The sequence below is a fragment of the Malus sylvestris genome, chromosome 15, assembly GCF_916048215.2.
Source record: "Malus sylvestris chromosome 15, drMalSylv7.2, whole genome shotgun sequence".
NCBI classification, from domain to species: Eukaryota; Viridiplantae; Streptophyta; class Magnoliopsida; order Rosales; family Rosaceae; genus Malus; species Malus sylvestris.
In genome coordinates, this window is record NC_062274.1 from 48536536 (window position 1) to 48608624 (window position 72089).

Genomic DNA, 72089 nt, shown 5'->3' on the forward strand with positions numbered 1-72089 from the left:
CAACCAACAACTAAAAGTGGCACACAACTCATCTCACACAACAAAAAGAAGTGGAGAACAGAGGCAAAAAGTGGTGCTGATACACAAGATCTCCTTTCCAGCAATATTACTCACATACATAACTTTTAAGCCGATCAGACAAAAATACAAGTTGGAATATTCCCAATAATTAACAAGAGAGGAAAATAATTATTATAATAATAATAATAATAATATTAATAGTACAACCACCACAAGACAAGGTACCATAACTGGGTTAAATAATGCGGTCGAGAGAGTAAGGCCAACAAACAAAGCCAATAAAATACATTTTATATATGAAATACAGATAAGTTTGGAAAAGCAGACTGCTTCCAAATTAATTTTACATATTCACGACAAACCGACCTTGATTAGAAAGTGGTTTACTTGCTGAAACAAAGCTCATTCTCACACTTTTTTTTTTGAAATAATTATTTTTCGACGGATAAAAATCTTTTTTGGCTGCGTTTTTAGAATGATTAAAACAACATTTTCTGACAAAAAACAAGAGTTTATATTAGGGTTGTTTGATAAACTTTTTCATTTTCAGTTTTTTATTTTTAGCTTTCGCTTTCTCTAAAAAAAACTTTTTTGGTAATTACTATCAATTTTTCAAATAATTGCAAACAAAAAGTGGTTAAAATGAAATAGTTATCAAACATCAGAGTAGAGTGTTTGATAGCGTTTATGAAAACTGTGTTGTTTACTTCTATGGAGGATGTTACTTAAAGAAACAACTTCCAATTGATTTTGCTCAAAGATTTTTAGTAAAAATCTGAAAATGGAAGTGTTTTACCACTCAAGTTAATGGAACGTGAGCACTTCCAAATTCCAATAGGTCAAATTAGTTGGTCTGTAAATTTTGCAAATTTGTTAATGCTTTCGAAGCTTCCTCTTCTAATTTGGTCTTTTTCTTTTGGACCAATCGATATTATCTACATTAAGGAAAATCAAAGGAGGGAGGATGTGCTTAGCCTCATAATGAGCTAGCAATTATGTGGTTCAAATTCGTGTTTAACGAGAATCGAACCTAAATCATCTCATTTACAAATAAAGAAAAATATCATTAGACCGTAATAATAAATGGCATCTTCTAATTTAGTCTTATGTAAAAAGAAAAAAATGTTAGAGAAATCACGGTAGCAGACACTCCATGTGATGATTATTGAGAGTTAATTTTTTTTTTTTAATAATTTACACTTTGAAAGTGGTTAATGATTACATCCACTCGTTCATCTCATACGTTAAAAATGGTACACTCTTAAGACTAACTTCCACCCTTCCCTCTTCAAAATTCCCCGCACTCCCCAAAGTCCACTCTCCCGTCAACCCCACAAAAATGTCGTCGTCGACAGACCGGAGAAAATTCCATCTACCCCTCCACATCCTCTTCCTCCTCCTTTGCCTCCTCTCCGCCGCGGCGGCCGACGAGCTTCAGATTCTTCTCACACTCAAATCCGCGTTCCAAGGTTCAAACACCAACAACATATTCAACACATGGAAGTCCACCAGTCCCGTTTGCAGCTTCACCGGAATTGCCTGCAACGAAAACGGATTCGTTCGAGATATCGATCTTTCGAATCAGAACCTATCCGGGTTTCTTGCGGCGGACGCAATATGCCAGCTCAAATCGTTGGAAACGCTTTCCTTGGGGTTCAACTTCTTGGACGGGACAATCAAAGAGAACCTGAACAACTGCGTAAATTTGAAGTACTTGGACTTGGGCCACAACTCGTTCTCAGGATCGTTCCCCGACATATCATCCCTGTCCCGGTTAGAACATCTTCATCTCAACAACAGCGGACTTTCGGGTACTTTTCCATGGAAATCATTGGCGAACATGACGGGTTTGATTCGACTGAGCTTGGGAGACAACCCTTTTGATCAAAGCCTATTCCCAACCGAGTTGTTGAATCTGAAGAAACTCAACTGGCTTTACTTGGCGAATTGCAGCCTCGGAGGTCCGATTCCGAAGGGAATCGGAAACCTCACGGAGCTTATCAACTTGGAGTTATCCCAAAACAATATCGTCGGAGAAATCCCATCCGAGATTACAAAGCTCAACAAGCTCTGGCAGCTCGAGCTCTACGACAACAAGCTCACCGGGAGGCTTCCTTCCGGCCTAGGAAACCTCACCAACCTCGAAAACTTCGACGCCTCCGCGAATCGACTCGAAGGCGATTTGTCGGAGCTGAGATTTTTGGAGAACTCAGTTACCCTCCAATTCTACGAGAACAATTTCACCGGAGAAATACCTGCCGAGTTCGGGGAATTCAAGAAGCTTGTCAATCTGTCCTTGTACACGAACAAGCTGACCGGTCCTCTGCCTCAGAAACTTGGCTCTTGGTCCAAGACTGATTTCATTGATGTCTCTGAGAACCTCCTGACGGGGAGTATTCCGCCGGATATGTGCAAGATGGGGACGATGAGAGGCTTTTTCTTGCTCCAGAACAACTTTACCGGCGAAATTCCGGCGAATTACGCAAAATGTTCGACGTTGAAGCGGTTCAGAGTTAACATCAACTCGCTGTCCGGTGTTGTTCCTCCTGGAATTTGGGGGTTGCCGAATGCGGAAATCATCGACCTTACTTCCAATCAATTCCAAGGCCCGATTACTTCTGACATCGGAAACGCGAAGACGCTTGCGCAGTTGTTCGTCAGTTACAATCAGTTATCTGGCGAGCTGCCGGATGAGATTTCCAAAGCAACATCTTTGTTGTCGATTGTTTTGAACAACAATAAGTTTTCGGGGAAAATCCCGGGGACTATTGGTGACTTGAAGCTTCTGGGGACTCTGTATTTGCAGAGCAACATGTTCTCTGCTTCGATACCAAAGTCTCTAGGAAGCTGTGATTTTCTGAGTGACTTAAACATTGCTGAAAACTCGCTTTCCGGTGACATCCCATCATCGTTAGGCTCTCTTCCAACCTTGAACTCTCTGAATTTGTCGCGAAATCAACTTTCGGGTGAAATCCCGATGAGCTTAGGATCTCTAAGGCTAAGCCTTCTTGACCTATCACACAACAGGCTCACCGGCGCCATACCAAAATCTCTGTCGATTGAAGCTTACAATGGTAGCTTTTCTGGTAACTCCGGTCTCTGCAGCACGGACGTGAGCTCATTCCCGCGGTGTTCTTCTAGATCGGGGATGTCCAAGGATGTCCGGACGCTAATTATTTGCTTCTCGGTAGGTTTAGCAATCCTGCTTGCGTCCCTCACATGCTTCTTGTTCTTAAAGAAGGGAGAAAAGGACGAAGACCGTTCATTAAAGGAGGAATCTTGGGATGTGAAGTCTTTCCATGTGATGAGCTTCACTGAGGGTGAGATTCTTGATTCCATTAAGCAAGAGAATCTTATCGGAAAAGGGGGTTCCGGAAATGTTTATAGAGTTTTACTTGCGAATGGCAAAGAACTCGCCGTAAAACATATATGGAATACCAATCCAAGTGGCAGGAAAAAGTTCGAGAGCACGACCCCAATGCTTGCAAAACGAGGTGGGAAGTCCAAGGAATTCGACGCTGAGGTGCAGACGTTGAGCTCAATTAGGCATGTGAATGTGGTGAAGTTGTACTGCAGCATTACCAGCGAGGATTCGAGCTTGTTGGTGTATGAGTACATGCCGAATGGAAGCTTGTGGGATCGGCTTCATACATGCCAGAAGATGAAGCTTGATTGGGAGACAAGGCATGAGATAGCAGTGGGAGCAGCCAAAGGGTTGGAGTATTTACATCATGGCTTGGAGAGGCTGGTGATACACAGAGATGTCAAGTCTAGTAACATTTTATTGGATGAGTTTTTGAAGCCGAGAATTGCGGATTTTGGGCTTGCCAAGATTGTTCAGGCCACTGCAGGCAAGGACTCTACTCACGTTATTGCCGGAACACATGGCTACATTGCTCCTGGTTAGTCAAATACTCCATTCATGGAAATATTTTAGTACTTTTGAGTTCATTAATTTGTTATTAGTTGTGGCTAATGTGATTTTTAAATATGCAGAATATGGATACACGTACAAAGTGAACGAGAAGAGTGATGTGTACAGCTTTGGAGTGGTACTAATGGAGCTAGTGACGGGGAAAAGGCCGATAGAGGCAGAGTTCGGGGAGAACAAGGACATAGTGAGCTGGGTAAGCAGCATGCTCAAGAGTAGAGAGAGCATATTAAGTATGGTGGACTCATATATTCCAGAGGTGTACAAGGAAGAGGCTATCAAGGTGTTAAGAATTGCAGTTCTGTGCACGGCTAGGCTGCCGGAGCTAAGACCCTCCATGAGAAGTGTGGTTCAAATGCTAGAAGAGGCTCACGAGACGTTTAAATTGCTCAAAATTGTTATCGGCAAAGATGATGCCGCTGGTAATAAGAAAATGGAACTAGTGAAGGGTATAGAGAATTGAAACTAATCAAGACTCCTGCCGCGCTTTGAAAATTAATTGGTCGAAGCAGCCCAATTACGAGAGCTGAGATTGCCTGTAACATATTAGCCAGAGCCTCGGATTATTGCATTTAGATTATATAGATATGTATGTTTGCAGTTTTGTGGATGTAAAATAGTTGCAGGACTTTTTGCACGATATGTATGTATCTACTACTACTAGTTAGTCCCCTTGTTCCCTTCAGGCTACTGTAATTTTCAAACTCTCGAGCCTAATTGAAGGAAGGCTACTGTAATTTGTTTTTGTTGGGCAATTGTAACTTGTATAATAAACAAGGTTTGCATCAGTGTAAGAGTTTGGTGAACGGATTTTACTAGAAATAGTCGTTCACGCACGCGGTGGCTCCAATGCAAGTGTGACCTCGACCGCGACTGTCCGAATCCGATTTTGGGTCATGAACTGTAAGGTTCAAGCAGCTGGGTGGTAGCATATCGTTGAGGTAGATCTTAAGAGATTTAATGGTATATTGGTCTTGAGCTAGCAGCCTAATTGCTTGGTTGCTGTAACAAGAATTTGATTTGTTTAGTGTAAACATCATGATGGTTGGAGTAGTAGACTTCAAATTTAGGTCAACAGCGGTCTACGCAATGCTTTTTTTCCTTTTTGTTTTTTATTTTCTGGCCGACATAGGAAGCAAGTAGAGACACCGGGATGGAAATCGGTTATGACGGATGGGTAACCGCGGTTATTTACCCATAACCGTTTATGTTCATATCTATATAACTGTTTACCCGTTGGGTAATTACATAAACGGTTATACCCATACCCATAACCGTATACCTATTTAACCATAACCATTTACCCGTTTTTGAACCCGTTTATCCTTGTTTACCCATTTACCTTTTTTTCACCCATCTACTATGTTTTTTTTTAACAACTTGAAAATTACAAAAGAAAAATTTGTCATAATTTTCGTTTTCTGACAATTAAACACCGTTATAGTTATATTTTAGCATGCATTTCCCTATTTTAATCATTTAAGTCCTCATACAATTCCAATAATTGAAATAATAATTTACGAACGATATTTTTCTGCTATACCCAAGCAAGTCTTTAATTATAATCCATATGATTACAAAGTAAATTAAAATAGGGAAATGGGTAATAACAGTCATAAGCGATACCCGTTATAAATTTTAATTGAAATAAACTCTGACATAAGCGATACCCATTAACAGTCACAATAGTAAATTAAAGGGGAATTTTGATATAGACCCCTCATTTTTAGGCTTCTTAGATTAAATATCTGTTCAATTTAACAATTTGATTAAACATTCTCCTACAATTTTGGTGCTATGTGTATTTTAATTAACCCATTGTCATGTACCTAAATTACATATTTTGCCATGGCCTTTAACATTCTCTTTGCCGTATCTAGTTTCTTCACCCCAAAATGCACGCAAGTTTCCTAGATTCTTGCTAACTAATGTCTCAGAGTTTTAATCCGAGAAGAACACTGGTTGAATAGAAGAAGGATTTGAATTTAAGGATATTAATAATGTTATTTTTCTAGTGAATTTTATTTTCTAGCGGCACTTCCTTCCTATGAACGTACCATAAGTTTTAGAAGCCTTCTTTTCGTATCGAGGTTTACGTTGGTATTTAGGTTCCAGTTACTGATTTTTATTCAATTATTAGTTGGGTGCGTTGATTTTGATTGTCTTTCGAAGTCGAAGGTTTTGATTAAACGAAAAAAAAAAACAAAATAAAAAGATGAAAACTTGATTAATCTAGGTATAGCTGAAGCTGTTATCGAGTTAAAAAAATGATTCACACGTTAGGGTCGATGCATGTTGTGTATTAGCCAAATTGTTAATTAGGGTTTTAGTATTAATCAAATTAAGAATCCCAAATGGAGCTTCAGTTGGATCTTAGATCCATCCAACTTGCTAGGAGTTACACCTCAACGTACATAGCTAGTATAAGAAGTTGAGGATCCTAAGCGAGGCTATGATTGGTACATTCGTTAGCATACTCCTACATCTCTTCTTGTAGTGTGCTTGAACATGAATATTATATGCTGTTTGGTTTTGATAGTCTTTTGAATTCTAAGATTTTGATCTCAAATTTTAATTGGTAAACATGTTCGTAGTTTGACACCTAGCTTTTGGTACGTTTGCAGCCTAGAATTTATGATTCGTGTAGTGTGCTATATATATGATTCGTGTGGACATGTTGCAGCCTAGAACTTATAGATATTGGTACAAATTATTTGACTAAAAATGTTTCAGGTACATTATGGCGCTACCAACTGCTATGAATGGGAGCATGAACTACCGATCTAATTTTCTACACTTTGCTGGTTTGTATGGTACAATTGAAGAATATGTTAAAGTCAGACACGATATTCATATGTAGACAATACCATTTTGGAGACTATACTGAGCATACAGAGATAAACTTGTGACAACCGAGCACTTTAGTGCTTTGGACAATGATATCAAGATGATAATTGAACAATATGACAAAGACTAAGGGTGCTTTGTATTTGGTGACATCAAAGGGGTGGTGACAACTAATGACCTTGCTGATATATTCGGCATTCCTAATAAGGGGAAAATTTTGGAATACACCGGTACGCCAGGAGAGAAAACAAAGAAAACAACATTCATGTCCAGATATTTATCTGATATGGTCGATTGTGTTACGAAGACTAGAATTGAGGCATCCATAAGAAATATAGTTGCAGGAAGATCAAATGAAGAGCGTGCAGACTTTGCACGTTTAGTGTGCATTTATTTCTGTAACACTCTTATTGTGCAATAGTTCTACTCAAATTTCATGGAAACTTGTGGTTATATGTGAAAATTTGGATCAAATTCAAACATATAATTGGGCAGCAGCAATTGCGGAGTGTTACAAATCGCTTGTACATGCCAGTAAGCCACATTTGGTAACAGGATGTGTTCCGGCTTTGTTGGTACGTTTTTCATAATGTGGTTTTTTTTTCTTTTGTTGAAAAGTGCTGTAGTTGTTGATTCTAATGCATTATATTACTATTTATGTGTATAGTTTTGGTTTGGCGGAAAAACAAGATTACTTACCCCCATCATTGGTAGAGAGAACAAACTACCTAACTTTGTAAGGTGGGGTTTATTCCAACTACACAAAACATTGATCAACATGGACTTAAAAAACATTGGAGGTACGTTTATATATGTTAACTAATGATATTATGCTTTTTTGTCTAACTTTCTTTATTTCGTGTATTTTACTATGAAATTAAGTGAACTAGCATATGTTATCGTTGGAATATTGTTTTGAATGCCACCCATAGTCTAACACAGTATTTATGTTACATTCCATGACTTCAAGTTGACAAATTCTACCGTTCCATGAAATCTGCATGGCCAATGGTTCTGTAATACAAAATCTTTGAGGTCATCATCCCACTTTTACGTTCTTGAATGCGACCGGTGCATGTGTGTTGATTAATTAATGTCCTTATAACAAAATGGCCATTAACACTGCATATAAATGCATGAACACGCCATAGACAACCTTCAATATCTTTCTTAATGCAAGAAGCTGTTATCCTTTTATGCTCATTTGCGACATACTCAAATTCAAAACTCATCTCAACAGCATACTTGCATAGTTTAAGCCTGAACTCATCTGCGCCACCCTCATAATCCTGACCAACCTGACTAATATAGCTTTTCCAAGGATGCGATAAATACATCTTAGCATTAAGTGTTTTAAATTTCCCCAGAAACTCATTCCCATCGGTGTGCATTACACCTTCAGCCAAAAATGGTTCTGTAATACACAAGGAGTTTACTATTAAGTATAAATGATTACAGAGAATATCTTTATAAAGTTTCAATCTTGTTTATGAGTTTGTTTGATTTATATTTTTATTTTATTAAAACCTGTGTGGTTGGGGTTTTGATGGTGATGTAGGCCTCTCATGAAGATGATGCATTGCCTGCCTGAAACACAAGTAGAATTGGAGTTGTTGCACATTCGAACATACCTGTTTCACCTATAGAACCTATATTACGTACTCCTACATCCAAATCAATGGAAAATAACATTAAAAAGAACATGTGTTGGTTGAAGACAATAAGTAATCAATTTGAAGGACCTACATGGGATATACTTCCAAGTCAATTCAAATCCCACTGAAAATATATGGAGAGGTACAGTCTATTGACATGGATGGAAAGGAGAACATAGATTAACTTCGTGCTGAAAAAGAAATTCTAAAGAAGGAGTTGGATGCAATGAATGTTAGGCGTGAACAAGCTGAAGTAGAAGCTATTCTGTTGAGTGAGGCCTTGGCTGCAACTGAATGTTAGGCGTTACTTAATGTTACATTGACTCATATTGATTGTTTGGTTCATGAAATAATATTAAATTAGATCATTCACGGCGTTTGGTACGTAAAGTTTTTTTATTCTTGAAACGTATTTGTCTGGAAAAATGTTATACAATGTGTGTTTGTAATGTACTAGGAGTTTGGTACGTTACTTAATGTTACACTGACTCATAATGATCGTTTGGTTCATGACATAATATTAAATTAGACCATTCTAGGCATTTGATACATAAAGTTTTTTTTTTTTTTTTTGAAACGTATATGTCTGAAAAAACGTTATATAGTGTGTTTGTAATGTACCAGGAGTTTGGTACGTTACTTAATGTTACACTGACTCATAATGATCGTTTGGTTCATGATATAATATAAAATTAGATCATTCAAGGCGTTTGGTACGTAAAGTTTTTTTATTTTTGAAACCTAAGGGTTTGGCAAAGTGTTGGTGTGTTAATCCAAATGTATCAATTATTTGGTTTGTCTTTTGTCATTAGTTTGACGATTAATGATTAATTGGTATTAAACTATCAACTAATAGGTACGTTAATTAGTGTTATAACTGCAACTATCAACTAATATATAGTTGATTGGTATTAAACTATCAACTAATAAATACGTTAATTAGCATTATATTGACACATTAATGCGATAAGTTTGAACTATTGTAAATTACCATGTAAATTATTGTGCGCTATTTATACTATTTGATTATCAAATGGTTCTCCGATAGGTGGGTTTTTTAGATGTCAAGAATATTTTGAAGATGAGCTATGTCTTTCAAAAGTATATGATAACTTAGCGTATACAACATCGAGCATGAAAGAGAAGTGTTTATAATGGTAGATAAAAAAAACTTAATGATTTATCACCAAAAACATAATATTGAGCAAAATCAAAAGGGTGTTGAGCAAATTAAAAAAAGAAGAAGATATATATGACTAATAATCAAAGGGGTGCTGAGCAAGTGTTCTTATTGTGGTGTCTAAGCTTCTTGCACTTCCCACACTTCATTGGTCTTGATTCTTCCCTATTAGACTTAATCCTCTTAATCCTTGGTTTGCCAGGTTGTTTCTTGTCACTAAAGGCTTGATGACAAAATCCTTCACTATATCAAGTGGGGGTTGATGGATGTTAGGAATCCGTTCAATTGGAAAAGAATATGAAGACTTCTAGTAATTAGCTATGAAATAGTCTTCAATGTAGTCATAAGGATTGCTACTGTTGTGCATGATAGCTGCAACTGCGTGTGAGCAAGGGAAACCTTTAACCTGCCACTAACAACATGAACAATACCATTTTTCGAAGTCCACCATCACCGAGTCATCACTACGTACTTCAAATACAAACTCGCTTGACCGGCTAATGTGCCAATGTCTTCCCACCTCCAATAACTTATCCAACTTGTTCTCCATTTCGGGGCATAAATAAGAGTTCAATTTCTCTGCAGCAATACGTCTCTCAGCATTCATCACCATCAATTTAACTCTTATGCTTTCAACTAATTGGAATATTGGTAATAATCGTTCTTTCCTAATCTACGAATTGAATGACTCGGCAACATTTGACACATTTCACCGTACCTACCAAAAAAATTGTTAATCAAAACACTACATAATCCAAACACTATGTTGTTCCATAACCAAGTTTTCATACCAACTGAAAACTCCTAAAAAATATACTGTCAATGAAAGCATAATAAGAGAAGGAATACAATGAGGAAAAGGAATAGTGGTAGGACGGCAAGTCTTAAACCAAATCATGTACACAAGCACCTCTTCATTAAAACTCAACATAACTATTGTACCTGGCACCTAAAAAGAAAGGAAAACTAATGAAAATGACTTGAAAACTTTGAGTTTTAACGATAATGCATATGAATAGTTCTCTTTGGGCAAGTCCTCCAAAAATTTGTCAATTAGTCCACCACCCTTTTTTCTCAAAATCTGCAGGTTTACGTCGAACACTTCTGGAGTGGACGAATAAGCACAGTTCTTGAATAATTCGACCATTTTCTTACGAAACTTTTTCCCAAAGCCAATAGGATATGTGGTCTTAATATTCTTTCTATGTGGTAAATACAAAATCCATGTGGAGAAGTAGGGAAAACATTTGCCACATATTGAAGCAATCCTTTGTGCCTGTTTGATAAGAATGTAATGGTACGTTCATCTTCAGATAATACAGCAAATAAGTTCATCAAAAACCAAGTCCAGTTAGCCTCATCTTCAACATCAATCAAAGCAAATGCAAAAGGGAAAAGACCTATACAAATGAAAAATATAACAGAATTAATACAGCATGACGTTAATTAACATACAAAAATATATAAACATCTTTACATGCATACCTTGGTTACCATTTTTCCTGTCGCACCAAGCAAAGTGCCTTTGTACTTTCTTTTCACAAACGTACCATCCAAAAATAATTAGGGTCTACAATAATTAAACCCCTCAATAGAACCTCTAAAAGCAATAAATAGACGACGAAAGTGGGAGGCGTTTGGGTCGCACTCCAACACACAATGGGATCCAGGATTACTTTTGTGGATCTCTTCAACATACCAACCTAACTTTTGGTAAGATAAAACGTCATCACCATGAACCATTGTCATCGCCATCTCTTTTCCGTACCATACATTGTAATAGGAAATATCCAAACCTTAATTCTTTTTGAAATCATCAACTATCTGAATTGGTTTAATGTGTGGATTGGACCGAATTTGCTCAACCATTATGGAACACACAATCTTTGAGGTCATCATCCCACTTTTACGTTCTTAAATGCAACCGGTGCATGTGTGCTGATTATTTAATGTTTGGATAAAAAAATGGCCATTAGCATTGCATATAGATGCATGAACACGCCACGAACAACCTTCGATATCTTTCTTAATGCAAGAAGCTGTTATCCTTTTATGCTTATTTGCGACATACTTAAATTCAAAACCCATCTCAACAGCATACTTGCATAGTTTAAGCCTGAACTCATCCGCTCCACCCTCATAATCCTGATCAACATTACTAATATAGTTTTTCCAAGGATGCGATAAATACATCTTAGCATTAGGTGTTCTAAATTTCCCCAAAAACTCATTCCCATCGGTGTGCATTATACGTTCAGCCAAAAATGGTTCTGTAATACGAATATCTTGACTAGCATTGCCAATTTCATTTGATTCTTTTAAGCTCACCAATATATCAACAAAATATGTCTTCTCCTTCGTTACAGACATGTGCAATACACGCACATCCATATCACATTCCAAAAGACAACATGCGCATCCATTCATAGCATATGTAAGGTTAAATGAACCAACTACCAAACCATTGAACCTTGAGCTAACCTGGTTGCACAATTCAGAAAATGAAGTGTGCTAAAAAATGGGAATAGAAGCAGTAATATCATTATGGGTACATCTCCCAACAATAGCTCATTCCATGAAGTCCTGTTCGCTCCCTAAATTTGTCATGGGCCTCGCGAGCTAGCCGAGGATTTACTTCACATACGAGATTGGTGGGTGCGGGCGTGCCACTACTAGATGCCGCTAGTAGACGGGATTTGAATGATTGAGGTTGCGCTTTTTGACTTCAAATCAAGAGATTGTGCCATTTGAGTGGGAGTTGCTCAAATCAAGGTTCTTTCTTTGCCTTAAAAAATAAGGACTTTACTTATGTTGATGCACAAAATCGGTGAGGACTTTGGTACAACAGAAAGTGTTAAATTTGTGACCTTTGCTAGATTGTTCCGGTCACTAGTGTGGATAAGTAAGTAAACGGATAGGGACAGGGAAGCAAACACAAGATGTACGTGGTTCACCCAGATTGGCTACGTCCACGGAGTAGAGGAGTTCTCATTAATTGTGAAGGGTTTACACAAGTACATAGGTTCAAGCTTTCCTTTAGTGAGTACTAGTGAATGATTTAGTACAAATGACATTAGGAAATATTGTGAGAGAATGATCTTTATTTATAGAAGAGGGTTTTTAGTTTCATTATGACATTGACACGTGTCATGTTGTGATTGGCTTCTGATGTTGACAAGTGTCGCGCTATGATTGGCTTCTGATGTCGACACGTGTTGCACTGTAATTGGCCTCCTGGTTGGAGGGAAACTCTTCTGGGTCTTTGACGGTATAACGTTGACCGGTGCTCAGTAGTTTCGGGATTGGTCAAGTATGGTACAAACAGTGCTCCCCTAAGTTCTCGAAGGAGGGAAGCTCCTTAGTTAAGGACTTGCAAGATCCAAGCCATTGAGTAATCACGAAACTTCTAAGTACCAAAGTGTGATATCATTTTCACTTGCCTTATCTGTCTCATACGTAGCTGTGACATCTTCTCTGGAAGTATTTTTCCTCCATCCAGGGTGGTATCTTTAACGGATGAAGATGCACAAGGTAATCTATCAATTTCACTTGAAGCTTACTTGTAGTTTCGGGCTTGGTCAAGTGCGATACAAAACCCTATAGTAGGAGTCCTCCAAGTTGCCGAGTTAGGAGATTTGCCGAAAGAGGTAACAGACAAGGTAAGCAATCAGACCTCCAAGCAAGCAAGTTGGATCGGAGGTTCGACTTTGGCTTCCGGTTGATTGTTCTCATTCTCCTTGTGTCGTAAACAGCAACAATGATAAGGAGAAACAAATGGAGATGAGATGATATGAGATGTTTTTGCTTTTGAAGAAGTAACTTTCCACAGGCTTATTCTTGAACAGGGCTGGAGGATTTTCTGGTTTCCTCCAGAGTATAAGGCCGACTCAAGAATTTGAGGGTCAAAACAAGTCCATCAAATTAATAGTGCGTTCGACCTTGATGATATGGGATACTTTTGCTGTTGATGAAGTAATAGATGAATCGGCATGTGTTCTGTTGCGCTTGTCTCCACATGCTTCCTTGTATCCTTCTTACTTGCCCTATCTGTTCCTTAGGCAGATGTGGTGTCTTTTCTGGAAGCATAAGATGTTGAAGATGAGTACTCGAGAGCAATGCCAGGTAAGTAATCAAGCAAGAGGTTCTAAGCAGTCAGTTCCTGACTAGAAGCTTGATTCCAAGTGTTGACTGATTGCTCTCTTTCTCATTGTCTTGCAGGTAAGAACAAGGGCAAAGGAAAAGACAGGGAAAAAGCATGATATAGGATACTCTTGCTTTTGACCCTGATGATATGAGATACTCTTATACTGGTGTGGCTGGTTTGCATAGGTATTATTAGGGGGAAGAAATCTAAGTATTTCGAGAGGCTTCGTTGGGAGTTCCCTCTCAGATATGAGGAAGGGTTGAGCATTTTTGCAGGTCTGCCTGTCCGTGGAGGATGGAGGTCGACATATTTAGGAGTCTCCCTAACAACAAGTAGTAATGTTATTCCTTTACCCTTCTTGGTCGTAGCAATGTAATGGGAGCTGCAAGCTTCATGTGTTTTAACTTTGTCAGAGCACTTTGAAAAAGTGGTATATGGTATCTAGAAAGCTGATGTTGCGTGTGAAGATTACATCCAAGCTTTATCCAAGGAAATCTGGCTCTCGAAGTTCAGAGAGCGATGCCTCTTTGGTTTTCGAACAAGCAATCCTGTCGGGGATCTGGCTCTCGAGATTCGGAGAGCGGTGCCTCTTTGATTTTTGAGAAAGCAATCATGTTGGGAGTTTGGTTCTTGAGATTCGGAGAGCGGTGTCTCTTCCATTTTTGAGAAAGTAATCCTGTTGGGAGTCTGGCTCTTGAGATTCAGAGGGCGGTGTCTTTTCGATTTTTGAGCAAGTAATAATGTTATTCCTTTACCATTCTTGGTCATAGCAATGTAGTGGGAGCTGTAAGCTTCACATGTTTTAACTTTGTCAGAGCGCTTTGAAAAAATGGTTTGTGGTATCTGGAAAGCTGATGTTGCGTGTGAAGATTGCAGACAAGCTTTATCCAAGGAAATCTGGCTCTCGAAGATCGGAGAGCGGTGCCTCTTCGATTTTCGAACAAGCAATCCTGTCGGGGATCTGGCTCTCGAGATTCAGAGAACAGTGCCTCTTCGATTTTTGAGAAAGCAATCTTGTTGGGAGTCTGGCTCTTGAGATTCGGAGAGCGGGCCTCTTTGATTTTTGAGAAAGTAATCCTGTTGGGAGTCTGACTCTCGAGATTTGGAGAGTGGTTCCTTTTCAATTTTTTAGCAAACAATCTTATTGGGAGTGTTTTCTCAAATGTGAGTAAAGGTTGGGCATTTTTGCCAGTCTGCCTTGCCAGGGAACACGGAGGTTGACACACATTGGGACTTTCTAGTTATTAAGCAATGGTGCTGTTCCTTTACCCTTATGGGTAATAGTAGGGTAGCTGGACCTTCAAAATTCATATGTCTAAACTTTGTCAGAGATTTTTGGCAAAGTTATCTGTGGTACCCGAGGAGCTGATGTTGCGTGTGGAAAGTGGTGCCTCTTCGAAATCCGGAGAGTGGTGCATTTTCGGAATCCGGAGAGTAGTGCCTCTTCGATTTTTGAACCAACGGCCCTGTTGCCCTATCTTTTATATGGGCACCAATTGTGTGCAAGGAGTTCATTCAGAGAGTTATTGCTTATAGGAATTTTCCCTTACTTCAGAGATTTATTGCACCTCATTTCTTCTTCATCATTTCTGAGAATGTCTAGCCCATCTGACCGTCATTTTAACTTGAACTTTGGTGAAGAGGCAGCCATGCCTTCTAAAGACCACATATGGTGCCCATCCTTCTTATCCCCTACTGGTCCTCTTACCGTTGGGGACTCTGTGATGAAGAATGATATGATCGCTGCGGTGGTGGCCATGAACCTTCTCACTCCCAAAGATAACAGACTACTTTCCAAACGGTCTGATGAGTTGGCTGTTAAGGATTCTTTGGCTCTCAGTGTTCAGTGTGCAGGCTCTGTGTCTAATATGGCCCAACGCCTATTTACTCGAATCCGCCAAGTTGAATCATTGGCGGCTGAAGTGATAAGTCTCAAACAGGAGATCAAAGGGCTTAAGCATGAGAATAAACAGTTGCACAGGCTCGCACATGACCATGCTACAACATGAAGAGGAAGCTCGACCAGCTGTAAGAATCTGATGGTCAGATTTTACTTGATCATCAGAGGTTTGTGGGTTTGTTCCAAAGACATTTATTGCCTTCATCTTTTAGGGCTGTACCGCGTAATGAAGCTCCAAATGATCAACCTTTTGTGCCTCCTCCTTCTGGGGTTCTGCCTAGTACTGAGGCTCCGAATAATCACCCTCTGGTGCCTCCTCTTTCTAGGGCTCTGCAGACTGCTGAGACTTCTCCTGAACAACCTTTGTGAAGGCTCCCTCTTGTTTGTTTATTTTGATTCATGTATATGTACATATTTGTAACTTATCGGAGATATCAATAAACAAGCTTTGCTTCATTTCAACGTATTGTGTTAAATACACTAAGGCTTTCTTCACTAAGTTCTTTGAATTTTTCTTTTTGTTGAAGCTTGTATGTTGAAGCTTTGTGAGTGAAGCATGCAGGTTGAGGTAGTGCTCCCTTAATTTCCTGAGTGAGGAAAACTTCTCATTTGGAGACTTGAAAAATCCAAGTCACTGAGTGGTCGTGAGACTTTCGAGTATCAAGGTGCAGTAGCATATGGTAGGAGTCCTCCAAGTCTTCGGTTGAGGGAGTTGACGAAGGAGGCATTTCCTTTCTAAGTGGTAGCCCAAAACTCCTTCATATATATTTGTTATGAAAGTTGTTAGGCCCAAAGAAAAGGAGGCCTAGGCAATTTTTTTTTCGAATTTTTGAATTTTTGAATTTTCGAATTTCCGAAAAAAAAAAAAAAAATATATATATATATATATATATATTTTAAAGCTTTATAGGTGAAGCTTTGTAGGTGAAGCTTTGAGGTAGAAGCTTTGTTGGGCAGCATGAATTGATTTTGCTTCACATTATCTTGAGGTTAAAGCTTTGGCCCTTCTCAGCTGGCTTTGGTTGGTAGGAGATGTTAAACTCACCCAATGCTATCGCCTATTTGATCATTCTCCCGGAAGTGTCAGGACTTTGGAGTATCTGTCGAAGAGGATGATTGGTAAGCACGATGATGGAGTGTGCTTGGAAGTAAGAGCGAAGTTTTCGAGCAGACATGACCAATGCTAGAGCCAATTTCTCAATGTTGGAGTATCGTGCCTCCACATCTTGTAAGGACTTACTAGCGTAGTAGACAGACCCTTCGACATTACCATCATTTCGAATGAGAACGGAACTTACTGCTGAAGTTGATACCGACAGATAGATAATGAGAGTGTCACCAACCTCAGGTTTAGAGAGCAAAGGGGTTTTACTCATGTAGTCTTTGAGGTTCTTGAATGCCTCAGCACATTCATCAGTCCATGTAATGTACTTCTTACTTCCCTTAAGTGCTTTGAAGAAATGAGCACATCTGTCTGTGGCCTTAGAAATGAACCTAGTTAAGGCTGCCACCTTGCCAGTAAGGCTCTGGATGTCTTTTGAAGTTACCAGTTCCTTCATGTCGAGGATTGCTTTGATCTTCTCGGGATTAGCCTTAATTCCTCGTTGGCTTATCATGAAGCCTAAGAATTTGCCAGAGCCTACACTGAAGGCACATTTGTTGGGGTTTAACCTCATTCGATACCTCTTCAGAATGGTGAAAGTTTCAGATAGGTTGGTGATGTGTTGGTCAGCATGTTTACTCTTGACTAGCATATCATCAACGTAAACTTCCATGCTCTTCCGAATCTGTTCGGTGAACATTGAATTGACCAGTCTCTGATAAATCGCTCCTGCATTCTTTAGGCTGAAGGGCATGACTTTATAGCAATATAGTCTCCTGTTAGTAGTGAAGGCTGTGTGTTCTTGGTCTGAAGGGTTCATGAGGATTTGGTTGTATCTTGAGTAAGCATCCATGAAGCTCAGGAGTTCACACCCGGTCGTAGAGTCTATAAGTTTGTCTATGAGAGGAAAAGGAAAGCTATCCTTCGGGCATCATTTGTTTAGGTCAGTGTAATCGACATATATTCTCCATAAAACCTTTTGAAGCAGGAGACTTTCCTTGGTCAGATTTTTCTTAACAAGGACAACATTTGCTACCCACGTTGGATAATTGACTTCTGGGACGAAGCCTATGCCTTTGAGTTTTTCAACTTCTGCCTTCATTGCCTTGTACCGTTCAGCGTCATAAGATCTTTGCTTCTGTCTCACTGGCTTGGTCTTGGGGTCAATACTTAAGCAATGACAGATTATATCGGGAGAGATACCTGGCATGTCCTCGTATGACCAGGCAAAGACCTCAATGTTCTCTTGCAAAAAAGAGATCAATGCCAATCGAATGGGTGGTGACAAGGTGGTACTAATCTTCACCATGCGATCCGGATAATCTTTTGAGATAGAGACCTTCTCCAACTCTTCAGTGGGTTGTGCTTGCTGGGTGAAAGAGTCATCTCGAGGATCGTCGGGTTGACTGTTGCCACCTTGAAGATCCAAGTTGGCTGCGTCTAGGCTTGTCTTTATGACTTGGTCATGTATAGAAAGGGTTTCCTTGGGCACATGCAGGTGTTGTTGCTTGGCCGAAGTGTTGTAACATGATCGTGCACTAAGTTGATCTCCTCTGATGTAACCATGGCCATAGGGGGTTGGAAATTTCATCAACAACATATGTGTGGATACCATGGCCTTGAAATCATTAATGCATGTGCGTCCGAAGATGACATTGTATGCCGTTGGGCAATCAACCACCAGGAAGTTAGTGGTAATGGTTGTTGTGTAAGGGCCTGTACCAATGGTGAAAGGTAAGTGTATGCTCCTCAAAGGTTGCACGATATCACCGGATAAGCTTATCAGAGGGGAAATCGAGCGGTCGAGCAAGTGTTCAGCTACATTAAGTGCCCTGAAAGCTTCAGCAAGCATAATATTGACTGAAGCCTCCGTGTCTACCAGGATTCGTCGTACTTCAAAGTTGGCTATGTGAGCTTCCACGATCAGTGGGTCGTTGTGAGGGTAGATGATACCTCTTTCTTCCTCAGGGTGGAAACATATTGGATCCCAGTTAGCCTTTTGATACTTACCTCCCCTGATATCTTCCACGTGAAACACTTGGTGGCTAGACCTTAAAGCTCGTTCACTATTTTTCATGGCCCTGTTGGAAGATTTAGATATGGGTGTGCCACCACTTATGGAATATATCACATTTACCTTGCGTTGGTTACGGTTACCCCTTGGAGGGTGAAGGAGGAATTGATAAATTTTTCCTTCACGTGCCAAAGCTTCAATATGATCACGAAGGGTGATACACTTCTCGCCGTCATGGCCGTTATGCTCGTGGTAGCAGCAAAATGTGCCCGTGTTCTTCGTGGGCTTGTAATCTGGGTGCCTCGGCTTTGGTTTCGGTATCAAGTGTGCTATGCTGGGGTAAATGGCCATGCATGTGGCATTCAAAGGTGTGTATGCCTCATACCTCGGGGTAAGGGCTGTCCTAACACGTGCTTGACCCACCGTGTTGATTGCCTGGGGTCGGGGATTATCATGGCGATACCTTTGGTTATCGCGGTAGTGTCCCTTACTTCTTTTACTAAAATGAGACTGGTGAGGATAGAAATCTTTCCTTTTGCCCTGAAATTGATATGTCTGTTGACTTAGCAAAGTATTAAGTAAGGCAGGGGGAGGCACCGCTGCCGTTTGGAAGGTCGAGGTCTTCTTATTTGGTTGGATCTGGCTTCCCCTCCCTACTTGTTGATAAGGGGTGGTTATGAGGGGTTTCCCTTGATATGTCCTTGCCTCGGCGGAGGCATGGTTGTAAGCCTGTGCCATCACCTCAGAGTAAGTCTTCCAAGTGTTAGCATTGATCATGTACTTGAAGAAACAATCACGTAGGCCTTCCGTGAAGGCCTTAAGGGCGGTTTTGTCATCTGCCTCAGCGTAGCGAGAATACTTATGGCTGAAACGACCAGCATAAACGACCAGCATACTCCCGTAATGACTTGTCCGGCTTCTGGCGAATAGTGTATAAGTCATCTGCAGAATGCAAGCGATCGGTCTGGAAGATGTGTTGAGAGACAAACAGTTTCCTCAGTTTGTCAAATGAGTCTACTATCTCAGGTGGAAGACGACAATACCAGTTTAGAGATCCACCAAAGAGGGTGGAGGGGAAGAGAAGACATTGCTCTTCGTCGGTGTGCATTCGACATGCCATGGTAGACTCAAAGAGGGTAAGGTGTTCAATTGGGTCCTCCCTTCCAGTATAGAGTTGTAAACAAAGCTTTTGTTTTGTCTTTGCTTGAAGGGGGGTGTCAAGGATCCTCCTTGTGAGAGGGCCAGGCCTGGGTTGGTTCCGGTTAGGTATCTCGGCCCAACGTTCGGTCTTCAACTTGTTTACTTCCTCAATGAGCTGTAGGACAAGGGGGTCTTGAGTGGAGTTATGTACCACTGGGATTTTCTTTCGTAAGTCTCCATCGTTTCTTTGAAGTAGGAAAGTTTGAGCAAGGGCGTGTGATTTTTCCTTGGACTCGCCGTACTGACTTCTAGGGTGAGTCTGTCGGAATACCTCAGAGTCTCCTGTACCTTCATATTCCTCTAAGACATGTCGTTCCTTCTCTAGATTGGCAGCTGGCCTGGGTCGTGGGAGGGGATCGAGTATTTCAGAAACCTTTGGGTCATTGATCTTCGAGCATATGTGGATGGGATTCTCTCGACGTTGCTTTAGGAAGTCTCGGCAGTCACGATAAATGGCTTTCGATCATTCTAACCCTTCTGCAAGGAGGTGTCTTCCTCCACTTCTCTTACTTCGGGTCGAGAGAAGTCTCATGTTGATCAATGTTTTGATGATTAGCTCGCTGCTCATCAAGGACACCCAGATGATGGTTGATATCCATAGGGGCAACAAGCTCGCGTGTTTGAGTACGCATAGTTTCATGGAGCGTCTCAAAGAGCTTCTCATACTGCTCCTGGAGGACCTTATTCTTCATTGCTATCTTGTTGTTTTGAGCTTTTAGCTCATCAACTTTAGCTTGAAGAGCAATCCTCTTTCCTTCCTTCTTTCGTTGCTTTGCACTAAGTGCAAGAAGGGTGTCATTCTGTGTGCTGTGGCTTCCTTCGCTCCCCATGTTGGAGAGGGATGCCTGGTCAAAAGAGAGTGTACGCATGGTGGAAACCAGCTTGACAAAGCTGAAGAGAGTGGAATAAGTGTCGTTCCCACAGACGACACCAAATGTTGATGCACAAAATCGGTGAGGACTTTGGTACAACAGAAAGTGTTAAGTTTGTGACCTTCGCTAGTTTTCTCCGATCACTAGTGTGGATAAGTAAGTAAACAGATAGGGACAGGGAAGCAAACACAAGATGTACGTTAGATTGGCTACGTCCACGGAGTAGAGGAGTTCTCATTAATTGTGATGGGTTTACACAAGTACATAGGTTCAAGCTCTCCTTTAGTGAGTACTAGTGAATGATTTAGTACAAATGACATTATGAAATATTGTGAGAGAATGATCTATATTTATAGAAGAGAGTTTCTAGTTTCATTCTAGCATTGACACGTGTCGTTTTGTGATTGGCTTCTGATGTTGACACGTGTTGCGGTACGATTGGCTTCTGATGTCGACACATGTTGCGCTGTAATTGGCCTCCTGGTTGGAGGGAAACTCTTCTGGGTCATTGACGGTATAACGTTGACCGTTGCTCAGTAGTTTCGGGATTTGTCAAGTATGGTCCAAACAACTTATATGGAGAGATAGAACAATATGAAAATGACAAGGTTGCTCGGAAATGTAAATGACAGAGGAAAGTGATTAATATTGCAGATTGCTTGTAATTTAAATGACTGAAAATGAGTTATACATGAAAACTACAAAGGAGATCGAGGATGAAGGCTTGGTGCTGACTACAGCTTCGTATGCAAATCTGGCTTGAGCAGAGTTTGTGTATTTGTTTGTTTGATTGAGTGTCCATAATCCTTGTGCATCTGCCCCTTTAAATAGAGATCTGAAAAGAGCCACATGCTGAGAACCTTGTACTTGCCCGAAAGAAACTTGGGCAGCTTGCATTGCTTTTGCCAACTTGCATGTAGAAATAATATGTAAAAGGGAAACTTACATCTCCACATGTTTTTAGCACATGTCTCCCCAACTTGTAATAAACTAACAATTAAAAGAAGCAAGTTGGCTTCTTTCACATGTTCTCTGCAGGATGTCTGTATGCTTTCCAATCCATTTGTAATGGGAAAGCATGCAATTGTTGACTTGGCAAATCTCCACCACCTAAACAAATTGGAGAAACAATATTATAGTGTAAAAACTCATCCACTTGCAGCCAAATATCTTTCCAAGTTAGCTTTCTTGCATATTAATCCTTCAAATACCATATTTTACCCCTAATGGCCCAAATAAGTAAAAATGGGCACATTTTAAGTGCAAACATAAGCCCCTCAAGTTTTACAAATTTTAGCAAAGTTTGTGCAACTTACGACTCCAATGCTACCATGATTGATGTCGAAGGAAGAGGCACGTCTACCTCTCTAGTCCTTCTGTCGTTGATAAACTTTGGCAAGAGGAGCAGGGCAATTGGTAGCTCAACTAGCATTGGAAAGAATGTTTCTGTCTGGCTTGTATTCCTTCTTGTGGATACCAAAAAACATGGGAGCAACCTCACTAGTTACAGAGATAGTAAACTGGAAAAATGCCCGAAGTCGGGCAAACTGGAAAACACATAAAAAGATAGAGAAGAGAGAAACTTGGACAACTTTTCTTTTTATTGTTCTTTTTCTTTTTTGCCTCTTTCATATAATATATATATATATACACACACACACACCCAAAGCCCTTTCGGGCAAAATGGAAGAAAGAGAGAGAGGGAGAAAGAGAGAAAGAAAAAGAGAAAGAGGGTGTCCTTTCGAGTAGGAAAGGGACATAAGAGATAAGAGGGAAAGAAAAAATAAAGAGGAAGAGGCAACTTTTCTTTTTATTGTTCTTTTTCTTTTTTGCCTCTTTCATAATATATATATATATATATATAAGAAAAGGAAAGAAAACAGGTCAGCACTGGAAATGGCTGCAGGACTCGAGAACTTCTGTAAGGAGGTTTGAGCATCAACATCAGCAAATCTGCTTTAGTCACCCAGAAATTTGTGCGGAAGGGATAGATTCTGCATTTGTGAATTTCTTTCTTGCTTCATCAGACTTCTGATTTTGAACTCCTGATATATTTTAAAATAGTTCTCTTAGGGAAGTTACTGTCCATCCCAAAATTCAAAAATCGAGATGCAAAAGATGATCAAGCCGTTGGAGTACTATTAGTTGAGGACGATGCTGGTACTAGGACACCTGGATTTCCGGTTCCTGATCTTCATTTGTCTGTGCAGTAAGTTTGCGAGCATAAGCCCCCCAGTCTTCACAATTTTCTTATGCACAGTCGTTTCCCCGAAGATCATCATTCTCAACTGCTTAAGAGTCCACGAGTCTCAATTTGTAGATCTAACAAAGCTTGATATGAACGCCGAGACTGCAATGAATGGCCAAATCAATCGATACAGAGAAAGATCCCATATGTAACTGTGCCCAAGTTTAGTTTTTTGCATTATAATCGAAACACATCTTGTTTTCTGACTTTGCCTCTGAGCCTAGGTCTAGCATTTGGGTGAGCTGCAAAAGTAAATTTCTGCACACCTCATCCAACTAGTGTTGAAGATGACGGCTGAAGTGTAATGGTTGGCTTTGAAGCTGCAGCTGTTATGTTAGCTGCATGTTGGGAGGTAACGACAGGCGGCTGTGAGCTGCTGGTTGGATGCTACAAGTTGCAGCTAATGGAGCTAATGGGAGAGCAGAAGCAGAATGACTGCCTTCTAGCATTTGCAATTTGTTTTGTCTTGTGAGAGTAGAATTCAAAACTTGTAAATCTGATGCAGATCCTTCCCAACCAGCCAAGACATAAAGGGACTTGAGATCAAATGCGCAAGCAGCCATAACATTTTTTTTAAAAGTAAGCCACTCTTGTTGCGGGAAGGTCCTTGCTCACTTTGAGATGATTTTTCTTTCTAGGAATTGGTCATCCTCTCTTGCATCCTTCTCCATATTCTGACCAAGATTATTTCACGATAACTGGGAAAATTAGATCTCATGATTACATGTTGTGGTAACCCATGGTGAAGTTTTGAGGGATCAAGATGGCTTGTGTCTCCTTCCACCGTTTTAGACACCTCAAGCAGTACAAAGTGAGGAGAATGGGCAACAAAGTCAGATGCTCTTGTTGCGGTTGCTACTGTAGTTGTTGGTATATCAACAATCTTATGCTTTTCAGGGTCTGTTTTGGTCGGGGATAGATCTGGTGAAGGTTCCACTGATGATACGGCAACAATAAGAGCATGAGAAGAGTTTATTGCAAACGCACTACCCGCAGAGAAACTGAGTCCTGATCCACGAATGAAGCTCAGATAAATGGCATTTGGAGGGGGATGACCAACAGTTATCAAGGGACCATAACAAAGAGGGTGTGCAGGAAACAGAGTAACCAGCACCGTATGTAACAAGAACACTTCATGTTTGCCAGATCGAATGTGGGGCTCCACATTTGATTGATAATATCTAATTCAATTGTAGTGGAGAAGATATCATGTCCCTCGGGCAAAATTGTAGTTCCGTCGGGCCACAACAACATAATTTTTTGTCATCTTCCTTCAGCTTTCGAATTTCACATTTAGATGCAGCTTCATTTTTCTATTTTCTCACCCATGAAAACTAGTCTCCAGTGATTGATAGTAGCCACATCAAAAGCTTTTACTGTAGCCTCAAATGGTAGTTGTCGAAGTAGCCCGACCCTTGGTTGTAGAAGCTGGTGAGAGTTAGGGAGACATGCAGAGTCTGTTGGTGGTGAGCAGGGAAGACATCATTCCCGTCAGGCATGGTTATGGTTTCATCAGGCACCACTAGTCATTGGGTAAGATAACCCAGTCGGGCAAGACAACATCTGCCCAAGTCGGGCAAGTAAGCAAAACAGAGGAGTAGAAAGAAAAAGAAAAGGAAAGGAAAAGAGAAAGAAATAAAGGAAACAAAAAGGAAAATACCGAGAGAGAGAGAGAGAGCCATTTCGGACAAATCAAAACAACAAAAAGAAAGCCCTTGTCGGGCAATAGAAACATAAACTATAGCCCTTTCGGGTAGAGTATGAGAAAAGGTTATATATATATATTCTTTTTTTTTTTTTGGTTGCTTGATAACTCAAAAAGCCAAAGAAATGCCATTTCAAACAAAAAAGGAAGAAAGAGAAAAAGAGAAAATGAGAAAGAAAGGAACTAATAAAAATGCACAAGAGGATAATAGAAGGGAAAGCCATTCGGGCATGTTGGGTGAAGCCCTTTGGCTGCCTAGATGTTATTTTTCTCTTAACACTCAAATCTTTTTCTCTTTTTAAAATTGAGTGTAGAGAGATCGAATTCACCATTTAAATTGGCCATGCTATGTAGCTTGGGAACCATAGGAGGTGGCCATTCATGTTTGATCCCGAGCTTTGCCCTCCTTGAGATCTTGATATGGATAACATGCTTGTGTTGGCGGGGAGGAGTGTATGAGTTTTTTTTTTCTTCTTCGGGCTCCACATGGGGTGTGAGTTCGAGCCCCCCGAGCGTTAGTGTTTGGCCTACAACGGCTTGGTCTTCTACAACCATATCCATTTTCATGGATTTTTCATTGGGTGGGGCCATTGTTTGGCCTTCATCAACGTGTATGATTTGTTCTTCCTTGGTTGTAGTAAGGTGAGTATGTTTTGTAGAGGGGATTTGACACATTTGATCTATCAACTTTCTTAAAGTTTCTCCAAAAGTTGTATAACTTTCCTCCACCCTTTTAAAACACTTAGTCACATCTTCACCATATTCAATGCTTGCCACATGGAGTTTGGACACCTTCTATAATTTACCCACATTCTCTTTGTAGAGCTTTTCATCCGGATGATCATGAGTTGACATCTCATATATTGGCTCTATGTACTCATTGGAAGCATTTTGATACTCAAAGCCATTTGTTGGCCTATCATAGTATTCATGAATGTTGTCTTCAAAAGAATAATAACCTTCATCATAGCCATAAGTTGGCCAATCTTCAAGATTATTATTTATTTGATGGCCATTAGTTGGCCGACAATCATGTTCCATGGGACTTAAGTACTCTTCAGCCATGTACCCATAAGTTGACAACTCATAGGTTGGCTATATGTGATAGCTATAGCTTGGGTGCTCTTCAACACCATCATCCTCTTCATACTCCGAAAAAACATATTGAGAAAAATCATGAACATAAGGATGGTTCATAATCTAACTCTATAAAGGGTCCCACTGGGCGTGCCAAAATATGTTCGCTCCCTAAATCCGCCATGGGCCTCGCGGGCAAGCTGGGGAATTACTTCACATATGAGATTGGTGGGTGCGGGCATGCCACTACTAGATGCCGCTAGTAGACAGGATTTGAAGGATTGAGGTTGTACCTTTTGACTTCAAATCAAGAGATTGTGCCATTTTAGTGGGAGTTGCTCAAATCAAGGTTCTTTCTTTGCCTTAAAAATAAGGACTTTACTTATATGGAGAGATAGAACAATATGTAAATGACAAGGTTGCTCGGAAATGTAAATGACAAAGGAAAGTGACTAATATTGCAGATTGCTTGTAATTTAAATGACTGGAAATGAGTTGTACATGAAAACTATAAAGGAGATCGATACTGCAAGTGAACAGCAGAGCTAATAAACTAGATAAAAGAAGGCTTTTGGTGAAGGTTGATCCTGAAAAGGATGAAGGCTTGGTGCTGACTACAGCTTCGTAAGCAAATCTGGCTTGAGCAGAGTTTATGTATTTGTTTGTTTGATTGAGTGTCCATAATCCTTGTGCATCTGCCCTTTTAAATAGAGATCTGAAAAGAGCCACATGCTGAGAACCTTGTACTTGCCCGAAAGAAACTTGGGCAGCTTGCATTGCTTTTGCCAACTTGCATGTAGAAATAATATTTAAAAGGGAAACTTACATCTCCACCACATGTTTTTAGCACATGTCTCCCCAACTTGTAATAAACTAACAATTAAAAGAAGCAAGTTGGCTTTTTTCCACATGTTCTCTGTAGGATGTCTGTTTTCTAATCCATTTGTAATGGGAAAGCATGCAATTGTTGACTTGGCAAATCTCCACCACCCAAACAAATTGGAGAAACAATATTATAGTGTAAAAACCCATCCACTTGCAGCCAAATATCTTTCCAAGTTAGCTTTCTTGCATATTAATCCTTCAAATACCATATTTTACCCCAATGGCCCCAATAAGTAAAAATGGGCGCATTTTAAGTGCAAACAAGTCCTACATAAAAACATAAATTGGAAAACTGAGCTATACACGAGATTACCAATGCAAAATGTAAAATTATATCAATCAATACTTAAAAACTAAATGGACCAGGGAATTCCTATTTAGCAAAGTAGCAGAGAAGAAAGCAAAAAAACAACCTTTTCTACAACTTATTTACACCAAAGAAGATATATTAGTTTATTAGTTGCTTAATTTTTCTCTCGTTTATTTCGTTAAAAATTGGTGTAAAACATGACTTTCATAAGCCTTACACACCCAAGCAAAATGCACGCAGCACCAATAATGCTTATTGGGGCATTTCATCGAACCTGTGTAGGGCAACTTTCAAATCTTCAAAAACTCAACCCAACTTCTTCAGTGTGCATTTTTCAGTGTTATAACTTACCAATATAAACGAGTATTAATAAGAGAAGGAATAAAAATGAGGAAAAGGAATTAGTGGTAGGACGGCAAGTCTTAAACCAAATCATGTACACAAGCACCGCTCCATTAAAACTCAACATAACAATTGTACCTGGCACCTAAAAAGAATGCATCTAAATAGTTATTTGAAACCCACAACGAAATAACAAATTCTAATCAGTTTTCGAACCTAGATTAAAATCGACAAAACTACAAAAAACATTAACTTCATGATAATTATCTAAAACCCCGTTAAGCACATTTATGTCTAAACAACAATATATCACAATCGCTATAAATGAGGTATAAGTATTTATCACAACGTACCATAGATAGCAAGGTAGACATTGTAGAGAATCTCGATAAAACCTTCTGAACGTATCAGCCTCAAGCCTCTGAAAATAAGGAATACGTCTAATTATCTCACATGATATCAATATAAAATAGTGAAAACAACCACTAATTGAAATGGATAAGTCCATTAAAAATTCAAAATTGAGGATCAAAGAATTCAAACGTGGGAGAAGAACCATACGGCTCAAATGTGGACGGCTCAAATGTGGAGAAGAAACCATACGACTTCCAACAAAATTGGCCACGTACAAAAATATATCAACCTAAAAGGATATATATGGAATTTAATAATTAACATTTTAAATTAAAAAAAACCACAATAATGACATGTAATCTAAATAAATATAAAAATGTTGACATAGCTATCGTTTAACCGTCCTAATCAAATTTCAAAATAGAACCAATGTTTGATCTAAAGACTTTTAGAAAAGTGCAGGGGATTCTAATTTTCCCTAAATTTTAAAATAGGGAAATGGGTAATAACCGTCTTTAATTGAAATAATAGGGTTTTTAATTGTTTTTTAAAATTTTACATATATTAAGTTAAATGGGTAAATGGATACCCATTATAACCACAGGTAATACCCATAATCAATGGATACCTATTATAACCGCTGGTAATACTCATAATCGCCCATTTAAATTTCACAGATAAACGGTTATACCCATAATTGTTTGTTCGTCTAAACGGTTACCCAAAACCGTAACCGTGAACTTTAGATAGACGGGTAACCACGGTTACCCAAACCCAGGAGTATTTTGCCCATCCCTAAATCAAACCCACATTAAAAATTAACATATCTAAGACAATGTGAACCCAATTTTGAGTTTTATAAAAACGACTTTCAAGTTTAGGATGCAAAATGAGATCAAAATCGAGTTATAGGAGGCAAAGTAAAGCGAATTTTGAGTTTCAGAGAGTAGAGTGATGATTTTTGAGTTACAGGGAGTAAAATAAAATTAAAATTGAATTCCATGACCTTAGCTGAAAATTACAGGTCAGCTAAAAATAAGCCTGAAAATTAAAGGTCCGTAAATTAAATAACAATGAACAAACAAACTTGAATAAAATGGAACTGGAAGTGCTTTAAAAAAAAAAAAAATCTAAAGTGCTTGAAGGATGAAGACTAGTTAATAGATTAGTCCATAAGATAAATAATTAATACTGCAGTCTATAATTTGGTAGTATTTTTCTCGTAAAAATTTAGAAATGGGCATTGGGGGGTATTGCTTTTTGTACTTTGAATAGTAGAATCCCGGCCGGCTTATGAGACCCTGTTAAAATCTCCTCTAAGCCCATCCAATCGCCAACTTCAGTTTGATTTGAATGTGTTAGGCTAATCAATTTCTTTTTTACATTTTTATCTCTTCAATGTTTTTTTATTTTTTTAACTTAATATTCTTTGTTGTTGAATGTTAACGCATAATAGAAATTTATAATCAAATTTATTGAATATGTAATATTATCTAATAGGGTGTTGGGCTCCAAATATGTTTTAGGAGGAGATCTATATGTTTTAGTGAGAAAAGATAGTTCACATGTGAAAGTGAAACGAATTTTGAGTTTTAGAAAGTAAAGTAGTGACTTTGACTTACAAGAACAAAATGAGATCAAAATGAAGTTTGATGGGGCGTAGTTACAAATACGCCTAATTTTCATTGCACTTCAGTGTTGTTAATATTCTTGTTCTTCATATTTTACCTTTACATTCAATTGCACCACATAAACAAGAACACCAAAAACATACAAATCAACCTAGATGGACATTTGACCACAAGAGTTCAAGAATTTTGGCTAAGAGGATCAATCTTTCGACTAGAAGAAATATTTGAGGCCTACATCAATCTCTCTTTCCGTCCAATCCATTCCATAGGATAGTTTGCATGCTGGGTGTTCCGAAATTAGAGGAAGAATTTCATCCACAGCCTAACCAGTCAGAGAAGGATGAAACCCCACACACAATTGAAAAATCCACGAGGACCCTGTCAAGAAATAATCTACTTGTCTTGTACAATAAATACAAGACTACAAGACACAACTAATTCAAGGATTGTCTTGTCCTCTTGTCCTCGTACTTGCTTTTCTTCGTCTCCTCTTGATTGAAACGTAATCACCTCAAACGGAGGGGGCGTTGAGGGGAACGAAAGGTGCATTTGCATAGAGTCCCAAATTTGAAGGGGCCTTCAAATTTTTTACCATCTAATATTATATATTTAGAAAATTACTTTTGTTAGTACTTTAAAATCTCATTATGCATTCCTAATAAGAGTAAATTTTGTTCCCTTCTAAATATAAAAGGGTAATACTAAAGAGACTAAATTTGTGAATTAAATGATGAGTCATTAATAGGAAATGATCACGTTTATCAATGCTTAAGTAATAATTCAATCATCAACTTACATGTCATTTAATTTACAAAATTTTGTCTACAAATTTAGTATCCCTAGCATTACTCAATATAAAAATTTCTAGTACAGTGACATATTATGATTGTCAATAATAACACCCTATGACACACCCCGATCCGGAGGATCCAGGTGTGCTGGCCGTCACGTGGGCGTGACGTAACCATAAGCACAACACGGAAGCGGAAAAGCAACATAAATCAACAGAATTTCAAACCAAATTCAACATAACCACATACGGACATAACCGGACGAGTTTACAAGTAAACACATAAGTTCAGAGCATAGGTTATCTGCAGTCAAGTAGGACTAAAATAAGAATACATCACCCTCAGGTGAGTCCTACATGTCCCAAATCTGTCAGAAAGCCGGAAAGGACCTCGTGAGCCAACCACCGCTAAACTAGAACCTGGAGGGGCGCAAAACAAAATGAGTGGGTCAGTAAAACAAATTAGTTTTCCAAAACATTTCATTAAAACAGTTATATCCCCTCGCCGTAAAAACCTGTATACTTTCCCAGAAATTATATAACCATATAAAATCTCAACATTTAAATCTCAAATCTTTAACATTTTCAAGAAAACATGCCATGACATAAATCAAAATATAAATCAGGTGAAATAAGGAATCAATCGGAGACCCTGCAGTTGGTCCTATACGATTAATTCAATAGCTCAAATCCCACTAAGCCGGAGTCACCACAGTGACCTATACGGCCCTACTCTGCACATCACTCGGAACTACGTAAGGTAGTCTATACGATGAAAGGTGTAAAAATACGCTCTAGTGCTTCTCTCATCATATCATCAGCGCGCATAACTAAGGTCACCCACTAGTCGGAATCACGCCTAGTGATCTGTACGACTAGCATGTCGGAACCCTCACATGGTCTGTACGACATCCACCTACTTGGATCCAAGGCGAGCGTGCGGTGTGGTGAATAAAATAAGCACTAACACCTAGGGTGCAGATTATGAGCTCAACACATCTCAACAACAACAATTCAATGAATAAATGAACTCACCTGACTTACCTGTGCCTCCACAGCACCATGCAACATGTATGCATCATATATCAATCATATAACTCATGTGAAATTCACCTTTTTCCAAATAATTCTATGCATGGCATTTTAAAAACGTATTTTCATATAAACATTTTTCTGGGAAAAACAGTAGTATATAGGTAATACGAAAACAAAACTGCCCACTCACTGATAAGTCGACGGGTCGTAACCCCCGTGGCGTCCCTGGATGCGGTCGTCCTCGGGATACGTCTCACCTATATGCGAAACAACTATAAAAACATTAATTTTAAGCATATCACCAATAATTCGAAATAACTTCTCATACGATGCTCAATTTTGGTATATGAATATACCACATCGACCTACTCGACGTCACGAGCGTCGAGAAATTTTTAGAAAAATTTTTGGAAGCCCCACGCGCCCCCACGCGCCACACGTGGCACGGGTCCACGCGCTGGCCACGCGCAGCACGTGCAGCGCACGTGTCGTCTTCTTCGCAGGTCTCGCCGGACTGGTTCTCCGGTGGCCGGACTCCGGCCGAACTCCGGCCGATTTTCAAACTCACTATTCTCCTTCGTTTTTCACCCATTTTCTTCGTATTTTATACCGAATTGAAGCCCTAAGAGTGTACTATCACGTTGGACTAGTTTTAGGGCCTAAAAACTACGAAATCTCACCTTGCAAAAACCAAGGATTCGGCCAAACTTGAAATCTACGATCCCGACGTCCAAAACTCTCCAACAAACGTCCCCGAGCTTCCTTAGGACCTCCTAAAGCTCACCACAAGCTTGAAATCTCCTGAAACACAACATTTTACGTTCGCATGAACAGTACCTCAAAAATGGAGGTTCGGGATCTACGTGAAATCGAAGGTTTCACTTCCTAAAACTAGTACCAATGAACTCAGGACGACGAAAGGATGAAGATGCATACCTTATTTGCCTCGATCCGTCGAGTTTTGAAGGGTTTTGGTGGTGGTCCGTACGATATGGGTGTGTTTGGGTGTGAGGTCGAGAGAGAGAGAGAGAGAGACTGAGAGAGTGATCGAGAGGGAGGAGAGAAAGGGACTGATCTTGTGTGGTCAAACCAATCCACACCATCCAAAATCTCTCTTAAGTCCCTAACCACAAAAATATAAAATCAACTTCCAAAATATTTCTAACTTAAACAACTTCTTAAAAGTTTAGGGACCAAACATTTTCAAAACGTAATACACCCATACCTTGATACCTGACAAGGGCATTTTTGTCCTTTCACATTCCCGCCAAAAGTACCTCCGGGACGGGCTGTGACAATCTCCCCTCCTTATAGAATTTCGTCCCCGAAATTCCCATAACCAAATCATAATTCAATACTCGTAGAATAATCTTGGGTACATCTCTCTCATCCGGTCTTCCGTCTCCCAAGTAGCTTCCTCCACATAATGATTTCTCCACAACACCTTCACCAAACTCACCGTCTTGTTCCTTAGAACCTTTTCCTTCCAATCCAATATTGTGATTGGTTCCTCATCATAAGTCAAATCCGGATTAATCTCTAACGGTTGATGAGGGATCACATGAGAAGGATCAGAAATATAATGCCGAAGCATAGAGACATGGAACACATTATGGACCTTAGATAACTCCGGAGGCAGTTCCAACCGGTAGGCAACTTCACCAACTCTTTCAGTGATCACATAAGGTCCAATATATCTCGGACTTAGCTTTCCTCTTTTCCCAAATCGTACCACACCTCTCCAAGGCGACAATTTCAAGAATACCCAATCACCCACATCATACACTCGATCAGTAGTATGCCGATCCGCTAAACTCTTATGTCGATCCTGGGCTGCTTTCAGGTTTGACTTAATTACCTGAACATTTTGAGTCGTCTCATCCACGATCTCAGGGCCTTCTAATACCCGTTCACCAACCTCAGACCAACACAATGGCGTTCGACACGCCCTACCATAAAGTGCCTCGAATGGGGACATACCAATGCTCGAGTGAAAACTGTTATTATAAGCAAACTCCATTAAGTCCAGACGATCATGCCAAGAATCACCAAATTGTAATACCGAAGATCTCAACATATCTTCCAACGTCTGAATGGTCCTCTCTGATTGCCCATCAGTTTGAGGATGATAAGCTGTGCTATACAGTAATTGAGTACCCAGAGCTTCCTGAAAAGCCACCCAAAATTTAGAAGTAAACCTCGGGTCTCGATCGGAGATAATATTTACTGGGACTCCATGATACTTGACAATCTTCGAAATAAACAACTTAGCCAATTTATTCAGAGGGTATTTCTCCCTCACTGGAATGAAATGCGCAGACTTGGTGAGTCGATCCACAATCACCCAAATACCATCAAATCCATTTCGCGTACGAGGAAGTTTATACACGAAATCCATGGTTATATTTTCCCATTTCCACTGGGGAACGGGAAGTGGTTGCATTCGCCCAAAGGGCTTCTTCCTTTCTGCTTTCACTTGCTGGCAAATAATACACCTGCTCACATATTCTGCAATTTCTCTTTTCATACCCGGCCAATAATAAAATGGTCGAATGGTATGATACATTTTTGTTCCTCCCGGATGCATCGCATAAGCTGAACAATGTGCTTCATCCAGAATTTCCTTCTTCAATTCCTCATTATTCGGAACATACATTCTGTTTTCTAGCATGAGCATACCATCTGATTCCCGAATTCTGAGGTCTTTCTTTTTCCCTTCACTTCTTAACTGAACCAACTCCTGAATTTCTTCATTCACCATCTGAACTGCAAGAATACGATCCACCAAAACTGGCCTGACTTGAAAATTAGCAAGAAAAGCTCCATCTCGATCTTCAATTTCCAACCTTACCCCCGTTGTCCTCAATTCAGCAAGAAGAGGAACACGACTAGCATATAAGGCATTAAGCCTACCTTGAGGTTTTCTACTCAGCGCATCCGCTACTACATTAGCACGACCTGGATGGTATTCAATAGAACAATCATAATCACTTAACAATTCCATCCACCTTCGCTGACGAAGATTAAGATCATGCTGAGTAAACAAATATTGAAGACTCTTGTGATCAGTGAAGATCTTACACTTCTCACCATACAAATAATGCCTCCAAATTTTTAAAGCAAAAACAATTGCTGCCAATTCAAGATCGTGAGTAGGATAGTTCCTTTCATGATTTTTCAACTGCCTAGAAGCATATGCAATCACCTTATTATGCTGCATCAAAACACATCCCAAACCATTTAATGAAGCATCACTATATATCTCAAAATTACCGCTATCGTCGGGAAGTACCAACACCGGTGCATGAGTGAGGCAATACTTTAATTGCTGAAAACTCCGCTCACAATTCTCATCCCACTCAAATTTAACATCCTTCCTGGTCAACTTTGTCAACGGTAAAGCAATCATAGAGAAATCCTGAACGAACCGTCGATAATAACCTGCTAAGCCAAGAAAACTTCGTACCTCCGTGACGGTTCGAGGTTGCTCCCAATTCTCCACTGCTGCAATCTTTTGAGGATCAACTTGAATACCTTGAGCTGATACAACATGCCCCAAAAATGCCACTTCAGTCAACCAAAACTGACATTTACTGAACTTGGCATACAACTGATGCTCCCTTAATTTCCTTAACACCAAATTAAGGTGTCGGATATGATCTGCTTGGGACTTAGAGTATACCAGAATATCGTCAATAAAAACAATAACGAATTTATCAAGATATTTCTGGAATACCTCATTCATTAATCTCATAAAAGCTGCAGGTGCATTAGTCAACCCAAACGGCATAACCGAAAATTCATAATGTCCGTACCGAGTTCGGAAAGCCGTCTTAGGTACATCATCTTCTTTAATCTTCAATTGATAATACCCAGATCTCAAATCAATCTTAGAAAATACACACGCACCTTTCAGCTGATCGAACAAATCATCAATGCGAGGCAATGGATAACGGTTTTTAATCGTTACCCGGTTCAATTGTCTATAATCAATACACAATCGAAAAGTTCCATCCTTCTTTCTCACAAATAATACTGGGGCACCCCAAGGTGAAGAACTAGGTTGAATAAAACCTTTATCAAGTAATTCTTGCAACTGGATTTTTAATTCCCTCAACTCAGCAGGAGCCATTCTATAAGGAGTCAGAGATATAGGGTCCGTACCTGGAAGCAAATCAATAGAGAATTCCACCTCTCTGTCTGGCGGCAATCCCGGCAAATCATCAGGGAAAACATCCGGATAATGTCTGACCACACCAACTTCTTCTATACTAGTAGGAGCAACATCATTTAATACCACATGTGCCAAATATCCCTGACAACCCTTCGATAATAATTTCCTCGCCCTTATGGCAGAAATAACTCCATGTCTCACCCCACTTCTCTCGCCCTCAAAAGTAACCTCGGGTAATCCAGGACGATAAAAAGTAACTGATTTACCATAACAATCAATATGGGCACGATTATGGTGTAACCAATCGGCCCCTAAAATCACATCAAAATCCACAATATCTAACGGAATAAGATCAGCGGACATAATCACGCCCTCAACCATCACTGGACACCCCAGATACACACTATCCACAATACATTTATCTCCTCTAGGCATGGCAAACTCTAAATCAAATCCTAGAGGTGAAGGGTGAGGTTGGGTTATTTGAGCAAACGTATGAGAAATCACAGAGTGCGTAGCACCACAATCAATCAAAACCTTAGCAAAATGACCAAGAACATTCAACGTACCCATAATCAAGTCTGGATGGTTCTGAGCCTCCTGCAAAGAAATATGATTAATTCGCCCTTGAGCCTGCTGTCGTCCACCTCGGCCTCTATTGCCCTGATTACCTCGTCCCTGAGGATTACGTCCCTGGCCTGGCTGACTAGGCTGCCTGGATGATCCTGCACCACCAGTAGCAACTTCCCCCTGACGGGGCTGGCCTCCCTGATGCCACTGCGATCCACCAGCTGGCATAGAGGAATAAGATGAATAACCTCCAAAATCCTGAGAATATCCAGCCTGAGAGTAAGGCTCCTGGGAATACTGATAAGGTCCGGGAGCATACGGAGCAGCATCCCCCTGATAGTGGTAGGCACCACCACGACTCGGCTGGCCATAACCACCCGGTCCAAAACTCTGCTGAACTGGTGCTGGAGGTGGCATATTAGTCTGCTGCGGTCTCTGCTGACCCTGGGGGCACTGAGAAGCCCGATGTCCCATCTGCCCACACGTAAAACAAGCCCCAGAACCTCTCCTACACTCACCATGGTGACGGGAGTTACAACGGCGGCACCATGGAGCGCCAGATCCACCAGCATCCCTCTGACCCTGAAATCTGGGTCCACCAGAAAATCTTCCACCACCTCTCCTCGGGCTAGTAAAACTATATCCCCCACTAGAAGAACTCGAACTCGCTCCACTCTTCTTAAAACTCTGAGTCTGTCGAGGTCCAGGAATAGAAATACCCTTACCTTTGTCATTCTTCTTCTGACCCTCATTCTTGTCCTCGTCATCCTCACTGTCAGGGAGATTATCAGAGTCCTCCATCCTAACCAGAATCTCGAAATATTCATGATAATCAGCGCAGGGGAGTGCATTGGCAAAGGTACGCCACTTCTTCTTAGATCCCAACTTGAAACGTCGAAGCATCTCTCCCTGATTACCAGCTGTATCAGTGTCATAACGAGACAAATCAGTAAACTTTCTATAATATTCATGTGCCGACATATTTCTCTGTTTCAACCTGGTGAATTCCTGCTTCTTACGGTCAATATACTCAGGAGGAACGAATCTCTTCATAAAATGCTCCTTGAATACTTTCCAGTCGGCTGCCGTCTCAGGTGACATGTACCTAGCCTGATTTATCCACCATGCTGCTGGTTCACGACCCAAAAACCAAGTGGTGGTCTCCACCCACCTATTAGCAGGGAGATTCCCCTGACTCTGCATCACCTGGAAAGTTTTCTCAATATGATCAAGCCATTTCTCTGCCCCCTCATGACTTTCATTACCCATAAACCGATCTAACTTCAAGTTGTACATGGTCTCCAGAGGTGTCCTCGGAGGAGGAGGAGGACGAATTACATTCTGTAAAGCCTGGGCCATCGCTTCCCCTAACTGAGTAATATCCGGAAAATTAGATTCAGAAGTACGGCGGGACTCCCTACGCTCTCTACGAGGCGGCATGATTCTGACAGAAAACATCAAAAGATCGTTAAGACATTAACAAATTTACAGGACTGCAACCTAGGCTCTGATACCAAACTGACACACCCCGATCCGGAGGATCCAGGTGTGCTGGCCGTCACGTGGGCGTGACGTAACCATAAGCACAACACGGAAGCGGAAAAGCAACATAAATCAACAGAATTTCAAACCAAATTCAACATAACCACATACGGACATAACCGGACGAGTTTACAAGTAAACACATAAGTTCAGAGCATAGGTTATCTGCAGTCAAGTAGGACTAAAATAAGAATACATCACCCTCAGGTGAGTCCTACATGTCCCAAATCTGTCAGAAAGCCGGAAAGGACCTCGTGAGCCAACCACCGCTAAACTAGAACCTGGAGGGGCGCAAAACAAAATGAGTGGGTCAGTAAAACAAATTAGTTTTCCAAAACATTTCATTAAAACAGTTATATCCCCTCGCCGTAAAAACCTGTATACTTTCCCAGAAATTATATAACCATATAAAATCTCAACATTTAAATCTCAAATCTTTAACATTTTCAAGAAAACATGCCATGACATAAATCAAAATATAAATCAGGTGAAATAAGGAATCAATCGGAGACCCTGCAGTTGGTCCTATACGATTAATTCAATAGCTCAAATCCCACTAAGCCGGAGTCACCACAGTGACCTATACGGCCCTACTCTGCACATCACTCGGAACTACGTAAGGTAGTCTATACGATGAAAGGTGTAAAAATACGCTCTAGTGCTTCTCTCATCATATCATCAGCGCGCATAACTAAGGTCACCCACTAGTCGGAATCACGCCTAGTGATCTGTACGACTAGCATGTCGGAACCCTCACATGGTCTGTACGACATCCACCTACTTGGATCCAAGGCGAGCGTGCGGTGTGGTGAATAAAATAAGCACTAACACCTAGGGTGCAGATTATGAGCTCAACACATCTCAACAACAACAATTCAATGAATAAATGAACTCACCTGACTTACCTGTGCCTCCACAGCACCATGCAACATGTATGCATCATATATCAATCATATAACTCATGTGAAATTCACCTTTTTCCAAATAATTCTATGCATGGCATTTTAAAAACGTATTTTCATATAAACATTTTTCTGGGAAAAACAGTAGTATATAGGTAATACGAAAACAAAACTGCCCACTCACTGATAAGTCGACGGGTCGTAACCCCCGTGGCGTCCCTGGATGCGGTCGTCCTCGGGATACGTCTCACCTATATGCGAAACAACTATAAAAACATTAATTTTAAGCATATCACCAATAATTCGAAATAACTTCTCATACGATGCTCAATTTTGGTATATGAATATACCACATCGACCTACTCGACGTCACGAGCGTCGAGAAATTTTTAGAAAAATTTTTGGAAGCCCCACGCGCCCCCACGCGCCACACGTGGCACGGGTCCACGCGCTGGCCACGCGCAGCACGTGCAGCGCACGTGTCGTCTTCTTCGCAGGTCTCGCCGGACTGGTTCTCCGGTGGCCGGACTCCGGCCGAACTCCGGCCGATTTTCAAACTCACTATTCTCCTTCGTTTTTCACCCATTTTCTTCGTATTTTATACCGAATTGAAGCCCTAAGAGTGTACTATCACGTTGGACTAGTTTTAGGGCCTAAAAACTACGAAATCTCACCTTGCAAAAACCAAGGATTCGGCCAAACTTGAAATCTACGATCCCGACGTCCAAAACTCTCCAACAAACGTCCCCGAGCTTCCTTAGGACCTCCTAAAGCTCACCACAAGCTTGAAATCTCCTGAAACACAACATTTTACGTTCGCATGAACAGTACCTCAAAAATGGAGGTTCGGGATCTACGTGAAATCGAAGGTTTCACTTCCTAAAACTAGTACCAATGAACTCAGGACGACGAAAGGATGAAGATGCATACCTTATTTGCCTCGATCCGTCGAGTTTTGAAGGGTTTTGGTGGTGGTCCGTACGATATGGGTGTGTTTGGGTGTGAGGTCGAGAGAGAGAGAGAGAGAGACTGAGAGAGTGATCGAGAGGGAGGAGAGAAAGGGACTGATCTTGTGTGGTCAAACCAATCCACACCATCCAAAATCTCTCTTAAGTCCCTAACCACAAAAATATAAAATCAACTTCCAAAATATTTCTAACTTAAACAACTTCTTAAAAGTTTAGGGACCAAACATTTTCAAAACGTAATACACCCATACCTTGATACCTGACAAGGGCATTTTTGTCCTTTCACATTCCCGCCAAAAGTACCTCCGGGACGGGCTGTGACACCCTAAAAACAATAGCTTTCCAATTTTATTATATAATAAGGTTATATATTCAAGTGAACTTTAAAGTTAGAGTTTTGAAGTTTTTTTCTTCTTCATGTTTGGTTGTTTAAGATTGAACTGCTTTTGATTGTATAGTGAAGGTTATGTTTGTAGCTTTTTTTCTTATAATTAATGACATTTGTAAACTTGCAATCAGTGTTGATTTAAGCGATTGTTTTATAACGTCAATACATTGTTTTACTTTTTTTAATACTATCTTAAGGAGGGGCTTGTTTATAAATTTCGCACAGAGCCCCTAAAATCTCAGAGACGGCCTTGACCTCAGAGGCTCAGAACATGAAGGTTCGCTTGCACGCTAGAACAATTACGATGTATGATGACATGAATGCTAGAAGAAAGTGTTTCACTCGGATTTCACTCCGCTAACATAGCATATATACAAATCCCTTGCCATAATATTGTTGGAAAAAGATAGCAAACCTGCTTTAAAACCAACAGTATATAATGGATGTGAGAAACAAAGTCAATGGTCTACAAGTAAATTGATATTATGCTTTAATCCTACATAAATTGATTATATCATAAATATTTTTATTTGGTCTTACTATCCTATGAAAATGTGAACACTCAGTTATATTTTTCTGAAATGATGCACATGAAATTTACCTTAAGTGATCCACGAAATAAGATTGCCTTTGTCGACCTTGACATGTAAGACTAGACTCTAGGGCATGCCTAAAATTTAGCATCAGTCAAATACAGACACATTACACATTACACTTATCTAGGAAATTAGTCAATCACGAAGGCTTGCGCTTCCGAACAATTATTAAATATTATTATTTTCAAGTAGTATGAGTGACCTTCTTCTGACCTATACTTATTACTACTGCTCAGTTGTGATTATAGGTGATTTTTGATCAGATTGGATCAGAAAAAAGCATTCGAGTGTCAATCCAAAAAACTTTTAGAATCAAACATTAGTTTCAATTTTGGAATTTTGAATTATCGATTTTTTTTTAGAATCATTTTATTTTGAAAATTTTGAAACATAATTAGGATCTCCTTGGAAACAAACATTCCAATGCCAATTCAAAAAAGTTTTGGAATCAAATAATCTAATTCAGAATTTCAGATTATTGAAAATTTTGGAATGGCTTTTATTTCAGAATTTTAGGAACATAATCGGATCTCCTACATTTTGGAAGACTTTGAAAATGTTCAAACTCTTATGTATCCACCATTCATTTTGTTTTCTCAATCTAGGTGTCATTTGTAGGCAGTAATGTGTGTGCATGACATAAAAACATTTTTTTCTACTTCTTATATCTTATAGTTATAACGGCTCTGTGGATCATCCCGTCGAGTAATTATTAGACAAGATAAAATAGTACATATAGTTACATTCTTCATTTTGAATATATAATAGTATGATTAAATATACAAAATACAAAATAAAGCCCATCTAAATATAACAATTAACATGATGAAATCAGAATATCCATATTTTTTTTCATAAGTTTGAGAAGTTTCGGATCCGAATTGCAGAATTTCCCATCAAATAGGTGCATTCACTATTCTAAAAATCCCTGCCTAGTCCCCACCTAGGCGTTAGCTGCGGGCTTTAAGCAGTTGGTCACTATCCCAATTTGTCCCTAAGCGTTTGAAAGTTAAGAAAGTGCCTTAGACCCGCTTAGGCGTCTATCTAGCCCACCTAGGCTGTCTAAACCCACCTAGGTCACAACCCTGGCTTAGACTGAAAATCGATAACTTTCATTTTGAATTTTAACTTTTTAATAAAGTATATGAGACTTGTTGAATACTTGGATGAACACTCATTATATGCTTATTCCCCATGTTTTCAATATGTTCTAATACTTTATAATTTATATGTCATTTTATTTTGCAATATATGTATCTCAATATAATTATGTGTCTTTTTTAAGTATAACCAAACACTTATTTATACAATATATAATAAATTTATTTAAATCCGCCTAGTCCACTTAGGCCTCGCATAACACCTAGGTGCTAGGCCTTAGCGGCCGTCCGACTAGTGCTTAGCATCTTTTAGAACATTGGGTGCATTTCAATTGCCATTCAATTTTTTTCAGAAAATTTTCAAAATAAAAAATGTTCGGACTCGGAACGAAAATTTTGGGTTCAATTAGGAATTTTCAATTCAACTTCCACCTTTAGTTTTTTTTTTAAATTTTTTTTAATTTATGACAACCAATGATATTTGGATTTCATTAATCAACTAAGAGCAATACATAGGGGCCAATTGGGTACAATCCTCCAGTGACCAAGAAAATGATTTGGAGGTTAATTTGCGCAAATGAGACAATAATAATAAACCCCTAAGCAGCTACCACATGTATAAGAACTTCCCACAACACCCATACAAACCTATCACAAAAACGATATATAACATATTTGTATAGGTGATTGCAAACAGTCGTCGCCAAATAGTGGGACCACATAAAGTCATCGCAGGAGCGAGGCCACATAAATTCATCATTAGTAGACGAGACCACATAATACAACACTCAAGGCGAAGACCAAATACAGCCAACATTGCGGTGCCCCACAACACTCACTAGGCGAGACAATAGAGCTAGACTAAACTAGCATAAACTAAACTAACTAAAAATAAACTAAACTAGGCTAAAATAAACTAATCCAAAAAGGGAACCACAAAACGGACACCACCCGATGGAAGGATAAGACCCTTAGGTAAGGACCACAGCGGAGCCATGGCATAAGACGGGTTCAACTACCATATCCATAAATCTAGTGGAGCAGCAACAATGAATTGCAGGTGGCAAAGGTTCCAGATACAACCACCGACAAGAAGCCCAAATAGAGCCACCTCCAGATTTGCACGCCCAAACCAAAGCAGCACCACCAAAGAGGCATTGCGCTCTAAATCGAGCGTGGATTTCGGCAAGTCCACAACACCAAAGCAGAGTGATGAAGTGTGGCTCCAACCCCCCAACAGCCACAATTCCAAGCCCAAATCATGTGCCATACCCCAAGGCAGGGAAAAGGCCTTGAACAAGGCATAACCCGGATCTGGGGGAGGTGTGAAGCTAAGTCAAAATGGTGGGAGAGAAGACCCATCTGCATCCACAGACCCACCCCTACACCCAGAGCACAGACGCCATAACAAAGAAAATCTTAAGAAGGCAAGATCCAGATCTCAAGGTTGGGGGAAAGAAACAGGAAGGGAGAGGAAGGCGGAGGGCTGAGAAGACTGGGTTGGGGAAGGTGGCGTAAAGAAACAGAGGGGGTGGATGGCGAGGCGAGGGAAATCTGGGATGGGAAGGGGGAAAAGGGGGAAAGGTAGGACAAGAAGAAGGGAGGAAAGCTAGGAGGAAAATGAGAAGCTACCACCGGCCCCCAACCTTAGCCAGAGGCTGGCTGCTATGGAGTAAGGCTATTATCTAGTTTTGATAGATATTACCAAATAATGTTGCTATCGCAAACCAACAATAATTGCGTTACAACTTAGAACCCTTACAATCTTTTCATTACCCTTAGTGTACTAAAAATGGACATATTTAGTACGACAAAAATGCATACATGTATAATTTGGTAGTTTTTATAGAAATGGATTAAAATGTTTGATACGTACATGTGACAAAAATACAAATTTCGTGGATTGACAAAATACAAGCTTTGTGTCAAGGTATAGTTCTTTGCTTTAAGGAGTATTGATTGTGTCATTCTTTCTTTATACGCCAGAAAACCTGTCGTATTCTATCTTTTTATTTTTGCCTTCGTCCAATGGAAAGTGGAATTAACTTTCATTTTTTGCCCCTTTTTTTTGGTCGAATCCAAAACTGTTGTATATAGCATTTTAAAGAGTGGGGGTATCTAAGTATCTTTGCTTTGCGCTTCTTCATTGAGCACTCGTATGAATAATACGATCCTTTATATCCCAACTGAGATTTCCATCAGTCATGGTTATTCATTTGGGTGGTTGTTGAAGAGGATTGGGTTTTTTCCCTAAATTAAGAGCTACCTCATTTGAGTCGAGCATGCATGCTACATGGCACCTCTACTTACACAAATAAACAACAAAGTGATTGCTTTGCGAAAAGAAATGTGATATTTTAGTTGGTATCATCATATCTTGGAGAATGATTTCATGCTACAACATAGCATACGTAAAATCACGGAATCCTAAACCCTAAACCATAACCCCTAGGGAGGAACAATACAAGGACAATGTTGCATCATACCAAAGTTCTCTTTATGTCATTCTCAGAATTCTGCTAAGATATGAATTCTGCTATAATATGTTATTTACTTAGATAAGGAGAAGTTCCGTACACTTAGAGGTGCGCATCTCTGACATATGTAACCCTAGCTTCCGCCTGCATACATTCAAGCTCTTCGAAATTCCTAGTCTGACTTGCCTAACGCAGAGAGTTCTTGAGAGACAGAACTTATTTGTGTCTCGTACAGCGTTAACACAAGAGATGTTGTGTTGTGTTTTTTACAGAGATTAAATGGATAATTTGCACTGTGGTGATTTTCTGCTATCACTGAAAAATGTAGCTGTATTTTTTAAGGGGTATTGATCGTGTCCTTCTTTCTTTATACGCCAGAAAACCTGTCGTATTTCTATCTTTTTATTTTTGCCTTCGTCCAATGGAAAGTGGAATTAACCCAGGTCATTTTTTGCGCAGGTGGTCTTTGGATTTGCTCGGATTTGGGTGGTTATGTGGAGTTCCGGTAGCCGTTAATGAAGGTCTTATTTGGTGAGCAGTTGATGAAGGAAGCAGTAGGAATGAGGGAGACGACGTGTGGCCTTGTGCCAGTTATTAGTGTTGGAAAATATTAGTATTTTGTGATTATTTGATTATTTGGGTTTGCTTGGTAGTTTAGGCCTAGCCTATGGGAATTAGGGTTTCTAGGTTTTGCTCTCTATAAATATAACTTATAATCTAATATGAATAACAAGTTAGTTACAATGTAGCCTCTTGGAGTTTATGTAGCTGTCTTGACCATTTTGCAGTGTTTGATATCAAGAATATTTCTAATTTTGTAATCCATTTGTTTGTTCATCGTGATATGCGCACTCTGATATTCAGCTATTATTGCAAACCGCACAGTTGGGTAGTTGAGGCGGATTGGATTTGTTTTTTCATTTCCCAATCAAAAAAGTTGGCCATTGAGATTTCTTATGAAATCCGGTGCAATATATGTTTGTACTGGCGGTTAAATTGATTTGGGCCATTTAAACCCAAACACACTATTCACTTTTTGGGCTAAAATAAAACTTAGGCCTATTATGGGGCCATCTAATTTTTATCTCATCAAAGGCGTGCGACATCAGTTCACCAACATCGAAGCCTAGCTCGGGCCCAACATGTGACAACCGTTTAGGAGCTCGGGCTCATATGTTCCCGAAGTGAGACCTCCACGTAAGCAACGAAGCCCAAGAATCTTGCAGTTGCTTAAATGACCAAGGGACGCGTCATCCGACGTGAAGATGACAATACAACACTGTACGAGCGCCAAAAAACGCAGAGGCAGGCCACCCACCGGGAAATGTAGTTATTGTCGTGGACCAAATGACCAGTCTAGCCCAGTGGCGAAGCTACAGAGGGGCAAGGAGGGGCGACCGCCCCTCCACTCGCCTGAAATCAAACCCAGAAGTGGTGGTTCCGCCCCTCTGATCCCGCCGGAAGTAATGGCTGCTCATGGAGCTGTATGGTGTTCTGGGTTTCTGCAGCTGCTGTGCAGCAGTGTTCTAACTTTTCTTCTTTTCTGAAAAATCCCTAAATGAAACGACACCGGTTCTTTTAGTGATTAAATAAAAAATTTAAAACAGTCCTCAAGTAAACGACGCCGTCCATTTAGTTGGTTGTTAAAAATAATAATTAAAGGGGTGACCACTAGTTCCCCGTTACCTCTGCCTTCACAGCGTTCAGGCATTATACAATTCACTTGCAGCTGCAGGCTGCCAAATCTTTGTTCTACCATTGGAGAGGGCGACAATCAACAACAAAGGCTGCAAGAGTCTCTCCCGCGCCACCGCCATCCACCCATTTGAACACCATGCCCCATCCCTTATTTATTGTCATTTGCATAATTTAAATTAATTGATGATTTGAGATCTCTGTGAGATGGGTTTTGTATGATTTAGTGTGAATTTATCTGGGTTTAGTGCTAATTGTGGTTTCCAGGTTGAATTTGTTCTCTCTAGATTGAATGGGGCATTCTGTTGTTTTGAGTAAGTTTGGATGGAATCGGAGCTAATTCCGTATTTTTTTTTTTTGAAATAAAGAGCTAATTCGGTATTCTAGTTTGAATTATCAAGTGACATTCATTCTATTTTGTTTTAGGATTTGTATCCATCTGTTGCTTCCTTGTTGCAGGTTCTTCTCCTATGCTTCATCTTGTGCGCCATTAGGATTTAACATTAGGGATGTCATATTGATTAAAATCCTTTGTTTATGTTACATATGTCCAGGGAAGTTATTATCTGAGTTAATTCTTGGAGGTGGATAAATATAAGATTACTCTACAATTTGATCAGTTAATGAAAACTGTACAATGAAATGCTACTTACAAAAGAGGGCCAGTAGTTTCATTTCTACAGTTTGGCAATGGATTTTAGTGGATTTAGTTTGTCAACGGATTTGTAGGCAATTACGTGTAGTGTATAATACGATTGGCTTGATAAATTATGATATTGTCTACTAACTAAAAGAATTTGATTGTCTAAAATTTTATGAAATCTTTTACCCTTATAAATTTCGCCCCTCCCCTTGACAATTTCTGGCTTCGCCACTGGTCTAGCCTAAGGGTGGAATTTTTTACCACATTACCATACCTACCGTATTACCATACCTACCGTAATACTAACCGTACCATACCAAAGTTGTGCCAAAATATTTGTACCACTAGTAATGGTACGATATTTGTACCCTACCATACTGTTTCGGTATGGTACTAGTAATCAAAACCAGTACCGGTAGTATACCATACCTACTGGCTACCAATATTATTAATATTATATTATGTATATATATATATATATATATATATATAAATAGAATTATGTATTCTGTACTATGTAATATTATATTATGTCGTTTGACTCATTTATCCTAAAATCTCCACAGAAACCAAACACTCTCAGTCTCTCACTCTGGTCTCTGCTCGACGCAAAGTTAGAAAACCTAGGGCTTGTTCCGTCATCCCAGCTCTCTCATCGACTCGTCTTCGTTTCTCGTTTCCGACGACTTTGTCTTTCTCTACAGTCCATCTCATTATCTCCTTAATCAACTTGGGTTGTCCTTCTTCGCAGTTCCATTTGTCAAGGTAATTTACATACAATTTGAAGAATATAGAGATGAAGTTTAGGAATCTCCTTCATCAGTTTTTCCATTGTACTCTTTTATCAGTTTTTCCATGGTACTCTGTCATCAATTTTGAAGAATGGGTTGTCCTCTGTAATTAGATAAAAACTTTCAGAAACCCTAAATTGATCAAATTGGGATTATGGTCTCAAAAAGGGTTTTCACTTTGTGATACAAGTAGCACAAAAAGTAGGTTGGTTTTTAAGTTCTAAGTTATTCTCTTTTGGTCCAATGAGTTCACCGTTTGCCAATGTGCATATTTTTTCACCTTTGACAACATTAATAACTAACCACCACTTGTTATTCAAACATTTTATTTATTAAGTAATGGAATAATATTGGAATTGAAATGTTTTTGTAAGTTTTAGTGTACCTTGGATAATTAGCAATGTACCAAGAAAATGTATATTACTAAGACTCATTTGACCGTGCGAAAGATAATTTGTAATGAAAGTTATGGATGTCTCTTTCAACATAGAAGGATTCTTAACGAACAGTTCCTCTCGCCAGATAGTTAACAATTATACCTTTCATGATTTGAGAGCCACAGGTGCAAATCTCGCCGGGTTGGTTATAGTCGAGTGAGAGACCAATTTCAGGGTAGGGTGGACATTAAAATGTATATTTTTTATATCCTATACTAAATGTATGTTTTTTTTACCTCTTTTGCTTGCTACTTGCTTGCTTCAAGGGTGATTTTATCTTTTAAAATGTATGAATTATTGCATTATTATATGGCTTATTCATATGACTATGCATACAATTTATGTGAATGAGTTACATGGCTAGCTACTATATTTTAATGTAACATTGTGTCTTATTTTGGTTAATAGGTCAAAATGGAGTCTACTAGTACACCTTCCACCACTCAACCCCAATCCCAACCCCAACCCCAAACACTTGGAACACAACCTCAACAAGAAAATCAAGAAGAAGTGGATGAAAATGTGGGAAGTGAAATGAGAGGTGACAATGATGTTAATTTTTTTTGGGGGGGGGGGGGCAAGCGGTGGTGTAGTCACATGCTAAGAAAGTGGTAAGAAAAGGGAATAAGGGTCAGTGGTGTAGTCACATGCTAAGAAAACAACAACAACAACAACAAAGCCTTTTCCCACTAAGTGGGGTCGGCTATATGAATCCTAGAACGCCATTGCGCTCGGTTTTGTGTCATGTCCTCCGTTAGATCCAAGTACTCTAAGTCTTTTCTTAGAGTCTCTTCCAAAGTTTTCCTAGGTCTTCCTCTACCCCTTCGGCCCTGAACCTCTGTCCAGTAGTGACATCTTCGAACCGGAGCGTCAGTAGGCCTTCTTTGCACATGTCCAAATCACCGGAACCGATTTTCTCTCATCTTTCCTTCAATTTCGGCTACTCCTACTTTACCTCGGATATCCTCATTCCCAATCTTATCCTTTCTCGTGTGCCCACACATCCCACGAAGCATCCTCATCTCCGCCACACCCATTTTTTGTACGTGTTGATGCTTCACCGCCCAACATTCTGTGTCATACAACATCGCTGGCCTTATTGTCGTCCTATAAAATTTTCCCTTGAGCTTCAGTGACCTATGACGGTCACACAACACGCTGGATGCACTCTTACACTTCATCCATCCAGCTTGTATTCTATGGTTGAGATCTCCATCTAATTCTCCGTTCTCTTGCACGATAGATCTTAGGTAGCGAAAACGGTCGCTTTTTGTGATCTTCGCTATATTGCTCCGGTCATTAGTATGGATAAGTATATAAATGGATAGAGATAGGAAAGCGAACACAAGATGTACGTGGTTCACCCAGATTGGCTACGTCCACGGAATAGAGGAGTTCTCATTAATTGTGAAGGGTTTACACAAGTACATAGGTTCAAGCTCTCCTTTAGTGAGTACAAGTGAATGATGTAGTACAAAAGACATTAGGAAATATTGTGGGAGAAAGATCTCGTAATCACGAAACTTCTAAGTATCGGAGTGTGGTATCGTCTTGACGTGCCTTATCTGTCTCATAGGTAGATGGGGCATCTTCTCCTTCCTCCATCCCGGGGTGGTATCTTTAACTGGTGGAGATGCACAAGGTAATGTATCAATTTCACTTGAAGCTTACTTGTAGTTTCAGGCTTGGTCAAGCGCGATACAAACCATGTAGTAGGAGTCCCCCAAGTCGCCGAGCTAGGGGATCTGCTGAAAGAGGTGACAGACAAGGTAAGCAATCATAGCTCCGGCTGATTGTTCACAGTCTCCCTATCTTGCAGGCAGCATGAAGGATAAAGAGAAGAAAATGAGAAGAGATGATATGGGATACTTTTGCTTTTGAAGAAGTAACTTTCCACAGGCTTATTCTTGAACTGAGCTGGAGGGTTTTCTGGTTTCCTCCAGAGTATAAGGCCGACTGAAGAATTTGAGGGTCAAAACAAGTCCATCAAATCTAGAGTACGTTCGACCCTGCTGATATGGGATACTTTTGCTTTGACAGAGTAATGGATGTATCGGCACGTGTGTTGTTACGCTTGTCTCCACATGCTTCCTTGTATCCTTCTCCCTTGCCCTATCTGTTCCTCAGGCAGATGCGGTATCTTCCCTGGAAGCATAAGATGTTGAAGATGAGTACTCGAGAGCAATGTCAGGTAAGTAATCAGGTAAGGGGTTCCAGGCAGTCAGTTCCAGGCTGGAAGCTTGATTCCAAGTACTGACTGATTGCTTTCTTTCTCCTTGTCTTGCAGGTAAGAACAAGGTCCAAGGAAAAGACAGGGAAAAAGCATGATATGGGATACTCTTGCTTTTAACCCTGATGATATGAGATATTCTTGCTCTAGTATAGCTTGTTTGCAGAGAGATTATCGGGGGGAAAGAAAGCTGAATATTTCGAAAGGCTTCGTTGGGAGTGCCCTCTCAGATATGAGGAAGGGTTGAGCATTTTTGCAGGTCTGCCTGTCTGTTGGGGATGGAGGTCGACATATATAGGAGTCTCCTTAACAACAAGTAGTAATGTTATTCCTTTACCCTACTTGGTCATAGCACGGTAGTGGGAGCTGTCAGCTTCACATGTTTTAACGCTGTCAGAGCACTTTGAAAAAGTGGTTTGTGGTATCTGGAAAGCTGATGTTGCGTGTGAAGATTACAGACAGCTTTATCCAAGGAGATCCGGCTCTTGAAGTTGGGAAAATGTTGCCTCTTCGGTTTTCGAACAAGCAATCCTATCGGGGATCTGGCTCTCGAGATTCGGAGAACGATGCCTCTTCGATTTTTGAGAAAGCAATCATGCTGGGGGTCTGGCTCTCGAGATTCGGAGAGCAGTGTCTCTTCGATTTTTGAGAAAGTAATCATGTTGGGAGTCTGGCTCTCGAGATTCGGAGGGCGGTGCCTCTTCAATTTTGGAGCAAGCAATCTTGTTGGGAGTGTTTTCTCGAATGTGAGTAAAGGTTGGGCATGTTTGCTAGTCTACCTTGCCACGAAGCACAGAGGTTGACACACAGGGACTTTCCAATTATCCAGCAATGGTACTGTTCCTTTACCCTCTTCGATTTTTGAGAAAGTAGTCTTGTTGGGAGTCTGGCTCTCGAGATTCGGAGGACGGTGCCTCTTCGATTTTGGAGCAAGCAATCTTGTTGGGAGTGTTTTCTCGAATGTGATTAAAGGTTGGGCATGTTTGCTAGTCTACCTTGCCATGAAGCACAGAGGTTGACACACAGGGACTTTCCAATTATCCAGCAGTGGTACTGTTCCTTTACCCTTGTGGGTAATAATATGGTAGCTAGACCTTCAAAATTTATGTGTCTAAACTTTGTTAGTGTTGTTTCTTTGCTATTCTTTTACCCTTCTTGGTTAGAGCGATGTAGTGAGAGCTGCAAGCTTCACGTGTTCAACTTTGGCAGAGAGCTTTGGCAAAGTTATCTGTGGTACCCATGAGCTATTGTTGCGTGTGGGAAGTGGGTGATTGAACAGTAAAACTCATGTGCTTTCTACTTCACCAGAAGTCTTCGACCGAATGCCCATAATTTCCGCAAAGCTGAGTGTGCGTGTGACAGGTGCTGACAAGGCTGGAAAAGTAGGTGCCTCTTCGATTTCTGAGATCGGCCCTCGTGGTCTCTGAGCAGCCCAGCTTTTGAGAAAGCAAGCGCCTCTTCGATTTCTGAGATCGGCCTTTGTGGTCTTTGCGCAGCCCAACTTTTGAGAAAGCAAACGCCTCTTCGATTTCTGAGATCGACCCTCGTGATATCTGAGCAGCCTTGCTTTTGAGAAAGCAAACGCCTCTTCGATTTCTGAGCAGGCGCCTCTTCGATTTCTAAAGCTCCGTCGAGTGCAGATTTTTATAGGGGCTGGCATTAAGTTCCAAAGCACACTTAAATCTCCACCAGTAGAAGCTCCATTCTTGCACTTCTAAGATCTTGATTTGTCCGACCTCTTCTCTCTTCAACACCTTTGAAAATGTCTGGCCCCTCCGACCGTCGTTTTGACTTGAACCTTGTTGAAGAGGCAGCCCCGCCTTCTCCTGACAACATATGGCGTCCATCCTTCGTCTCCCCTACTGGTCCTCTTACCGTTGGGGATTCCGTGATGAAGAATGATATGACCGCTGCGGTGGTGGCCAGGAACCTTCTCACTCCCAAAGATAACAGACTACTTTCCAAACGGTCTGATGAGTTAGCTGTTAAGGATTCTCTGGCTCTCAGTGTTTAGTGTGCAGGTTCTGTGTCTAATATGGCCCAACGCCTATTTGCTCGAACCCGCCAAGTTGAATCATTGGCGGCTGAAGTGATGAGTCTCAAACAGGAGATTAGAGGGCTCAAGCATGAGAATAAACAGTTGCACCGGCTCGCACATGACTATGCTACAAACATGAAGAGGAAGCTTGACCAGATGAAGGAATCTGATGGTCAGGTTTTACTTGATCATCAGAGATTTGTGGGTTTATTCCAAAGGCATTTATTGCCTTCGTCTTCTGGGGCTGTACCGCGTAATGAAGCTCCAAATGATCAACCTCTGATGCCTCCTCCTTCTAGGGTTCTGTCCAGTACTGAGGCTCCGAATGATCCCCCTCCGGTGCCTTCTCTTTCTGGGGCTCTACCGACTGCTGAGACTTCTCCTAAGCAACCTTTGTGAAGGCTCCCTCTTGTTTGTTTATTTTGACTTATGTATATGTACATATTGTAGCTTATCGGGGATATCAATAAATAAGCTTTCCTTCATTTCAACGTATTGTGTTAAATACACCAAAGCCTTCTTCGCTAAGTTCTTTGAATTTTCTTTTGTTGAAGCTTTGTGAGTGGAGCATGTAGGTTGAGGTAGTGTTCCCTTAATTTCCTGAGTGAGGAAAACTTCTCGGTTGGAGACTTGGAAAATCCAAGTCACTGAGTGGGATTGGCTATATGGATCTTAGAACGCCATTGTGCTCGGTCCTGTGTCATGTCCTTCGTTAGATCCAAGTACTCTAAGTCTTTTCTTAGAGTCTCTTCCAAAGTTTTCCTAGGTCTTCCTCTACCCCTTCGGCCCTGAACCTCTGTCCCATAGTCGCATCTTCTAATCGGAGCGTCAGTAGGCCTTCTTTGCACATGTCCAAACCACCGTAACCGATTTTCTCTCATCTTTCCTTCAATTTCGGCTACTCCTACTTTACCCCGGATATCCTCATTCCTAATCTTATCCTTTCTCGTGTGCCCACACATCCAACGAAGCATCCTCATCTCCGCTACACCCATTTTGTGTACGTGTTGATGCTTCACCGCCCAACATTCTGTGCCATACAGCATCGCCGGCCTTATTGCCGTCCTATAAAATTTTGCAAGAAAGAGTGTCCGGCCGATCTTGATAAAAATGGGACATCAAGCATAATGTATCACCTTAGAAAAGTTTGTAAGAATTCACCTCTATATAAAAGGTGATAAAAGTCAACCGGTCTTACCAAATGAGTCCATGGGTAGTGGATTGGTCCCCCGCACCTTTAATCAAAAGAGACATAAGTTAAAGGTTGTGATGTTTGTCATCAAGGACGAACAACCATTTAAGGTGGTTGAAGGTGGTGGATTTATTGATATGATGAAAGAGGCTCAACCTTGGTTCAAGATTCCAAATAGGAGGAAGATTGCGGCCGGTGTGTGGGATTTGTTTGTATTAGAGAAGTCTAAATTGTTTGAAGCTATGCATAATCAGAGGGTAAGTATCACAACCGATACTTGGACATCAATTCAAAACATCAACTACATGGTAGTTACCTCCCACTTCATGGATAGTGAATGGAAGTTGCACAAACGAATCATAAACTTTATAAAGATCACGGACCATAAGGGAGATGACATTGGGAAGGTTCTAGAGGTGTGTTTGAACCAATGGGGGATAGAGAAGATCTTTAGCATCACAGTTGATAATGCTTTCGCCAATGATGTTGCGGTTGACTATATGAAAAAAAGGCTACGGGAAATGAATTCTCTCTTGGTTGATGGGAAGTACTTGCATATGAGGTGTGCTTGTCACATCTTAAATTTAGTTGTCAAGAGTGGGTTAAAGGAGCTTACTAAGTCGGTTGAGGGGATTCAAAATTGTGTCAAGTACATTCATTCTTCCCCAGTTAGATTGGATAAGTTTAGGGATTTTGCTATCTTATTCAAGATGGATAAAATGTCGAATGTGCCTTTTGATGTGTCTACAAGGTGGAATGCAACATATAAAATGCTTGACGTTGCATACAAGTTTAGGAAGGTATTTCTTAGGATGGTGGAGGAAAATGTGCAATTTCGTGATTACTTTGAAGAGATGGAAATGGATACAAAGAAGAATTTGGTAAAGAGAGTGGGGCCTTCGGAAGAGAAGGATTGGGAGAAGGCACTAGCCTTTACGCATTTTCTGAAGAAGTTTCATGATACTTTAAAGCTTAGTGCAACTAAAAAGGTTACATCAACTTTGCTATGGGATAAAGTGGTTAGTTTAGAAATAAAGAAGGAGAAAAAAAAAAAAAAGATGCTACCAATCTTACATTGCAAAGTGTGGCTACTACAATGATGCGGAAATTTAACAAGTATTGGGGGAATTTTGAGAATGTGAATTCATTTATTTTTCTTGGCCAAGTTTTAGACCCTTGTTATAAACTTCAAATGATTACCATCAACCTCAAAGCACTTGGATGGGATGATAGGAAGGTAGATTGGATGCTTAAAGAGATTAAAAAATGCTTGTTTGATTTGTATAATGAGTATAGAAGGGGTTCTTCTACTACCATTGGGGCTCCATTGGAAGATGTGGAACTAAATGAAGAGTTCATAATTCAAGCTTGTGGGGGTGATGAGAACAAAGTTGAAATGATGAAGAAGCTTATACAAGAAAAAAGGGAGCAACGCCTTTTGGAGATATCCAATGAAGTGGATAAGTATTTTGCCGCTCCTTATATTAGCTTTATTGTTTGTGGCTTTGATCTCTTGAGTTGGTGGAAATCAAACGTAACAGAGTTTCCAATCCTTTCACAAATACCCAAGGATATCTTTGCAATCCCTACTTCTACCGTTGCTAGTGAAAGTGCATTTAGTCTTGGGAGGAAGGTTGTGGACCCTTTTAGGGCATCCTTGATTCCTAAAATGGTAGAGGCACTAGTGTGTACTAGTGATTGGCTTAGGGCGGACGAAGTAAAATTCTACAAAGAACCAACGGAAGATATGCTTCAATTCTACAAGGAAATGGAAGAAGTTGAAACAAGTAAGACATGTTTTAAATTTTTTAGTAAATTTGTTATTAAATATTCAACTTTAATTCTTATTCTAAGTCTTATTAATATATATATATATATATATATATATGTGTGTGTGTGTGTGTGTGTGTGTGTGTGTACTTTGTAATGTAGGCTTGACACAAACTCAACCTCAATCTTCTACAAGTTCAATGCCTCCTCCAAATGCATTCATATCTCAAAGCTTGAAGAATTGATCAATGAATTTTTACTTTTTAAAGTTTTAAGTTGATTTAGTTTGAAATGTTACTTTCAGCATGTTTGTATTGTATCTGCAACTGCAAGTAGGGAATCCAAATTCCTTTTTATTTTTAAGCTTCATGTGAAACTGCATCCATTTGTGAAACTACATCCATTTGTGAAACTGCAACCCTTTTGTTGTTTTGGAATGAAGATTGTTTTGGAATGAAGATGGTTTTGTATTCTTAAGAACCTTTTTCAAGTAGAAGAAGACATAAACATACCTAGCCTTTCAAACTAGAATGTGTCCCCAACAACAACACTTCCAAGTGAGGGCACATCATATACATTGGGTATTACCACCTTGGATTGTGGGTTCAAATCAGCAAGCCAGTCGTCGAGCACATCTATGGATATTTACTTTTTTGTGGTTTGCTGTCTTACGTTTCTGGTTCATTTGAGTCTCAGCATGCTATAGAAATCTTGTCTTAAGATTTATTAAGTTTCTGCCACTTTGACATACAATAGTAAAAAAGCTTGAATTATGCTAAATTGAGTATATATGTCAAACTGTGTATATTTTCTGGGCTTTGAATTAGGTTAGAAAAATATTAGATTTTGGCCAAACTAAGTGGTTTAAAACAAAGTGGCAATTACCATTGACATACCATACTAGCCAAACTATTTGGTATACCTATTTGTACCATACTTGACCAATCCCGAAACTATTAAGCACTGGTCAACGTTATACCGTCAAGGACCTATAAGAGTTTCCCTCCAACCAGGAGGCCAATCATAGCACAACACGTGTTGACATTAGAAGCCAATCATAGCGCGACACGTGTCAACATCAGAAGCCAATCATAACACGACACGTGTCAATGTCAGAATGAAACTAGAAACTCTCTTCTATAAATAGAGATCATTCTCTCACAATATTTCCTAATGTCATTTGTACTAAATCATTCACTAGTACTCACAAAAGGAGAGCTTGAACCTATGTACTTGTGTAAACCCTTCACAATTAATGAGAACTCTTTTACTCCGTGGACGTAGTCAATCTGGGTGAACCACGTACATCTTGTGTTTGCTTCCCTGTCTCTATCCATTTACATACTTATCCACACTAGTGACTGGAGCAATCTAGCGAAGGTCACAAACTTAACACTTTCTGTTGTACCAAAGTCCTCACTGATTTTGTGCATCAACATTTGGTGCCGTCTATGGGAACGACACTTATTCTCACTCTCTTCAGCTTTGTTAAGCTGGTTTCCACAATTCGTACACTTTTTTTTTACCAGACATCCCTCTCCAACATGGGGAGCGAAGGAAACCATAACACATAGAATGACACCCCTCTTGCACCTAGTGCGAAGCAACGAAAGAAGGAAGGAAATAAGGTTGCTCTTCAAGCTAAAGTCGATGAGTTAGAATCTCAAAACAACAAGATAGCAATGAAGAATGAGGTCCTTCAAGAGCAGTATGAGAAGCTCTTTGAGATGTTCCACGAAACTAGTCGTACTCAAACACGCGAACTCGTTACCTATGTGGACATCAACCATCATCTGGATGTCTTCCAACAATGAGTGTCACATTCCTTTGACATGGGTATCGCAGATGAGGAGCGAGCTAATCATCAAAACATTGATCAACATGAGACTTCTCTCAACCCAACTGCTTCGACCCGAAGCAGGAGAAGTGGAGGAAGACACCTCATTGCAGAAAGGTTGGAAGGATCGAAAGTCGTTTATCGTGACTGCCGAGACTTCCTAAAGCAACGTCGAGAGAATCCCCTCCACATAAGCTCGAAGATCAATGACCCAAGGGTTTCTGAAAGACTCGGTCCCCTTCCACGTCCCAGGCCGGCTACCAATTCGGGAGAAGGGCAACAAGTCCTAGAGAAACACGAAGGTATAAGGGACTCAGAGATCTTTTGACAAACATACCTTGAAAGTGAATACGGCGAGTCCAGGAAAAAATCACATGCTCTTGATCAAACCTTTATACTTTCAAGAGGATATGAAGATTTACGAAAGAAAGCTTTAGTGGTACATGACTCCACTCAAGACCCTCTTGTCCTACAGCTTCTTAAGGAAGTAAACAAGTTGAAGGCCGAACGACAAGCTGAGATACCTGATTAGAACCAACCTAGGCTTAGCCCTCTTACAATGAGGATCTTCGAAACCCCCTCCAAGCAAAGACAAAGCAGAAGCTTGGCTTGCAACTCTATATTAGAAAGGAGGACCCGATTGAACACCCTAACCTCTTTGAGTCTACCATGGCATACCGGATGCACACCAACGAAGAGCGATGTCTTCTCTTCCACTCCACCCTCTCTAGCGGAGCTCTAAACTGGTATTGCCATCTTCCACCTAAGACGGTAAACTCATTTGAGGAATTGAGGAAACTGTTTGTTTCTCAACACATTTTCCAGACCGATTGCTTGCATTCTGCATATGACTTGTACACTATTTTCCAGAAGTTGGACGAGTCACTACGAGAGTATTCCGGTCGTTTCAGCCATGAGTATTCTCGCTGCGCTGAGGCAGATGACAAAACCGCCCCCAAGGCCTTCACGGCAGGCCTACGTGATTGTTTCTTCAAGTACATGATCAATGCCAACACTTGGAAGACTTACTCTGAGGTGATGGCACATGTTTACAACCATGCCTCCGCCGAGGTAAGGACATATCAAAGGAAACCCCCCACAGCCACCCCTTATCAGCATGTAGGGAATGGAAGCCAGATCCAACCAAATGAGAAGACCTCGACCTTCCAAATGGCAGCAGTGCCTCCCCTTGCCTTACTTAATACTTTGCCAAGTCAACAGACATATCAATCTCAGGGCAAAAGGAAAGATTTCCATCCTCACCAGTCTCATTTTAGTAAAATGAATAAGGGACACTACCGCGATAACCAAGGGTATCGCCATGATAATCCCCAACCCTAGACAGTCAACACGGCGGGTCAAGCACGTGTTGGAACAGCCCTTACCCCGAGGTATGAGGCATACACACCTTGGAACGCCACATGCGTGGCCATTTACCCCAGCATAGCACACTTGATACCGAAGCCAAAGCCGAGGCACCCGGATTACAAGCCCACGAAGAACACGGGCACGTTTTGCTGCTACCACGAGCATAACAACCATGACGGCGAGAAGCGTATCAGCCTTCGTGATCATATTGAAGCTTTGGCACGTGAAGGAAAAATTGATCAATTCCTCCTTCACCCTCCAAGGGGTAACCGTAACCAACGCCAGGTGAATGTGATATATTCCATAAGTGGTGGCACACCCATATCTAAATCTTCCAACAGGGCCATGAAAAATAGTGAACGAGCTTTAAGGTCTGACCACCAAGTGTTTCACGTGGAAGACATCAGGGGAGGCAAGTATCAAAAGCCTAACTGGGATCCAATATGTTTCTACCCTGAGGAAGAAAGAGGTATCATCTACCCTCACAACGACTCACTGATCGTGGAAGCTCACATAGCCAACTTTGAAGTACGATGAATCTTGGTAGACACAGGGTCTTCGGTCAATATCATGTTTGCTGAAGCTTTCAGGGCACTTAATGTAGCTGAACACTTGCTCGATCGCTCGATTTCCCCTCTGATAAGCTTCTCCGGTGATATCGTGCAACCTTTGGGAAGCATACATTTACCTTTCACCATTGGTACAAGCCCTTACACAGCTACCATTACCACTAACTTCCTGGTGGTTAATTGCCCAACAACATACAATGTCATATTCGGACGCACATGCATCAATGATCTCAAGGCCATGGTATCCACACATATATTGTTGATGAAATTTCCAACCCCCTATGGCAATGGTTACATCAGATGATATCAACTTAGTGTACGATCATGTTACAACACTTCGGTCAAGCAACAACACCTGCCTGTGCCCAAGGAAACCCTTTCTATACATGACCAAGTCATAAAGACCAGCCCAGACGAAGCCAACTTGGATATTCACGATGGCAACAGTTAACCCGACGATCCTCGAAATAACCCTTTCACCCAGCAAGAACAACCTGCTGAAGAGTTGGAAAAGGTTTCTATCTCAAAAGATTATCTGGATCGCATGGTGAAGATTGACACCACCTTGTCACCACCCATTCGGTTGAAATTGATCTCTTTTTTGCAAGAGAACACTGAGGTATTCGCCTGGTCATACGAAAACATGCCAGGCATCTCTCCCGATATCATTTGTCATCGCTTAAATATTGGCCCCAAGATTAAGCCAGTGAGACAGAAGCGAAGATCTTATGACGCTGAACGGTACGAGACAATAAAGGCAGAAGTTGAAAAACTTAAAAGTATAAGCTTTGTCCGCGAAGTCAATTATCCAGCGTGGGTAGCAAATGTTATCCTTGTTAAGAAGAATCCAACCAAGGAAAGTCTTCTGCTCCAAAAGGTCTTGTGGAGAATGTGTGTCGATTACACTAACCTAAACAAAGGATGCCCGAAGGATAGCTTTCATCTTCCTCTTATAGACATACTTATAGACTCTACAGCAGGGTGTGAACTCCTGAGCTTCATGGATGCTTACTTAGGATACAACCAAATCCTTATGAACCCTCCGGACCAAGAACACACAACCTTCATTACTGACAGGGGACTAGCTATAAAGTCATGCCCTTCGGCCTAAAGAAGCAGGAGCGACTTATCAGAGACTGGTCAATTCAATGTTCGCCGAACAGATTGGGAAGAACATGGAAGTTTATGTTGATGATATGCTAGTTAAAAGCAAACATGCTGACCAACACATCACCAACCTATCTGAAACTTTCACCATTTTGAAGAGGTATCGAATGAGGTTGAACCCCAACAAATGTGCCTTTGGCGTAGGCTCTGGCAAATTCTTAGGCTTCATGATAAGCCAAAGATGCATTGAGGCTAATCTTGAGAAGATCAAAGCAATCCTTGACATGAAGGAACCGGTAACTTCAAAAGACATCCAAAGCCTTACTGGCAATATGGCAGCCTTAACTAGGTTCATCTCTAAGGCCACAGACAGATGTGTTCCTTTCTTCAAAGCACTTAAGGGAAGTAAGAAGTACATTACATGGACTGATGAACGTGCTGAGGCATTCAAGAACCTCAAAGATTACATAAGTAAAGCCTCTCTACTCTCCAAACCTGAGGTTGGTGGGACTCTCGTTATCTATCTGTCGATATCAACTTCAGCAGTAAGTTCCGTTCTTATTCGAAAGGATGGTAATGTCGAACAACCTGTTTACTATGCTAGCATGGCCTTACAAGATGCGGAGACACGATACTCCAACATTGAGAAATTGGCTCTAGCATTGGTCATGTCTGCTTGCAAACTTCGCCCTTACTTCTAAGCACACTCCATCATTGTGCTTACCAATCATTTTCTTCGACAGATACTCCAAAGTTCTGACACTTCCAAGCGAATGATCAAATGGGCGATAGCATTGGGTGAATTTGACATCTCCTACCAACCAAAGCCAGCTGAGAAGGGCCAAGCAGTGGCAACATGTAGCCTATATGTTGACGGCTTGTTTGACCAACAGGGTTGTGGAGTAGGACTTGTCCTTACGACCCCTGACAAAGTGGCAATGGAGTATGCTTTTCGTTTCAAATTCAAGGCGTCGAACAATGAGGCCAAATATGAAGCCTTCATAGCAGGCTTATGTTTGGCCAAACACCTTGGGATTAAACGAATTGATATCTTTAGTGACTCTCAATACATGGTTAACCAGGTCACCAACAACTTTGACGCTAAGGATAGCTCCATAGCAGCTTATCTGACACAAACATAATTGTTGCTCAGGCACTTCTACTACCAGATCACCCAAATTCTTTGAGCGGCAAACAGTAATGCAGATGCTTTGGCTCGCCTCGCCTCAGCAGTGGAAGACAAGATTGGGAGAAAAATTCAAGTTGAATTGTTGGCAGCACCAAGCACCATGGCTGCGAAAGTGTGCAACTTATAACAGGGGGATAGTTGGATTACCCCGATTTATAGATTCCTTACTCATAGCACCCTTCCAAATGACAAAGTCCAAGCTAAGCAAATTCGATAGAAGGCTACCCGTTACTTGATCATTAATGACCAACTCTACAAGCGGGGTTTTAACCTACCATACCTAAGATGCCTTACGCCCGCAGAGGCGAAAACTGTCATTCGGGAAATACATGAAGGAGTCTGCGGAGATCATGCTGGATCTCAATCCCTAGCACATAAGGCTTTTCGCCAAGAATATTACTGGCCAACACTCAACCAATATGCCATCAAAATATCCCGCTCATGTGATAAGTGTCAAAGCTACGCAAATATTCCTCACTCCCCTCCCGAGCCGCTCACTCCTATGATTAGCCCTTGGCCCTTCGCCTAATGGGGACTTGATTTGATCGACCCAATGCCTACAGGGAAAGGAAAGGTTCGCTATGCAATCGTTGCAGTTGACTACTTCACAAAGTGGGCCGAAGTAGAACCTTTGTCAACCATTACTGAGGCAAAAATAGAAGACTTCGTATGGAAGAACATCCTTTGCAGATTGGGCATTCCCAATGCGATAGTCACTGACAACGGGCGACAGTTTGACAATAATAAGTTCATGATGTTTTGCTCTAAGTTCAACATCAACTTATGTTTTACCTCCCTAGCTCATTCCCAGTCTAATGGACAAGTTAGAGCCATCAACAAAATAATCAAGCGAACTTTGAAAACCAGCTTGGACAAGGCTAAAGGTTGTGGGCCAGAATTTGTACCCCAAGTTCTTTGGTCATACAACACTTCGTATCGAACATCAACAGGAGAAACCCTATTCTCACTTGCCTTTGGTACAGAAGCAGTTGTCCCAGTTGAGCTTAAGCAAGCAACGTTCCGAGTTCTGAACTACGTTGAAAGCAAAAATGACAAACAACTTACCCTCAACTTAGATCTAGTCGAGGAACACAGAAACCAGGCTCACTTGAGGAATGTCGCCTACAAGCAGCGCATCTCCAAGTACTATGACTCAAGGGTCAAACCTCGTTCTTTCAAAGTGGGGGACTGGGTATTGAATAAAAGATTACTCTGCGACAGAGTCTCGAGTGAATGAACACTTAGTCCAAACTGGGATGGACCGTTTGAAGTTGTAGTCGCCTTGGCTCCTACAAGCTTAGAAGCTTCGATGGCAAGACCTTTATATTCATCCATGGAACGCTGGTCACTTAAAGTACTATTACAAGTAAACTCACATTGTACAAGTGTTAAGCTTCAGCCGTTCGGCATCCTATGCAACGAAGACTATTTGGCATGAATTTAATAAAAAGGTGATTTAGACAACTAGGTCATAATCCTCTTACATTCCTGGTAATGAAACACTCGGGTTCAAAGTTTCAACATGAATGTTTCCAACATGAAACAAAGTCTAAGTATATGTCAACAAGACTATACAAATAAACGAACAGCTTCACAGTATATTCGTTCAATCATACATTCCAATACATTCATACATAAGCCAACTGTGCTTTGAAAGGGTTCAACATACTTTGTGTCATTCGACACTTGCTACAATGTGCCTAGACACCTTGCCCTTATTCTCACCAACCAGGTGATGAATTGTGAAGAAGGAACTCATCTTCATGCCACCAACCAGGTGATGAAATGTACAACCCGTACTCTCCTTCATGCCACCAACCAGGTGAAGAAGGAACTCATCTTCATGCCACCAACCAGGTGATGAAATATGCAACCCGTACTCTCCTTCATGCCACCAACCAGGTGATGAAATGTACAACCTGTACTCTAATATCATTTGGCAACTAGCCATTCATGCCACCAACCAGGTGATGAAGTGTATAACACGAACTCTAATATCATTTGGCAACTTGCCATTCATACCACCAACCAGGTAAAGAAGGAACTCATTCTCGTGCCACCAACCAGGTGATGAAATGTGATCAAATGTGATGAAGGAACTCACATTCGTACCACCAACCAAGTGATGAAAGCAACTCACCATTCATTCCACCTACCAGAAGACGAGTGGTACAACTTGTACATGTGAAATCCTAGCATTCACAACTAATCAAAAACCTTCATGCTTGACAACTCAACTAGGGGAGCACTTATGCCTAACAAGAGTTATAGTCACCAACAAAGTCTTATTGCAAGCCAATAACAACTTCAGTGCATGGCATAAGAAGATCAAGCTATTCAGCCCTCTTGCATCTGCTTCAGACATTTCTCCTCTGTAACAATGCAAACACTACAACTCGTAGAAAGCTTCACACACTCTTGATCAAAACACTGTGACGCAAAACCAATTTATGGTGCGAACAAAAGCTTCATCAATGGAGGGCAACCATAATTCTCAAAAGATTTACACACTCTTAATCAAGACAGTGTGAAGCAAAACCAATTTTTGGTGCCAACAAAAGCTTCATCAAAGGAGTTCAACCACAATTCTCAAAAGCTTCACACACTCTTGATCAAGACAGTGTGAAGTAAAACCAATTCATGGTGCCAACAAGAGCTTCATCAATGGAGGGCAACCATAATTCTCAAAAGCTTCACACACTCTTGATCAAGACAGTATGAAGCAAAACCAATTTATAGTGCCAACAAAAGCTTCATCAAAGGAGTTCAACCACAATTCTCAAAAGCTACACACTCTTAATCAAGACAGTGTGAAGCAAAACCAATTCATGGTGCCAACAAGAGCTTCATCAATGGAGGTTAACCATAATTCTCAAAAGCTTCACATTCTTGATCAAGACAGTGTGAAGCAAAACCAATTTATGATGCCAACCAGAGCTTCATCAATGAAGGGCAACCACAATTCTCAAAAGCTTCACACACTCTTGATCAAGACAGTGTGAAGCAAAACCAATTTATGGTGCCAACAAGAGTTTCATCAAAGGAATTCAACCACAATTCTCAAAAGCTTCACATACTCTTCATCAAGACAATGTGAAGCAAAACCAATTTATGGTGCCAACAAGAGCTTTATCAATTGAGGGCAACCACAATTCTCAAAAGCTTCACACACTCTTGATCAAGACAGTATGAAGCAAAACCAATTTATAGTGCCAACAAAAGCTTCATCAAATGAGTTCAACCACAATTCTCAAAAGCTACACACTCTTAATCAAGACAGTGTGAAGCAAAATCGATGGTGCCAACAAGAGCTTCATCAATGAAGGTCAACCACAATTCTCAAAAGCTTCACACACTCTTGATCAAGACAGTGTGAATCAAAACCAATTTATGATGCCAACAAGAGCTTCATCAATGGAGGGCAACCATAATTCTTAAAAGCTTCATACACTCTTAATCAAGACAGTTTGAAGCAAAACCAATTTATGGTGCAACAAGAGCTTCATCAAAGGAATTCAACCACAATTCTCAAAAGCTTCACATACTCTTGATGAAGACAGTGTGAAGCAAAACCAATTCATGGTGCCAACAAGAGCTTCATTAATAGAGGGCAACCACAATTCTCAAAAGCTTCGCACACTCTTGATCAAGACAGTATGAAGTAAAACCAATTTATGACAGTATGAGGTAAAACCAATTTATAGTGCCAACAAAAGCTTCATCAAAGGAGTTCAACCACAATTCTCAAAAGCTACACACACTCTTAATCAAAATAGTTTGAGGAGCCAACAAGAGCTTCATCAAAGGAATTTAACCACAATTCTCAAAAGCTTCACACACTCTTGATCAAGACAGTGTGAAGCAAAACCAATTTATGGTGCCAACAAAAGCTTCATTAAAGGAGTTCAACTACAATTCTCAAAAGCTTCACACACTTTTGATCAAGACAGTGTGAAGCAAAACCAATTTATGATGCATACAAGAGCTTCATCAATGGAGGGCAACCATAATTCTCAAAAGCTTCACACACTCTTGATCAAGACAGTTTGAAACAAAACCAATTTCTGATGCCAACAAAAGCTTCATCAAAGGAATTCAACCACAATTTTTAAAAGCTTCACACACTTTTGATCAAGATAGTGTGAAGCAAAACCAATTTATTGTGCCAACAAGAGCTTCATCAATGGAGGGCAACCACAATTCTCAAAAGCTTCACACACTCTTGATTAAGACAGTATGAAGCAAAACTAATTTATAGTGCCAACAAAAGCTTCATCAAAGGAGTTCAACCATAATTCTCAAAAGCTACACACGCTCTTAATCAAGACAGTTTGAGGTGCCAACAAGAGCTTCATCAAAGGAATTTAACCACAATTCTCAAAAGCTTCACACACTCTTGATCAAGACAGTGTGAAGCAAAACCAATTTATGGTGCCAACAAAAGCTTCATTAAAGGAGTTCAACCACAATTTTCAAAAGCTTCACACACTCTTGATCAAGACAGTGTGAAGCAAACCAATTTATGGTGCCAACAAGAGCTTCATCAATGGAGGGCAACCACAATTCTCAAAACCTTCACACTATTGATCAAGACAGTGTGAAGCAAAACCAATTTATGGTACCAACAAAAGCTTCATCAATGGAGGGCAACTACAATTCTCAAACCTTCAAAACAAATTTAAGACTATTCGAAGCAAATTCAATTTATATGGTTCATCCAAACCTTCGACTACTACAAGGTGTGGCTTGCATCACAATCTCTTGCTCAACAGTGTGGAAGCAAGATTTGTATATGTTGTCTCTCCCACATTTTCAAATTTCTAGTTTCCCAAAAAAAAAAAGAAAAAAAAAAAGGGAAATTCAACAAATCTTCATCAATGGAGGACAACTACAAATTCTCAAAAGCTTCACACTATCTTGATCAAGATAGTGTGAAGCAAAATTAATTTGTGGTACCCAACAAAGCTTCACCACAAAAGCTTCACCAACAGAAGCTTCATTAATGGAGGACAACTACAAATTCTCAAAAGCTTCACACTATCTTGATCAAGATAATGTGAAGCAAAATCAATTCATGGTACCCAATAAAAGCTTCAACTCCAAAGCTCCACCTTCAAAGCTTCAACTCCAATGCTTCACCTACAAAAGCTTCAACACAAAAGCTTCACCCACAAAAGCTTGAACACAAAAGCTTCACCCACAAAAGCTTCAACACAAAAGCTTCACCAACAAAAGCTTCACCAATGGAGGACAACTACAAATTCTCAAATGCTTCACATTATCTTGATCAAGATAGTGTGAAGCAAAACCAATTCATCATACCTAAGCAAAGCTTAAACTCCAAAGCTTCACCTACAAAAGCTTCAACACAAAAGCTTCACCCATAAAAGCTTCACCCACAAAAGCTTGACCCACAAAAGTTTCACCCACAAAAGCTTCACCTACAAAAGCTTGACCCACAAAAGCTTGACCCACAAAAGCTTCAACTACAAAAGCTTCACCTACAAAAGCTTCACCAACAAAAGCTTGACCCACAAAAGCTTCACCAACAAAAGCTTTAACACAAAAGCTTCACCTACAAAAGCTTCACACTATCTTGATCAAGATAGTGTGAAGCAAAATAAATTCATGGTGCCCAACAAAGCTTCAACCTCAAAGCTTCACCTACAAAGCTTCAACACCAAAGCTTAATATATATATATATATATATATATATATATATATATATATATATATATATATATATATATATATATATATTCAAAAATTCAAAAATTCAAAAATTCAAAAATTTGAAGAAAAAAAAAATTGCCTAGGCCTCCTCTTCTTTAGGCCTAACAACTTTCATAACAAATATATATGAAGGAGGAGTTTTGGGCTACCACTTAGAAAGGAAATGCCTCATTCGTCAACTCTCTCGACCGGAAACTTAGGGGACTCCTACCATATGCTACTGCAACTTGATACTCAGAAGTCTCACGACCACTCAGTGACTTGGATTTTTCAAGTCTCCAACCGAGAAGTTTTCCTCACTTGGGAAATTAAGGGAGCACTACCTCAACATACATGCTTCACTCTCAAAGCTTTAACATACAAGCTTCAACAAAAGAAAAAAATTCAAAGAACTTAGTGAATAAGACCTTGGTTTATTTAACACAATATGTTGAAATGAAGCAAAGCTTGTTTATTGATATCTCTGATAAGTTACAAATATGTACATATACATGAATCAAAATAAACAAACAAGAGGGAGCCTTCACAAAGTTTGTTCATGAGAAGTCTCAGCAGTCGGCAGAGCCCCAGAAAGAGTAGGCACCGGAGGGTGATCATTCGGAGCCTCAGTACTGGGCAGAACCCTAGAAGGAGGAGGCACCGAAGGTTGATCATTTGGAGCTTCATTACGCGGTACAGCACCAGAAGACGAAGGTAATAAATGCCTTTGGAACAAACCCACAAACCTCTGATGATCAAGTAAAATCTGACCTTCAGATTCCTGCAACTGGTCAAGCTTCCTCTTCATGTTTGTAGCATAGTTATGTGCGAGCCTGTGCAACTGCTTATTCTCATGCTTGAGCCTTCTGATCTTCTGTTTGAGACTTATCACTTCAGCCGCCAATGATTCAACTTAATGGGTTCGAGCAAATAGGCGTTGGGTCATATTAGACACAGAACCTGCACATTGAACACTGAGATCCAGAGAATCATTAACAGCCAACTCATCAGACCGTTTGGAAAGTAGTCTGTTATCTTTAGGAGTGAGAAGGTTCCTGGCCACCATTGCAGTGATCATATCATTCTTCATCACAGAGTCCCCAACGATAAGAGGACCAGTAGATGATAAGAAGGATGGGTGCCATATGTTGTCTTGAGAAGGCATGGCTGCCTTTTCACCAAAGTTCAAGTCAAAACGACGATCGGATGGGCCAGACATTCTCAGAAATGATGAAGGAGAAATGAGGTGCAATAAATCTCTTAAGTACAAAAATAAGGGGAAAATTTCTACAAGTAATAACTCTCTGAATGTACTTATTGCACACAAATGGTGCCCTTATAAAAGAAAGGGTAACAGGGCCGTTGATTCAAAAATCGAAGAGGCACCACTCTTCGGATTTCGAAGAGGCACCACTCTCCATACGCAACATCAACTCCTCGGGTACCACATATAACTTTGCCAAAGATCTCTGACAAAATTTAGACACATAAATTTTAAAGGTCCAGTTACCCTATTATTTCCCACAAAGGTAAAGGAACAGCACCACTGCTTGATAATCAGAAAGTCTCAATGTGTGTCAACCTCCGTGCTCTGTGGAAAGGCAAACTAGTAAAAATGCCCAACCTTTACTCACATTCGAGAAAACACTCCCAACAAGATTGCTTGCTCAAAAATCGAAGAGCCACCGCTCTCCGAATCTCGAGAGCCAGACTCCTAACAGGATTATATGCTCAAAAATCGAAGAGGCACCGCCTTCCGAATCTCGAGAGCCAGACTCCTAACATGATTAGTTTCTCAAAAATCAAAGAGGCACTGCTCTACGAATCTCAAGAGTCAGACTCCCAACAGGATTGCTTTCTAAAAAATCGAAGAGGCACTGCTCTCCAAATCTCGAGAGCCAGACTCCCAACATGATTACATGCTCAAAAATAGAAGAGGCATTGCCATCTGAATCTCGAGAGCCAGACTCCCAACAGGATTACTTTATCAAAAATCGAAGAGACACTGCTATCCGAATCTCAAGAGTCAGACTCCCAACAGGATTGCTTTCTCAAAAATCGAAGAGGCACCACTCTCTAAATATCGAGAGCGAGACTCCCAACAGGATTATGTGCTCAAAAATCGAAGAGGCACCGCCCTCCGAATCTAGAGAGCCAGACTCCCAACAGGATTACTTTCTAAAAAATCGAAGAGATACTGCTCTCTGAATCTCAAGAGTCAGACTCCCAACATGATTGCTTTCTCAAAAATCAAAGAGGCACCGTTCTCTGAATCTCGAGAGCCAGATCCCTGACAGGATTGCTTGTTCGAAAACCGAAGAGGCATCGCTCTCTGAACTTTGAGAGACAGATTTTCTTGAATAAAGCTTGTCTGCAATCTTCACACGCAACATCAGCTTTCCAGATACCACACACCACTTTTTCAAAGTGCTCGGACAAAGTTAAAACACGTGAAGCTTGCAGCTCCCATTACATTGCTATGACCACGAAGGGTAAAGGAATAGCACTATTACTTGTTGTTAGGCAGACTCCTATATATGTCGACCTTCATCCTCCATAGCCAAGCAGACCTGCAAATAAAAATAAATGCTCAACTTTTCTTCACATCTAAGAGGGCACTCTCAACAGAGTCTCTCGAAATACTCAGCTTCTTTTCCTCCCGATAATACCTCTGCCAACAAGCCACACCACAGTAAGAGTATCTTGTATCATTAGGGTTAAAAGCAAGAGTATCCCATATTATGTTTTTCCCCTGTCTTTTCCTTTGGCCTTGTTCTTACCTGCAAGACAAGAAGAAAGAGAGCAATCAGTCAGCACTTGGAATCAAGCTTCCAGTCAGGAACTGATTGCCTAGAACCCCTTGTCTGATTACTTACCTGGCATTGCTCTCGAGTATTTATGTTCAACATCTTATGCTTTCAGATAAGATACCACATCTGCCTGAGGAACAGATAGGGCAAGTGAGAATGATACAAAGAAACATATGGAGACAAGCGTAACAGAACACGTGTCGATACATCAACTACTTTGTCAACAGCAAAAGCATTTCATATCATCAGGGTCGAACGTACTCTAGATTTGATGGACTTGTTTTGACCCTCAAATTCTTGAGTCGGCTTTATACTCTGAAGGAAAGCAGAAAACCCTCCAGCCCAGTTCAAGAATAAGCCTGTGGAAAGTTACTTCTTCAAAAGCAAAAGTATCTCATATCATCTCTTCTCCATTTGCTTGTCCTTATCCTTGTTGCTGTTTACGACATAAGGAGAATGAGAACAATCAACCGGAAGCCGAAGTCGAACCTCCGATCCAGGTTGCTTGCTTGGAAGTCTGATTACTTACCTTGTCTGTTACCTCCTTCGACAAATCTCCTAGCTCGGCGACTTGGGGGACTCCTACTATAAGGTTTTGTATCACACTTGACCAAGCCCAAAACTACAAGTAAGCTTCAAGTGAAATTGATACATTAGCTTGTGCATCTTCATCGGTTAAAGATACCACCCCTGGATGGAGGAAAACTACTTCCAGAGAAGATGCCACATCTACATATGAGACAGATAAGGCAAGTGAAAATGATACCACACTTCGGTACTTAGAAGTTTCGTGATTACTCAATGGCTTGGATCTTACAAGTCCCCAACCGAGGAGCTTCCCTCACTCGGGAACTTAGGGGAGCACTGTTTGTACCATACTTAACCAATCCGGAAACTACTGAGCACAGGTCAACGTTATACCTTCAAGGATCCAGAAGAGTTTCCCTCAAACCAGGAGGCCAATCATAGCGCGACACGTGTTGACATCAGAAGCCAATCATAGCGCGACAAGTGTAAACATCAGAAGCCAATCACAACACAACACGTGTCAATGTCAGAATGAATACCATACTTGACCAATCCCGAAACTACTGAGCACCGTCAACGTTATATCGTCAAGGACCCAGAAGAGTTTCCCTCCAACCAAGAGGCCAATCATAGTGCGACATGTGTTGACATCAGAAGCCAATCATAGCGCGACACGTGTCAACATCAGAAGCCAATCACAACACGACACGTGTCAATGTCAGAATGAAACTAGAAACTCTCTTCTATAAATAGAGATCATTCTCTCACAATATTTCCTAATGTCATTTGTACTAAATCATTCACTAGTACTCACAAAAGAAAAGCTTGAACCTATGTACTTGTGTAAACCCTTCACAATTAATGAGAACTCCTCTACTCCGTGGACGTAGCCAATCTGGGTGAACCACGTACATCTTGTGTTTGCTTCTCTGTCTCTATCCAGTTACATACTTATCCACACTAGTGACCGGAGCAATCTAGCGAAGGTCACAAACTTAACACTTTCTGTTGTACCAAAGTCCTCACTGATTTTGTGCATCAACAATACCGATATTTGGTATACCGAAAGTTTGGTACGGTAATGGTAATAGATTTTGCCGTACCAAATATTTGGTATGGTAATTGGTATAGAGGTTTTGGTACGGTAATGTACCAAAACCACCCCTAGTCTAGCCCCACTCTAGCTTAGTGATGAGATCGAGGATGCTCTCCAGGACTCCTATAAACAGGGACAAGGATTGTTTGCCCTCCCACTTCCCGTGCCCTCCCGTGCCTTTCTGTTTATGTGATCACGGTTAAGCCACGTCAACATTTTATATTACTATTTATTTTTGTCTTATTATCTCTATAAAAAAACAATATAAAATGTTGACGTGGCTTAACCGTGACCACACAAAACAGGAGGGCACGGGAAGTGGGAGTGCAGACAATCCTTGTCCATAAACAGAGGCAAAGGCATCAAAGTTGACCTTCGCCAAATTCAATTTCTACAATTACAAATTTCAGGAGATTCTTCAATCAAACCCTCAAATGCTCTTCAGCAAAAACCCAAAGCTCTTCAGATCAACTCAAAGCTTTCTTTAGAGCATCTTTGCTAAGATTCGTCAGATCTAAAACACTTATGTACAATTCTACTACCCCGTAGAATGATTCGGTCAGATCATTCCAAACACCTCTGATCACCTCTCTGAGGTAATGTTTCCTTCCTAGTCTAGTTCGATATCACTTATATTGCTAGGTTCTCCTAGCATTATCCTGCATTCTATGGCTTGAATCTTGCTAGTTTATTGGTTCCTTTACTTTAACATACTTTCCGGTTCTGTAAAGTGGCTCATCAGTCCACAAGTTTCTTTCCTAAAGTAATCTTGCTTCGATCTCGGTTTCTTTGCTTTCATTTCTCTTTGCTTTACGTTTTTAGGGAAACAAATCACACTAGATTTCAAGTGTCTTAGAAGTATTAAAACAAATAACCTTACCAAACCAGTGTCTCATTGTGTGCTAAGTCATTTTGATTTAGGAGTCACATTTAAGGGCAAATCCTACATATACTACACAGTCATGGACTATATGCAGTCTGCAACAGTGACAAACGTGTTCTTATAGTTATACTCAAATCATGTTTTTGTACTGAGAACGAAAGCAACGCTCAAAACAAATCACGTATTGCCCTAAATCGAATTCTATCTAATTTTTTTACTCCAACATTGAATAGT

General features: G+C 40.4%; 2 protein-coding genes, 1 long non-coding RNA gene and 1 pseudogene across 6 annotated transcripts; 1 reads left to right on the forward strand and 3 right to left on the reverse strand.

Annotated features, from left to right (window-relative positions):
- Positions 1 to 1279: 1279 nt before the first annotated feature.
- Positions 1280 to 4740, forward strand: LOC126601790 (receptor-like protein kinase 7). Its single transcript, XM_050268552.1, has 2 exons — positions 1280 to 3923; positions 4018 to 4740. Exons 1-2 carry the CDS (start codon positions 1361 to 1363, stop codon positions 4413 to 4415), a joined length of 2961 nt encoding a protein of 986 aa, XP_050124509.1. The 5' UTR covers positions 1280 to 1360; the 3' UTR covers positions 4416 to 4740.
- Positions 4741 to 7779: 3039 nt separating this feature from the next.
- Positions 7780 to 11871, reverse strand: LOC126603051 (uncharacterized; annotated as a pseudogene).
- Positions 11872 to 12031: 160 nt separating this feature from the next.
- On the reverse strand, positions 12032 to 27977 carry LOC126601794 (uncharacterized). Its single transcript, XR_007615817.1, has 2 exons — positions 27787 to 27977; positions 12032 to 12217 (listed from the first exon to the last, which is right to left on the reverse strand). It is a non-coding gene; the product is annotated as an uncharacterized LOC126601794 (long non-coding RNA).
- A 2493-nt stretch (positions 27978 to 30470) lies between these two features.
- On the reverse strand, positions 30471 to 38726 carry LOC126601792 (uncharacterized). Of its 4 annotated transcripts, none has more exons than XM_050268555.1 (3): positions 35987 to 37299; positions 31434 to 31500; positions 30471 to 30628 (listed from the first exon to the last, which is right to left on the reverse strand). In XM_050268555.1, exons 1-3 carry the CDS (start codon positions 37281 to 37283, stop codon positions 30622 to 30624), a joined length of 1371 nt encoding a protein of 456 aa, XP_050124512.1. In that variant the 5' UTR covers positions 37284 to 37299; the 3' UTR covers positions 30471 to 30621. The 4 variants fall into 4 exon arrangements, 2 of the variants coding, with proteins under 2 accessions (XP_050124512.1, XP_050124511.1); XM_050268554.1 differs by having other exon boundaries at positions 31434 to 31515; XR_007615816.1 differs by lacking the exons at positions 31434 to 31500; positions 35987 to 37299 and adding an exon at positions 38616 to 38726.
- Between the last annotated feature and the right edge of the window lie 33363 nt (positions 38727 to 72089).

What these genes read in the sequence shown, in the direction of transcription:
- LOC126601790 (XM_050268552.1), top strand. Translation starts at nt 1,361, where the DNA reads ATGTCGTCGTCGACAGACCGGAGAAAATTCCATCTACCCCTCCACATC. An exon ending in ACATGGCTACATTGCTCCTG is followed by an intron (nt 3,924 to 4,017) that starts GTTAGTCAAATA and finishes TTAAATATGCAG; the next exon opens with AATATGGATACACGTACAAA.
- LOC126601792 (XM_050268554.1), bottom strand. Translation starts at nt 37,283, where the DNA reads ATGTACAACTTGAAGTTAGATCGGTTTATGGGTAATGAAAGTCATGAG. An exon ending in CCATCCAGACTTGATTATGG is followed by an intron (nt 31,516 to 35,986) that starts GTACGTTGAATG and finishes ATGTTTTTATAG; the next exon opens with TTGTTTCGCATATAGGTGAG.